This window comes from Oryctolagus cuniculus, chromosome 5 (assembly GCF_051225735.1).
Source record: "Oryctolagus cuniculus isolate XC-2025 breed Fujian yellow rabbit chromosome 5, ASM5122573v1, whole genome shotgun sequence".
NCBI classification, from domain to species: Eukaryota; Metazoa; Chordata; class Mammalia; order Lagomorpha; family Leporidae; genus Oryctolagus; species Oryctolagus cuniculus.
The window spans coordinates 336,373-406,610 of NC_142871.1; positions in this window are offsets into that span (position 1 = coordinate 336,373).

Consider the following 70,238-nt stretch of genomic DNA (forward strand, 5'->3'; position numbering starts at 1 on the left):
TGTAATTATGAAATGGACAAAGTTTGTATTCCTTAAATAAAAAGTTTCTGGGGAAGAAAAGAAGTATTCCGGGCACTGAGGGCCTGCAGTCTCTTTGAGAACTCTCCCATCACGGGGCGCTTGTGTTCTGTGACACACTGGGTGCGTGCCACACCAGTGGGCTGAGCCTCACTCAGGAGGGCATCCACGCACGGCGGGGCACTTGTGTTCTGTGACACACTGGGTGAGTGCCACACCAGTGGGCTGAGCCTCACTCAGGAGGGCGTCCACGCACGGCGGGGCACTTGTGTTCTGTGACACACTGCGTGTGTGCCGCACTAGCAGGCTGAGCCTCGCCCAGGAGGGCGTCCATGCTCTGCAGGGCACTTGTGTTCTGTGACACTCTGCGTGCATGCCGCACTAGCGGGCTGAGCCTCGCCCAGGAGGGCGTCCACACGCCACGGGACACTTGTGTTCTGTGACACACTGCTTGTGTGCCGCACTAGCAGGATGAGCCCTGCCCAGGAGGGCGTCCACGCACGGCGGGGCACTTGTGTTCTGTGACACACTGGGTGCGTGCCGCACTAGTGGGCTGAGCCTCACTCAGGAGGGCATCCACGCACGGCGGGGCACTTGTGTTCTGTGACACACTGCATGCGTGCCGAACTAGTGGCTGAGCCTCGCCCAGGAGGGCGTCCACACACCGTGGGACACTTGTGTTTTGTGACACACTGCGTGTGTGCCGAACTAGTGGCTGAGCCTCACCCAGGACGGCGTCCACGACCTTCGTGCACTTGCGTCATGCCTTGCTCGAGTGCACAGAAGTGTATTACTCGGCCTGACTCAGGCACCTGCGTGTGTGAGGCCACTAAAAGGGTTCAGGCCTTTGTCAGAGCCGAGCTGTGCGTCCCACACGTGGCTGCTTCCTGCGCGATGCAGAGCCCGAGAGCTCAGGGAACTGAGTCTGACAGAAACTCTCAGGACAACCAGAGCCCAGTGCAAGCAGGTGCTGCGCACGTCAGTAGGAAAACATTTCCGTCTGCCCCCAAACTCAATTCTCACTGGGTCCCGAGTGAGGGGCGATTGCACCCTCCCCACTGAATTCACCTCGCTGGGCCCAGGAGACATCACAGAGCCGACTGGGGACCCAGCACCCAGATATCACCCACGTGGCATTGAGGCCTTGAGGGAACTCAGCCCAGGCCCAGCAGGGATGGGGTAGGGGCCGATGAGCAGAGCCCTCGAGAAGCCGGTCTCCTGGAAAGGAAGAGGGTGCCCGGGGCGCAGGCAGATGGGAGCCTCTGTCTTCCCCGCTGTCCCTTAGGGAGGGAGGAAGGGGCTTCTGGGGTCTTCGAGACGGGACCTTCCTGCTCCCATAGAGTACAAGAACCTGCCGCTTCCCTGGTCCTCCTGTCACTCACCCCAGACACAGGCGGGGCTGAGGGACATGTGCAGCAGAGCCAGGGGCCAATGGTCACACCTCCCATCCAGGGGCCCCCGAGGGGCCAGGCAGGGAGGGAGGAGGAGGGACTGTGAGCCTGGGAGGTCCTTTGTGACTCGCTGTGGGCTGGGACGCTGCCCAGGGCCCCACAGCGGATCTGGCCTATGAGCACTGTGGGGCCACAGTGCAGAGGCCAGGGTGCACCTTACAGCCTGCACCCAGCAGAGCCAAAGGCGTGTTCAAGACCCAGAGCCTCAAGACAAAACCACTTAGCTTATGATGGAGCAGATCCCAACACTAAGATGACGAGATTGTGGGGATCACTTGAGAAAGAACCAGGCAGTGATGTGGAAAGAGCCCAGGGAGCAAGGGCAGGAACTCATGAGTGCAGAGACAGAAACTGCAGCAAAGAACTGGAAGACACAAAGAAGAACCACATGGAGATTTAATGTTTCAAAGCATATTTTAATTTTATTTAAAAATAGAATCAGAGAAGAAGACAGATGTTCCACTCACTGGTTCACTCTGCAAATGCCCACGACAGGCAGAGCCGTACCAAACCCAAGCCAGGAGCCAGGAACTCAGTCCAGGCAGGGACCCGAGCACGTGGGCCTCCTCTGATGCTTTCCCAGGTGCGTTGGCAGGAAGCTGTACTGGAAGCAGAGGAGTCAGGACTCGAACCAGCACTGTAGGTGATGGTTTGTGCACTGCACCAAGGGCCTGCCCCCACGTTCTCGCCGGAACTCAGGTCTTCCCCACGCTGCAGGGGGCGGTGGCATGTTCAAGAAGACAAGTGGAAGCCACCAGGATACATGCAGAAACGAATGTCAAGACGCACCACGATTCAGCTTCTGCGTGCTAAGGAAACAGAAAAGCTGGGAGCCCTGCGGAGAAAATCCACACCTTCCTACCGGGACTGCGGGCTCTGTGCCAGGGCAGCTGCACCAGGTCCTCGAGTGCTGAGTCAGCACCGAGTCCATCCCTGGTGCTGAGTCAGCACCGAGTCCATCCCTGGTGCTGAGTCAGCACCGAGTCCACCCCTGGTGAAAACACCTGCAGAAGTGCAGGGAAAACAGGGTAGTTTCAGATTATGGGAAATTAAGAGGCTTTGTACCACAAGCTCTGCTTTCTTTCTTTCTTGCTTGCTTGCTTGCTTTTAAAGGTGTATATTTATTTGAAAGGCAGAGTTACAGAGAGAGAGAGGTCTTCCCCTGGCTGACTCGCTCCCCAGTCGGCCAGAGCTGGGCCGATCAGAAGCCAGGAGCCTGGAGCTTCATCTGGGTCTCCCACGTCGGTGCAGTGGTCGAAGCACTTGGGCCATCCTCTGCTGCTTTCCCAGGTGCGTTAGCAGGGAGCTGGGTTGGAACTGGAGCAGCCGGGACTTGAACTGACAGCCAAGTGGGATGCCAACATCTCAGGTACCAGAACACCGACCCTCAAAACACAGATTCTGATGAAAACAACCAAACAAGACCTAAATAAAATCGAGGGCATCCACAAGGCATTGTGGAGCAAATGTGCCAGTTCTCTCCAGATTGACCTCTATATTTAATGCAATTCCAACTAAAATCCCAGCCAGAATTTTTGTATATATAGAGATGAGTCTGAAATTTATATAGAACAGGAAAACCCTAGAAAAGCTAAAACAACTTTGAAAAAAAATAAACAATTAAAGGAATTTTGCTTCCCAGCCTTAAGAGAATGAGATATTGGCAAACACAGATGCACAGATCAGTGGACCCAGGAAGAGGCCCACACAGACACAGCAAGCTATTTTTGACAAGAGCCCAAAGACAATTTAATGCAGAATTAATGTCTTTTCAACAAGTTCCTTAAGAGCAAATAAATGTCCATTTGCAAAAACAGTGAATGGTGATCTAAACCTTAACCCCATAAAAAAGTTCACACAGTGGTGGGCGTGGTGCAGGGGTTAAGCCGCCACTTGGGATGCCTGCTTTACACCACAGTGCTGCCTGGCGTCCTGGCTGTTCCACGTCTGATCCAACCTCCTGCTAGTGTGCACCCGGGGAGGCAGCCGATGACGGCCCAAGCACCTGGGGCCCCTCACCCCTGAGGGAGACCAGGATGGGGCTCCTGGTTCCTGGCTTTGGCCTGGCCCAGTCCTGGCTGTTGTGACCATTGGGGGAATGACCCAACAGATGGGAGCGCTCTCTCTCTCTCTCTCTCTCTCTCTCTCTCTGCATTTCAAATAAATAAGTCTTTGAATAAACTAGCACAAAATGTGTCACAGGGCTAAAGTAAAAGGTGGTCTGAAGCTAAAGGGAAATGGGAGCAGGCTCACACCCGGGTCACTTCAGAGCTCCGACTCTCTCCAAGACACAGCCCTGCGGGGTGCTGAGCGGGCGCCATGGAGGGAGGTTGTGCTCTGAGGGCGCTTCAGGGACTGCCAACACCAGCCTGGGCGTCGCAGCCTGGGGGACGGAGCCCTCACAGCCCAGCCACACAAACAACGAGAAGCTGGGTGAGCCCCGGCGGAGGCGTCCTCACTTCCGCGAGGACAGCTCTCGGAGAGACGGGAGCCTCAGCATCGCCGGGGAGGGACAGCTCAGAGAAACACCAGCTGCGGCCAGGACCTGGAGCAGCGCGAGTCCTGGCGACTCTGGTGGGAACGTGAAGCTGGGCAGCCTCCCCGGAAGCAAGCTGCACGCATCGTAAGGGCAGCCTAGCAGTCGGCACGTCCGCTCCTGGTGTCTCCGAGGGGAGGAGAAACCTGGTGTTCACACCAGCCTGCGCACGAGTAACTACAGCAGCCGTGTCCGGCAACGGGCAAAAGCTGGGAGCAACTGGTGATGCTTGAGGCGCGGTAAACGCACTGGCCCCTCCGTGCCCTGCGGCTCTGCGCCACAGGGACCAGCGAGCGGCGCTGACTAGAAGGGCTGTTTGCTGAACAGGAGCAGCCAGACTCCCGGTCCCAACGTCTCCGTCCATCACAGGACAGACTGGAGAGGGCGGCTGGTGGTGGCCAGGGCTGAGCGTCCTGGGTGCCGGGGTCCTGATGGTGGCCATGGCTCCGCCCCGTGGTGTCTCAGTGCTGGCAGACCCGGCACCTAGGAAAGTTGGCTCCCGTGTCTGGTGATGGTGGCCGGCACGCCGGTGTCGCATTGCCTGTGGTTCAGCTGTCAGGGCTGACAGGGAGTGCTGGGGGTGGGCTTGAGGGGGAGGAGGGGCGCAGGTGCGGAGGGGCCCTGTGGCCTGCATCAGGGAGTAGAGCGCAGACCCACCCCAGGGGCTGGGAGCTAGCTCTCAAGGTCCCCAAGGGCCAGAGGTGCACTGGGAGGGTGCTGGCTGCCCGCCTGGCCAGCCCTCTGGACCCTGGAAAGTCCCGGCCCTGCAGAGGAGGAGGGCAGCTCGCTCTGGAATGTTCTGGAATGTTAAATGGAGGAAACATTAGGTTCATTTGACAGAAATACTCTCTGGAGGGGGTGAGCACGGAAAACGCTTGGAAAACTTACAGCAGTGGAAACACAGGGCCGCAGCCAAGAACAACTGCTTCTCCACTTGACCCCGGGGCTGGCTGCTCTGGCCCCAGGGAGCACGGCCTGTCCCAGTGGAGAGCTCTCGGCTGCCGCCAGCGGAAGCCCACCTGCGCCAACCAGGTGGTGATTTGCATATTGCCTTACTTGGATTTGTGGAACAACGAAGTCCCTGGCGCCCCCAGGCTGCTCCCCGGCTCCTGCCCCCAGCACCGCGGGCACCGAGTCACAGGCTGGGAGGCAGAGCAGGCGGGTGGTCAGCACCCAGCTGACCTGCAGTCCCCAGCAGCAACACGCACTCTCCCTCGCAGGCAGGGACTGGGCTCTCGGACAGCTTGCACAGGCCCTTCCTTGCTGTCGCCGAGCCCGGGAGCGCGGAAACCAAATGTCCCCTTCCACACAGGCTGGTGTCACGGGGAGTGGGGCGCGAGGGCTTGGTGAGTGCCGGGGGCCGTTGCTGTGAGAGGCCCCGGGGTAGCACTGAGCGTTCAGGGGGATCCCGCGTGCCAGGCTCTGACGAGGAGCCAGGTTTGCAGTCTGACTTTCGCTGCGGGTTAGTCCGGCCTCAGGTCTCCCAGCTGCACTTGGCAAGGGTGTTGTGGAGTGCTCTGGACGGGCTGCACACCTGTGCATGGCGCTTGGACAGGGCCCAGCATGGCAGGGGCTTTGCTTTGAATTCGTCCTCCTCAGCCAGGCGCGGTGTTTACAAAACACAAGATTTTCTCCTCCGCTTCCTGTTCCCCCAGCAGGCCGTGGCCTCTTGCCGAGGACGTGATGCCGGGGAGGCCCTCAGCGGGGCTGACTCGAGGGCCTGTGTTCCAGACACCCAGTGCAGCCCCACACCATGCGTGGGGAGCCCGTGAGCTCAGGGGAGCGCAGCAGGGGGGTCTGGTGGGGCCTTCCTAGGGCTCCTCTCCTTCAAGCCCCGTCAGCCCTGCCGGTCAGTGCAGCTTCTACCCCTTGGTACAGGAAGAACCTTGCATTTAGGAGTCAGACAACATGCCAAGGCCATCCAGGTGGTGAGGGCGGAGCTGGGGACCCAGTGCTAGAAAGAGCGGGAGGCCCTGGTCCCGGTAAGGCAGGTGTGGTCCCTGGAAAGCCAGGTGTGGAAGGCAGAGCCAGGGCCTCCAAATCTGCATTTTAAGCCCCCGCCCCATGCCCCCACCCCGTGATCAGACGTGGCAGAGAGGCCCAGTGCCTGGGCGAGGATGGAGAAGAATCAGAAGAGCGTCATGAGGATATGACTGACGGACTGTATGTAGGATCCGCTGCTGGCATGGGGACGTGGTGTGGGTCTCCCATGGGACGTGGGCTCACAGCACATGGGGAACTGCACGGGGGCTTTGGAGGCTGTAAGAGGAGCCTGGGCTGGCGCCGGGGCTCACTTGGCTAATCCTCCGCCTATGGCGCCGCACCCCGGGTTCTAGTCCCAGTTGGGGTGCTGGATTCTGTCCCGGTTGCTCTTCTTCCTGTCCAGCTCTCTGCTGTGGCCCAGGAAGGCAGTGGAGGATGGTCCAAGTGCTTGGGCCCTGCACCCGCATGGGAGACCAGGAGGAAGCGCCTGGCTCCTGGCTTCGGATCGGCACAGCACGCCGGCCGTAGCGGCCATTTGGGGGGTGAACCAACAGAAGAGGAAGGGCTTTCTCTCTGTCTCTCTCTCTCTCTCACTGTATAACTCTGCCTGTCAAAAAAAGAAAAGAAAAAAAGAGGAGCCTGGAAGGACCCCCATTCAGACCTAGGGAGGGGCAGGGTAGGGGTGGGGGGCACGCGGGGCTAAGGCCGCGAGTATTCCATTTGCCGGAGGGATCCGGGCCTGGGCAGACATGGAACAGGGCTGGGCTCCCTGACATTCTGCTTGCTTTTAAAAGGATTGATTCGTTAAGACCAGTAACTCGCATCTTGGGCGGAGGTGCCCAGCGCTGGTGGTTCCCTTCTTCATCAACTGCTGTGAGTCACCTCTTCTCCGGGGTTCCGTGTAATTCTTGTCAGGCTCACAGGGCCCACGTTTGTGCCATGGAGACCGTGCGGACAGAATCTAGGAAGGGTCCCTCCACATCTCAGGGCCAGGAGGGGAACCCCGAGCTGTCACTGGAGTTTCACTCAAGAACACGTGGCATCGGAACCCAGAAGTCGTCTGTGTGGAGAATGAACAGGGGCTTCCTGGCCATGAGGTCATGCTGTCCAGCTCATCTGCTCCCCTCTCCAGTGTAGTGTCTTGCGTGACTCGCGTGTCCGATAACAGACGAGTTATCTGCTTTCTTCTGTAAAAAAGCAAGACAGGAAAGGAAAACCCATGATAGAAGCACAAAAGCACCTGCCCACACGTGTCCACATGTGTCCACACCTGCTCATACCTGCCCACCCCTGTCCACACCTGCCCATCCCTGTCCATACCTGCTCACACCTGCCCACACCTGTCCACACCTGCCCATCCCTGTCCATACCTGTCCACACCTGCCCACACCTGCCTATACCTGTCCACCCCGTCCACACTTGTTCACACCTGCTCACATGTGTCCACACCTGCCCACCCTTGTCCATACCTGCCCACACCTGCCTACACCTGCCCACCCCTGTCCACACCTGCCCACCCCTGTCCATACCTGCTCATACCTGCCCACACCTGCCCACACCTGCCTACACCTGTCCACCCCTGTCCACACTTGTTCACACCTGCTCACACGTGTCCACACCTGCCCACCCTTGTCCATACCTGCTCATACGTGCCCACACGTGTCCACACCTGCTCACACCTAGCCACCCCTGTTCACACCTGTCCGCACCTGCCCACACCTGCCCCCTTGTCCATACCTGCTCATATCTGTCCACACCGGCCCAGGGCCACAGGAAGCAGGCTTCCCCCTTCAAATGTCGGGATCCTCGTGCAGCGAAGTGGCGGGACATCTGCCTGTGCTGCCCAAGCTTCAAAACTGGTGCCCCAGGAGCGTGACGACAGCATCATCGACCAGGAAAGCACTGGGGAGAGGAGGAGCACACCAGCCCCGGCAGAGCACGGCACCCAAGGGGGGAGCCGAGGCTGGGAACTGGGGAAACCAGGAACCGGGCCAGGGAGGCCGGAGCCAAGTGGAGGCCTCTGCCCCCTTCTTCTTCCCTTCCAGGCCACATTCAGAGCTTGGGAGGCAGAGGAGAAGGTGGATGGTGAAGCGGCCACGTCTGAAATGAGTGCTCTCACGGCGCCCGTGGGCGGGAACAGAAGCTTCCGGCGCGACCTGGCACTGGATGGAAACGGCGAGGCAGTCACGGGTCTCCAGGAGCTGCGAAGCAAGGCGGCACTGAGGAGGCCCCTCAGACACGCCCTCTCGTGCTGCGGGTCCTTGTGACACCAGCGCCCCGACTGGCCTGGTGGGGCACCGGCTCGGGCTGTGAGCTGAGACCAGAGGTCCACAAGCAGCCACCGGCAGGAGCGGGAGTTCGGCTCTGCGGGGCTGCTGGTGGCCGGCGAGGGCAGTGTGCTTCCGCTGAGGCCCTGGCCGCACGGCTCACTGGCCTGCTACTTCACCCCCTGCTCCCCAGGAGAAAACCGTGTCCTAGGGCTGCCGCTGCACACGAGCCACTCAGAGGGCGCGCTGACAGCCCGCTTTTCTGTGATTGGCAGGCGAAGCTGCCTTCCTGATGCACCGCCCTGCCGGCCGCTCCGTAAGCTGTCCTGCAGGTGCGCGGCTCTGGCTGCCCCTGCCTGCTGTGGTGTGTCCTGGGTGGGGTCCCCAGGCTGCTGGCTGCAGACAGAAGTGTCCCTCGCAGGCACCCTTCCTGCCCCAGGCGGACATGCTGCACGGCTCCTGTGTGGACACCTGTCCGCCAACAGCAGTGTGCAGCCGGAGGACGGAGGAACTGTGGATCAGGCCGGTGGTGGCCCCGTCCCATCCCTCTGGCGCGTGACCCCCTACTGTCTCTACTGGGCCAGGAGCAGCGCCTGCGGTGTGAACGGGGCCTTAAAATAGAGATGTTTCTGTGGACAGGAGGGCACCTGCCGTGACCGCAACTCTTGCTCCCGAGCCAGACCTGGAAGAAAAGTGCAGGAGAGAGGAGGGGGTGCTGGCGGCAGCGGCAGGCGGGGCTGCTGGGTGTTTGGGTGGTGGTGGGGGGGGGGCGGGGGCGGGGGCGGAGCACAGCCCTGGTGGGCAGCGGGAGAAGAATGCACTGTGGGGCTTCTCCTGCTGGGTATGGAGGCCCCCGTGGACCTCCAATGCCGAGACACCAGAGGCCACAGAGCCTGGCCCCACTGGGCTGCCCCCTCGCTCCCACACCCACCCAGGTCCTGGGGCACCTGGCCTCGGGCCTGGCCTTGGCCCTTCTCCAACAGGCAAGGAGCTCACAGCCCGAGTAGCTGTCCTCGTGAGGCCTCACGTGGCTCTGCCATGGCAGACAGGCTCCTCACGTGGACAGCAAAGTCCTTGAGGAATGAAGGGAGCTGACAAGGAAGCAAAGCTTAGCAAGGACTCCCCAAGATGGAGCGGGTGGTGCTGGAAGACGAAGGCACAGGAATGACGAGGGGTCTCTGAGGGTGGACGATGAGGGATGTGAGCAGGACAAGGCGGCCTCGGGGGGGGGGGGCGTGTGGGTGTCGGGTGCATGGACACAGGCACTTGGAGATCAGAGCTCCAAGCACGTTTGTCGGGGAACAGGAGTGGCATCCAACTCAAGAACACTGGAAGAGAACCCCCCTGGGAAGCCCACAGACCCCAAAGGGAAGCAACAGCAGAGGCGCGAGAATCCACAGAGCCCAGAGCACACGGAAGAAAACCATCAGACTCACTGACGAGTGGACTAGAACTCATAGGAGCCTCGTTGTCCAGATCTAAGATGAACTTACCGAGTCACGGTGTTCACTGTTTCCAGCCAGGACAGCTGATGGAAGCAAGGCGCTCCTCCGATGCTCGTGGCAACACGGATTCTGAAGCATGGAGGAATTCACGCGGCCACAGTGTGCACTTCCGCCCGGGAAAGAGAGGGACTTCTGTGAGGGAGCCCGCCAAGGGCCCGGTGTGCAGAGACGTTGTCGGCAGAACACCTGCGCTTTACGTCAGGGCAGGTTCAGCTGAAAGGGCGCCACGCTGGGGGTGGGCGCAAAGGGAAGGAGCCGGCGCACTCTGAGTGTGCAGGAACCGGGAGCGAGCCCCGCGGGCCCCCGCGTCTCAGGCTGACGCGTTCCTGAGCCGTGCTCTTCGGCCAACAAAACCATGAAGGACGGGAGCCGCTTCACCTGGCGTTAGCCGGGGCCTTCTCAACCTCCCAGCCCTGCGAGAAACCTGGCTGACGATGCTCGCAGAGGCCTGTTGGTCGGAAAGGGCGGAACTTCTGTGTCTTTTCTTAGAAGGGGAATTTGGATTCCACTGGTTTTACCTTGTTTGCTGATTTTGGAATAAGTCGCTGGCAGCAAAAGTAAAAATAGCTCAGAGGAAAAAATGGGCAGCAAAATGAGCACAGCAGGTGTCAGGCAGAGAAAAGGCGACCTGGGCCGGCAGCGCGGCGCAAGTGGGGCAGCCCTCGGCCGGCTTTGGAAGCCACTTCAGATCCTGGCTGCTCCGCTTCTCGTCCAGCTCCCTGCGAATGCATCTGGGAAAGCAGCAGAAGCGGCCCACGTGTGGGCTCCTGCACCCACGTGGGAGACCTCAGTGGAGTTCCAGCTCCCGGCTTCGGCCTGGCCCAGCTCCAGCCATCGCAATCATCTGGGGGTGAACCAGCGAGCCGAAGACCTGTGTATGCGTGTGTGCGTGCGTGTGTGTGTGTGTGTGTGTGTACCTCTTCTCTCTGTAACCACCTCTGGCCCGGGGTTCCCGGATGTACTCCAACCTCGATTCGTGCCTTAACCATGGGTTAGACGTCCGGCCTTCCTAAGGGCATTTTCCGAGCAACAGCACGGATTTCAGCAGACTGTCCAGTCACCTCTGGCTCGCAGGTGGGGGATGCTGTGGGTGTGGGGAGGCCTGGGGGAGGCAGTGGCCGGAATGAAGCTCCCTGAGCCAGAGAGTGACAGGGGAGCCCAGACAGTCCTCTCTTATGCCACGGAACCACATGGCCCGGTTCCACCTCATGGAACCAGATGGTCCCAATTTCACCGCACAGAGCCACTTGTCCTCTCCCCCTCCCACAGAACCACAGGGTCCTGTCACCCACAGAGCCAGGCTGTGGTCTCTGACCTCACAGAACCACAGATCCCGTGTCTCTTCACAGAACCACGGAACCAGGCGTGCTCTCACCCCCAGGGGTCCACATGGCCCGGTGTTGCCACAGTGGAAGAGAACGTGGAACTCAGCCAGGCCCTGCCACCTGTTGTTGGCTGGTCTCTTCCAGCAGGCTTCCCTGCGCTGGGTCAGTGGGTCGGGTCGCACTGCCCAGCCTCATTCTCCACGTCCGTCTGTCCCGCCCTCTGATGCTGCACTGTTGGGGCAGCTGGCATCTGGGAAGGCTTGGCCAGGGGAGACCCTGGCTGGTTCTTGCTCCAAGAAATGCCCCTGCCTGAGCCAGACATGGTGGCGGGGTCGGGGGTTGAGGCCTTCTCAGCAAGGAGGACCCTCCGGGGACTTCCCAGAGGGTGCCGGGAAGTGGGGGCAGGGCCACCGGCTCTGGGACCAGAAACACTAAGTAAGTGCTCGAGGAGAGGGTGTGGACGAGATGTGGCCACTCCACGGGCGAGGCGTGGGAGTCAGCTGCGGCAGGTGACATCCGTGTGAGCTGGGCCAGCCACACATCTCTGGTGATGAATCAGGCGAGGGGACAGTGGGGGCCACAGTGGACGCCTCGGGGCCGGGGCGGGGCGCCCTGGGAGCTGGGTGACAAGTCACAGCCAGGTGGCATCTGTGCGACCTTTGGTGGGATCACCAGGTTCTCTGAGGTCCTTTTGGTGGGAAGCTAAAGGAGCTGGGATGAACATCTGGAGAGGACTTTGAAGTTTTGGGTGAGGTCAGCCAGGCGTTTGGGTCCTGACGAGTGACCACGGCACCGAGGCACCGTGTGTCATGGACCCCACACTGCGTGTCCCTGTGGGGCTGTCCTTTCTCCAGGGTCGTGCGTCTGCTCTGCTGTGGCTCCAGCCGCGCGCCTGTCTCCTCCTTGTCTCAGGGGAGGGTCCACCACAACCCCAGCCTCACTCAGGCCTCGTGTCAGCCACTCCCTCCCTCGCTGCACCCCGCTCAGGGCCACCTGGTGGTCAGCAAGCCCGTCTGGGTGGGGAGGACACAGCTGCCCTGTCCATCACCGGCAGGCATCCAGTGGCTCTCCCTGGCCCAGCCCCTCTCTGACAAGCTCTGCACAGGCCGTGTCCCCCTCAGCTGGGGCCCTCTTGGTCCCAGGCTTCCCCTGCCTTCGGCTCACCCTCCCTCGCCCACAGGACTGAGGAACTGGGGGTTCTCATCTGGCACCTGTCTGTTGGGTGGGAATCAGAGCCCAGGCGGAAGCTGTGTGCACTGTGGGGAATCAGGAGCCAGTACGAGGTGTTGGCCCAGGAACTCTGGGTGTGACTCGCGGTCACCTTGGCCTGTGCCCTCACCACCAGGCCGACACCGGCCCGGATGCCACAGGAGCCCTTTGCATGTGGCTCCCTGTGTTTAACCAGTCGCTGCTGCACCCTTGGGCTGCCCCACATCTGCCCTCACACTGCTGAGCACAAGGGGTCGAGGTGCAGGTGGGAGCAGCTCTCTGGGTCTCTGCACATCTGGGATCCTAGCACTGCCTCTTGTTTTCAAGGGTGCTGTGCAGAGCAGGCCTGGCAGGAGCGAAGGACAAGCACGCCGCTGGCTCTGTCCAGGCCCCTGGAATTGTAGGTCGGGCCTGGGCTGGGCAGCTGCTAAGAGGGCACAGACTGTGCCTGCGGTGCCCTGCCTTCCTATACTCCAGGAGTCTCCGGTCTGCTGCCAGCATCCCCAGCTCCGTGCCAGGTCCTCCGGTTAGCTCACGAGTGGCGTAAAATCTGGGTGGCAGCTGTCTGGGGTTTGAAGCCAGTCACTGTGCTTGCAGTCAGCTGGGTGCCGGCTGCCCTCTGGGTCACTTCTTGGTGAAGACGCTCCACCTCCGAGGGCACTGAGGTCCAGCGGTTGGGCCTGGGACAGGCAGCCCGAGCTCTGCGGCTGACGGTGCCAGGCCTGCTCAGCCTGTGTGGAGCACACGGGCTCCCTGGTCTTCACTGCTGAGGTCTGGAGAGACTGAGCCCCACCCCAGGGGCCACAGTGTGCAGTCACAGAAGTGCAGCAGCTCCGAGCCCCCCGCCTTGCTTCCACCCCTCCCTGCACCCTGGACCTGGGTCTTCTCCCGGTGGCACAGGCCAGCATGGGCCCCGCTTTCCTTCGCCTGCGCCCCTGGCAGGAGACAGCGAGGGCCGTGGCTGCTCTGCCTCTGAGCTCACTTCTCTCTCCCCAGCCACGGGGGTTCTGCAGGCAGGAAGGGGTTACCCAGGCCTCCTCCCAGGGCACAGAGGCACCAGGGCCCTGCTCTCTGTTCTAAATACGGAGCGAGGGACACGGCTATTTTTAGGCAGCAAATGGCAATGATTGGCGCGTTGAGGTGAGGGAGTGCTGCAGTCAGGAGGCGACGGAGACACGGCCTTTCCCCGCCCTCCCCAGTCGCCGGGCTGGCTCCCAGCGGCTTCCAGCAGTAGCAGGTCCGTCGGGACTGCAGCCCAGGTGCTTGGAGACAGAGACGATTGAGATCATCTGGTCCTGCCTGATGGCGGAGGCTTATCCGCAGCCTCCCATGGCCCCCGTGCCCTCTGTCTAGGCATGGCTTCCCCGGGCAGCGAGTGCCTGCTCTCAGAAGGTCCCTGCTGGGTCCTTGTCACAAAGGAAAAGCTCAAGCTTCCCAGCAATGCAGCCCCACTGCTGGCCCATGGCCAGGGTCAGAGAGGTCAGGAGATGATGGAGGGGCAGCACCTGGGCACGCAGAGGAACCTTCCAGAACAGGGCTGGAACGAAGCTGCAGGTGCTCCCCGCGGCCCAGGCCTGCACCTGCCTCTCCCAGTGACCAGCCCTGAGCGGGCAAGGCCTTTCCTTCTCTGCACAGAGGTGAGGCTCTTGCAGCCACCCTGACCCTCTTGGTCAGGGGCTCTGTGCATCCCTGAGGCCCAGGTCAGTGAGCTGCCTTGGGGGACTGGGGAGGAGAGTATACACAGCCCAGCCCCTGGGGCAGTGACACTCGGCCTGCAGCCTGGCCAGGCCCCGTGCTGAGGACCAGCCATGCTGAGGCTGGGCGCGGGACCCACGGGTGCTGCGTGAGGATTCGTGCGTGCTGCCCTTCCCTCTGCCCATCTAAAACCTCAGGGTCACTGCCCTGATCATGCCGACGACACAGTGTGCCCAGCTGGCCCATGGGTGGGCTGGCTTCTAGGAGCCTGGGCTGAGCAGGGGTGTCCAAGGAACATCCGAGGGGCACGGGCTGTGTGACCGGGTGCGCAGGAGCCTGCTGCAGGTGGGAAGACGGGCAGTGAAGGGGCGTCCTGGGGGGCTCAGCGGCTCGGGCAGGGGAGCAGGCAGCTGTGGGCAAGGAGGCTGGCGGAGAACAGGGGCGACACCAAAAACGCCCCAGGGGCTGGAGCTGCTTCCCAGGAAGAGCCCAGCCCAGCCCCACAGGGCGTCGCCTTGGAGACGGGATTTGTCGGACCGGACAGGGTTTCAGCAGCCCCAAATCCCTGATTTACACCATTTGCAAAATTAAATTCCACAGAGGGTGGGGACTGAAAGGATTCCAAAGCGGAGGAAGAAAGGAGTGGACGGGTGAGGCTGGGGCCACGCTTGGAAGGTGACGGGCAGCGAGTGTGGCAGGAAGTCGGTGCAGAGATGAGGACTCCACTCCCAGGAGCAGGGAGAGGTGAGCACCAGGGCCAGGAGGCACAGCACCGCCCCCGAGAGATGGCCAAAGAGCAGGAACCTGAGGCAGGCAGGGGAGCAGACGGTTCTCGGTCGCACCAGGCTGGGGCTGCAGAGGAAGACCCGTGACGTCGCCCTCAGACGAGAAGTGAGCTGGGGACGGGCACAAAGTCCCCTTCACCACCGGCACTGGGGGATCTGGAAGGAACTCATCGGTGCTGACGGCAAACCTGAGGGTGCCTTTTCTCAGTTGTCTTGTAGAAATACGACACCAGCGAGGGGCTTGGGAGGGAAGATCGGGAGTGGGTGAGGCACGCTGCAGCCAGACGTGCATTCTGAACGGCACTGGGACAGCCTCCGAGGGCGTCCCAGGGTGCTGACAGCACATGGACCAGGTGCACGCAGCCCAGGCCAGAACACACAGCAGCAGCGAGACCGCTGGCCGACAGCAGGCCGTGGTCCCGGCAGCTGAGGACCCTCCCGCCTGGCCGGCCCTCTTCGGCCACCGCAAGATGTGTGCCAGGCCCCCCAGTCGTCACTCCACGCCTGCTGGCCGGGAGCAGAGCTTCCTGGGGCTCCATGCCTGCTTGCTCTGCTCCTACCTGCTCCTTGCTCCTGCTTCTGTGGGTGCAGTGGGGTTTCCAGCAGACCCGTGTGGTGCCCAGCTTGAGGCAGGTATTAGAGCGATGTTCTGGACAGCCGGGCAGCAGGAGTGGTCAGAGCTGTCGGCCGGGCGACATCACGGAGCTCCCAGGCTTACGCAGGGGGCTGAGGAGGCCCCGATCGCATTTGCCGCAGGACTGGCAGGTGTGGCTTGCCCGGTTTGCAGGGACTGTGGCTTTCTGTCTTCCATGTCTGCACGTCCTCCCCACAGCCTGCTGCTGGTTCCTCGCTCACCCTGACACAACACCTCGTTCCTCCTGCTCACTTTTAACTGGCCGGCCACTGCCTCCCATGAGGCTGACACTCCCAATTCGTCGTCTTCCAGGGTGGGGCAGAGCTGCTCTGTGGTCTTCCGTGTGAGACGTGCCCTGTGGGTCCTGGAAACGCAGGAGTCACAGGGAGGGAAGACACCAGCAGCAGTAACCATGCTGCCCCTGTCTCCGGCGATTTTGAGAGCCTTTGTTTAAGTAGCAATTCTAGTTTTGGGAAAGCGATCAATTCATGGCTGTGCAACCACAGTGGCCTCTGGAGGGGCTGGCCACGAGCCCGGAAAGTCGGTCACTCCGAGTCTCGCCCGGTGAGCCTCAAGAGCTGGGAGCAGCAGCAGTCAGGAGATGAGCGCGTCCAAGTGTCTTCACTCTGATTTAGGAAAAGTGGGTTCAGGGACGAGGTTGGGGCAGCTGCCAGGTCATCTGCCACCTCTTTGGTCAGACACACATTTGTTGAGTGTGTGCATTGGGCCATGTGGTGCACATTCAACAGAACCCTGGCCCTTGGGAGAACCACGCGGTGGTCGGGACAGAACAAGTATCCCTGGGTGTGGTGTTAAAGGGGGAAGTAAGAGACAGCACAGAGGATGGGAAAGCTGACTCCGGGGAGCAGCCAGCTTGGAATCGGGGTTCACACCCGCTCTTGAAGGGGTGAGGTTTGCTGGCCGGGACAGGATCTGATGGATGTGGCCATGGAGGAGCCTGTGCCGGGGAGAAGCCCGGGTCGTGGAGAAACTTGCCCCGTGGAGAAGCGTGTGCTATGGGGCGAATGGGGGCTGGCAGAGTCTGGCTCTGAGACCAGGCAGTGAGATGCCCCCTTGGAAAGTCAGAGGGGAGCCCCAGTCTCTGTGTCACCTCTGAGTGGGGACTCTGAGTTCATGTCTACACAAGGGAGCTGCCCAGTGCAACCAAAAGCCCTCCCCAGAGCCCAGGTTTGCCGCAGGAGAGTGGGAGCAGAGCAAGAGGGAGCCGGGGAGCCTCCCCCAGAACAGCCTCTCAGTCTCAGCCACAGGTGGCTCCCGAGGGATCCCAGCAGACGCGTTCCACTTCACACGCTCGGCAGAGGAGGCGTGCGGCGCTTCCGCAGCACAGTGGGTTTGCCTGTGGCCGTGCTGAGGGAGCAGAGCCTGCAGGGACTCCACGGACGCCTGCCTGCCACCTGCCTCTACCAGGCCTCCCGGCGAGGCATGCGGGGTGTACGTCCTTTGCCCAGCAGGCCAGCCTCTCCCACAGGCCACACCAGGACACAGGAGCAGGGGAGAAACCACAGGACACAGCCAGCCTGCAGGTCTGGGGGCTTTCCTTGGACAGCGAGGTTTCGGGTCACTCACCGGGAGCCTTGCTGGCCTTGTTCCTGCTGGGCAGACCTGGGCGTCCCAGGCTGGGTCTCCCAGGGCCCACACACTCATTCCTAAGGTCCCACTTTCTGCCCTGAGCTTTGCCTCCAAAACCTTCAGGAAAGCCCTCTGGATTCTGTCCCCAGAGGCCAGCGCCTTCCCCCGGCCACCGTCCAGGGTCCCCTCGGACGTCCTCTGTGTCTGAGTCCAGAACCTGAGCCGTGCCCTCTCCTGCCTCTCCTCTCTGCTCTGTCCTGCGCGGCGGCGTCAAGTCCTGTTTGCCTGCTTTGGGTCTCCAGGTGTGGCACTGGGTCAGCCTTGGAGCCGGCTACTCCACAGAATGTTCCGGAGCGTGACAGGGTTAGGGTTAGGGGAGGGACCTGCCCTGCAGGGTCTCAGATGGCACGTGGCCCTGAGCTGGCTTTGCAGGACCAGCTCCGTGACCCCGGTGTGCCAGGCCAGGACTCACGACGCACCTGCCCCCTTCTGCTGGTCACGTGGGGTCCATGGCACAGAGCAGGCCTGTGGGCACCTGTGGCTGAGGAGCCCCTTGGGGGGGGTCCCCAAAAGGTGCCCTCCATGGCCATCCAAGGTGTCCTCCCCTTTGCCTGCAGCAAGATCTCCACGTTACCCACGAGGGTCTGTGCTGAACCCACCTCGTGTGAAGCCACACGGCTCTCGTCACGTTTGCACTCCGGTGTGTTCTCAGGGAGCAAATGACAGCTGCCAGCCACCAGCACCGTGGGACAGCAGAGGGCCGGGTCCCCCGAGTTCTTGGTCCTGACGCCTCCTGCTGCCCCCAGAGGGAGCGCCACATGGAGATCCACCCCTGCCCTGTCCGTCCCACTCCCACAGGTGTGGACTGGGAGTTGCTGTGTGGGCAGGGCTGGGTCCTGCAGGAGGTGGGGAGGTCCACACACCAGGGAGCACACGTCCGTGCCAGTGGACAGCACATGCGGATTCAAACGTGGGTCAGACACCCCTTGGTGTCGCGACTGACTGCAGCCTGCCGCAGTGTCTCCCCTCCCGGCCCTCATCTGATGCCCTTGAGCTTGGTGGAGGGGAGGTGCAGGGTCATCCTGGGCAGAGCCCCAGAATCAGGGTGGGCCTCAGCTGTGGCCACAGATGGCATAGGTGGCCCTGAGCCCACACACAAGTCTGAGTCTGCACTGAATTTGTGCTGCTTCCGTTCTGCCCGCAGACGTGGGTCCCAGGGCCAGCAGGGTGGTGGTAGTGGCTCATGGACTGTCCTCTCCAGGGGCCTGACCTGCCCTGCCCGGGGGCAGCCCTGGACAGCCCGAGGATGGCTAGGCCAGCAGAGCCGCTCTCTGCACGTTGTGGAGACAGTTTGCTCTTCGTGATTCGGAAACTGCCAAGCCCTGGTGCTTTCTCTGGGGATAGATGGGCTGGGCCTTGGCTAACCCAGGCCACACCTTGGCTGGCGTCGGGAAGGGAGTTCCTGAATCCAGGACCTCCCACCTCTCACCCAAGGCCTCCCACTAGTGGGGACACGTGTCAGTGGGGGAGTCCCAGGCTCCACAGTGCACAGCGGAGCGCAGGTCCCTGGGAAGGTGTTTCCTTTGGGGAAGCAATGCCAGCCTTGGTGCAGGTCCCTGGCGGGTCTCAGACGGAGCGTTGTGGTTGTAGACCCTGCTGTTCCTCCTGGGGCCCGAGGGTCCCACCCTGGCTGAGCTGCCTCCTGGTGCCTGGGGGTCTCAGCCTGGCTGAGCCGTTTCCTGGGGGTCCCAGCCTGGCTGAGCCGTTTCCTGGGGTCTCAGCCTGGCTGAGCTGCCTCCTGGTGCCTGGGGGTCTCAGCCTGGCTGAGCTGTTTCCTGGGGGTCCCAGCCTGGCTGAGCCGTTTCCTGGGGGTCCCAGCCTGGCTGAGCTGCCTCCTGGTGCCTGGGGGTCTCAGCCTGGCTGAGCTGCCTCCTGGTGCCTGGGGGTCCCAGCCTGGCTGAGCTATTTCCTGGGGGTCCCAGCCTGGCTGAGCTGCCTCTTGGGGGTCCCAGCCTGGCTGAGCCATTTCCTGGGAGTCCCAGCCTGGCTGAGCTGTTTTCTGGGGGTCCCAGCCTGGCTGACCCGTTTCCTGGTGGTCCCAGCCTGGCTGAGCTGCCTCCTGGGGTCCCAGCCTGGCTGAGCTGCCTCCTGGGTGCACTCCCCGCAGGCCTTCAGCTGGCGTTTCCCCACCAGCCCCATGGTCTCCCTTGGAGAAGCTCCCGACAGGACTAACGTGCACACTTTACTGTGGTTTCAGTTCTGCGACCGAGGAGGTGACTTTCTCTCCTCACCTCCCTGCTGGGAGGAGGGGAAGGAGGCAGGGACCCGGGGTCCACCCATGCTGTCGTCTGCGCCCTGTGCCCTGTGCCGCTTCTCCCCCTACCCCTTTCATGGGACCTTCCCTCTGTGAACAGGTGTGAGGACCCGGCTTTGGAGGCGCGAGATCCAGGCTGGCCCCTGGAGCAGGCCCAGGCAGCAGCTGCACTTGCCCCTCCCCCTCCCCTCCCCTCCCCTCCCCTCCCCTCCCCTCCCCTCCCCTCCTCCCTCCTCCCTCCTCCCGCTGCTGCTCCTCCTCCATGCCCACCGCGGCCAACGGAAGGCACAGCCCCCCGTGCTGCAGGAGCAAACGCTGCGGACCCGTCTGGCCCCGGGGTCAGGAGGTCACTGTGGGCGGTGGGGCCTGGGCAGCAGATTGGAGCCCCTGCCCCTGCAGCATCATTAGACAAACAAGCAGATGGCAGGTGTCAGGGGGGACAAGAGCCATCTGTGCAGCGAGGCTGCCTCCGCCTCTCCCGGCAGAGAGCGTGCCCGGCCTGAGCCAGGGGCCCTCGGGGCTTCTGAGGAGGCAGCGGCCTGAGCTCTGCCCAGCCGCCCCGCGCCGGGCCAGGCAGCGCACAGGCCCTGGGCCTGCCGTGCCCCAGGCTGCCCAGAGGCAGGGCTGCAGGCTGATGGAATTTGCCAGCTGAGCAGCTCCCTCCTCCCTGGCTCTCACCGCAGTGGCCACAGCCAGCCGGAGCGGAGGGAAGTGGCAGCTCTGCTCCCCACGCCGGCCCTGCTGGCCATTCCTTAGGCCTCTGGAGGGTCTGCCTTCCCCAAGGAGCCTGAGTCAGTGCCCGGGTCTGAGCCCGTGTGGCGAGGGAGGAGAACCAAGCCGGAGGCCGCCCTGCAGGTCCTGTCCGGGCCATGCCTGCCGTCAGGGAGCAGCTGCCGGGCACTGGGCTGGGTGAGAAGAGGCAGCCACGGGGCTGTCCGGCCGGAGAACATGAGCACAGCATGAGCACAGCACCGCCAAGCCCGGCTCCACCTCATCCTCCGCTTCTCCACGGCTAAGACAGGACTTGCCTCCTGACGCCGAGGTCCACTCAGGCCTGCCTGGCCCTTCCACGTTCCCGCCTCTGCTCACTGCAGCTTCTGGCAAGCGGCCGCCCCTCTGTCCTGGAGCTCCTTTGAGCTGCCCACCATCGTGGTGAGGGATAGTGGTGATGGGCCCATGGGGGACGAGGGGCCACGGGTGGTGGGGGAACATTTATGGTGAGGGCCAGGGAACGCTAGCCAGGAAGCACCGCTGATGACAAACGACATTGAACGTTTCAGTCTTCTGTGCGCTGACATTTGTGGGGAGCAATTCGGACTAGACTAAGTTACTGGAATTAAGACTTATTCTGTGCATCTGCTCTCCCACAATATGGCGCTGGGAGAGAAGAAAACAGCTTTTACACAGCTGCCTCCAGTTCAACCAATAAACTGTAGGACTTGCTACTGATTGGAGGAGAGCAGCGTACTCGGCGTGTGGGCAGCCGAGTTGGGATTGGCAGAGGAGGACTATAAAGGAGGAGAGAGACGGCATGCACCAGGAACATCTAAGGGGAACATCTAAGGGGAACACCTGTGCAGCCCCCGAGAGAGCCGGCCGGCGTGCCGCTCCCCTGCGGAAGTGGGGAAAGCGGCCAGGGGGAACCGCCCTTCCACGGAGGTGGAAGGGATAGTAGCCAACCCGGGAAGAACCAGCAGTAAACCCGGGGAGGGCCGAGCAGACCAAAGAACAGCGCAGGGTCCTGTGTCGTTCCTCCACGAAGAGGGGGAGCGACATAATGGTGCCGTGACTCGGATATGAAGCCTAGGCAGGGTTTAGTGTTGCTCCTCCACGAAGAGGGGGAGCGACAACATTCTTGTAAAATCTGAAACCTGAGTTACTAAATAGACAGATAAACAAGAGTAAAGGATGGGCCCGATCATTTTTTTAACAGAAAATTATGGTTCAGGCAGTAATATTAGAGCGCAGGTGACACAGGGAGATAGGATAGGACGTAACTGCGTAAGCCCTACACCTTGCTCTTCAAAAGGGGGCCTGAGGGTCGCCCTCACGGCTGATGTGCGCCGAATCCCCTAAAGTCCACAGGTGGAAGCCTTGTCCCCGTGCTCGGCGTCTGGACACAGGACTCCTGGGGTTGTCAGGGTCAGGTCATTTTGTGGGCCCAGGATGGCATGAGTGCCCCTCCTAGGAGACACTGGCGCCCTCCTGTCTCTGTCTCTGTCTCTGTCTCTGTGCCTCTCCCTCTCTCCGTCTCTGCCTCTTCTCTGCCCCGTATCAGGACACAGGAGGATGGTGCCTGTGTCCGTGAGAACGAGAGCCGGGGCCCTATTGGCAGGCCCCTCGGTCCTGGATGTGCAGGCCCTGGACACACAGACACTTCCTGTCACTCCAGTCACACCTGACAGCCCAGATGTCGGCTTTAGAAAGTTTGCTGTCTGCCTCCCCGTCGTCTGTGCTGGCTGGGCAGTCTGTCTGGTTCCAGTAGCAGTAGGAGGAAAGTCGCTGTCATGAATTCTGTTCGTGGGACTGGAAGGAGGTATTTTAGACAAAATTCAGCCAGTTCAGTAAATTCACAGCCAACTTATCTGAAACGAAGCAACAGATGTTCTGTTTCCAAAACCCACGTTCAATTCCTCATCTATAGCCGCTGCCCACTCACCTATATTCAACTTACAGTTAAGTCTGAAGCCACTGACGGGGAAGGAAGCAGATTCCAGTTTCAGGGACTTTTGGAAGCAGTGGACCCTGTAGCCCTCCCTGCAGTCTGGTTCTCTGCCCAGGCCTGGGACCACTGAAGGCACACCCAGACAGGTAACCGGAGGCCAAAGCTGTGGCAGACGCAGCTGACACTCACAGTGCCCGCAGCCCTGGGCCACCTGGTAGTGGAGCCGGGACAACAGTCCTCATCCCTAATTCCCACAGCACCCACAGCCGTGGGGACCACAGTCCACGTTCCTCTCACCACACCCCTGGGGACCACAGTCCCTGTCCCTCTCTCCCACAGCCCTGGGGACCACAGTCCACGTCCCTCTCTCCCAGAGCCCTGGGGACCACAGTCCACGTTCCTTTCACCACAGCCCTGGGGACCACAGTCCCTGTCCCTCTCACCCATGGCACCCACAGCCCTGGGGAGGACAGTGCACGTTCTCACCCACGGCACCCACAGCCCTGGGGAGGACAGTGCACGTCCCTCTCGCCCACGGCACCCACAGCCCTGGGGAGGACAGTGCACGTCCCTCTCACCCACGGCACCCACAGCCCTGGGGAGGACAGTGCACGTCCCTCTCACCCACAGCCCTGGGGAGGACAGTGCACGTCCCTCTCACCCATGGCACCCACAGCCCTGGGGAGGACAGTGCACGTCCCTCTCACCCACGGCACCCACAGCCCTGGGGAGGACAGTGCACGTCCCTCTCACCCATGACACCCACAGCCCTGGGGAGGACAGTGCACGCTGCTGTCTTCGAGAGGCCCTGTGTGGAGAACAGGGGGAGGAGCAGGCAGAGGCGGTGCAGGCTGGGGGCAGCTCCGGCGGCTGCTGCTCCTGCTTGGCTCAGGTTCTCCAGCCTTTCCTGCGCCTTAGAGGCAGGCAGAGGCAGGGCGGCGACCACCCGGCGTCCAGCCTCACTGTCACACGCCGTCTCCCGGGCTCTGGTACAGACTTGCTGGGCGGGGTGAAGGTGGAACAGGATCCGGGCCCCTCTGAAGGTGGCTCCTCCCGCCCCACACCCCGGGCACCAGCCCCAGGAGGTGGTCCAGCGCCCGCTAGTCCCTGAAGCACGGAGCACCATCAGCCTGCTGCCTCCCAGGAGCTCCTCCCAGGCCTGTTTTTGGTGGCGGAGAAGCTGCTACCTCGCCACTGGCGTGCCTGCCAAGGGCTCCAGTCCCTCCTGGTCCCGGCCTCTGCACCTCTGCTCTGGGGAGGGGCCTTGTGCCTGCGCTCAGCAGCCAGCTCAGGCACATGGCCAGGGTCACCCTCTGACTCCCACAGGGGAAGGGGGGCTCCTGTTTACCTCCTGGGACATCGCTTCCCTGCCGTTCTCCTGTCTCCTCATTTCTACCCCTGCATTCTCTGCTGTGGCTCAGTGCGACCCCAGTCCACAGAGAGGCCCTGGCCTCAAGGTGGCTGGGTTTGGAGAGAGGCATCTGGGACGAGATTAGGGTTAAAGGAGGTTGTGGGTCCAGCGCTATGGTGCAGTGGGTTAAAGCCCTGGCCTGGGCGCTGGCATCCCATACGGGCACTGTTTCTAGTCCCGGCTGCTCCTCTTCCAATCCAGCTCCCTGCTATGGCCTGGGATAGCAGTAGAAGACGGCCCAAGTCTTTGGGCCCCTGCATCCATGTAGAAGACCTGGAGGAAGCTCCTGGCTCCTGACTCCTGGCTTTGGATCAGCGCAGCTCCGGCCTATGCGACCATCTGGGGAGTGAACCAGCGGATGGAAGAGCTCTCTCTCTGTCTCTGTCTCTCTCTATAACTCTCTTTCAAATAAATAAATCTTTAAATTTTTAAATCTTTAAACCTATAAATAAATAAATAAAGGCTGTTGTGAGGGTGGAGCCGGTGCCGGCTGGCTCTGTCTCTCCATTCTTGTCTCTCTCTCTCTGTCTCTCCAGTTCCCTGTCTATCTGTCTGCCTGGAGAGAAGACCCTTGCTGTCCTCAGCAGTCTGTCTGGCTGATGACAGCCCCTGACCCATCTCACAATAGGCAAAACGCCAGAACTCAAAACCACGGAGCTGAGGTTGAGGTCAGTCTTTCTGAGCAGGCTGGAACCAGACATCCTTGGAGCCTGGGTGCACCGGGCCTCTCTCCAGCTGCACGTGCTACCCTGGCTCCAGCTGCAGAAGAGGCTGGGGACTGGACCCCTGTGTGTCCTCAGTTGTCCTCAGGACAGCGACCCTATGCAGGAGAAAGACCACTGTTCCTCACTGTTCCGCACTCAGAGGTGCTGGCCCAGCTTCCCGGGGGACCAGGAACACAGTCCTGGAGGTGCTGTCCACGGTGCTGTGGCCCTGCCCGGGGTTGCTTCGTGGTTTGGGTGAATTCAGGGCAGGGAAGGCAACAGTAGGCTCCCCTCTGCTTGTCTGGCTGCGTGTCCTCTGCCTGTGACCACAGCCCAGGCTGCTGCAGCCGAGCCGCCTCTGGCAGTGGCCTGAGAAGGGTGAGTCAGTGCCCAGGTCTCCAGACAGCGAGCGGACAACCCAAACCCACAGGTCCCACCACCCTTGGAGAGCTTGGGCTCCTCCACCCCTTGGGGTGCACCTGGCACCCCCCAGGCTCACCATGCAGCGGGACCACAGGCCAGGCTCAGGTCTGAGCTTCCATGGTATGACACTCTGTGCTGACAGTGGAAGAGAGGCCCCAGATCCTGACCCCTTGTGTGCTTGGACAGGCCACTGGGGCAGAGCCTGTCCAGGCCACACGGTGAGTGACACGCCAGGCCTGCATTGTCTACATGAAGCCTTGCTCTAGGGGGAGGTGTGGAGAGGCCAAGAGCAGGGGCCTGAGAAGCCCCTCAGTCTCAGGGTCAGCTGAGCACCATCCTTGGAGAAGCCGATGCAGTGGATTCTAGAATGAGGGGTTAGGCGGGGCAGGAGGGGAGAGAGCAGGTCAAGGGGCAGGACTGCCCACGAGAGGTCCCTCTCCACCTGGGGCCATGGAAGAGCCTGCTGGGGACTCCGCAGGCACCCTTGGGCAATGGCCACCCTGGGCCCTGCTGAGTACCCTAAGATCTAAGGACGGTAATTCATCCTAATAATTCTTACTAGCAGGTGGACAAATGGAAACAAATAGTATGAGTGGAAGGAGTGAGAGACAATTCCTTAAATGCTTAGTTTATCACACAAAACCATTCTTTAGCTCCCCCAAGCCCATGAAAAATAGTTTGTGGAGGAGAGGCCAGGCCCACCCACCTAACTCATATGCTCTAGAGGAGACGCATCGCCAGGTGATGGTTCCTCACGCCCCCCATCCTACTTCCACTGCCACCCTGAGGGGCACTCCTGTTCAGGTCCATCCCCATGCTGTAGGCCCTTCCACCCCACTCATCCCACTGTATCTAAGCCCACCACTCCTGACCATCAGTCCTAAGCCCACCCCATTCCACCATCCACTCCTGTTCCTGCATGTGTCAGCAACCCCACATCCATCCTGTATCCACGCACACCTCTGTATGCTGTCCTGACAACCATCCCTATTCCAAAATCCATCACCACCCTGCATTCCTCTCCCAGTCCTGTATCCACTGCCACTTCCACCCGAGTCGGCCATTCCACATCCTGCCCCACACCCGCGTGCAAGCTTGTATCCACGCACAGTCATCTCCATTACTACACCCTCGGCATGCCTGCACCCACTCACGCCCTCCCCCTCCCCAGGCTACAGCCACTCAGTTTCCTACATCTACACATCCATACATCCGCCAGCACACTGCACGCAATCCATTATGCATCCAGTCCCACCCTATAATTCCTGCACTGCATGTCTCCCAACCCCACACCCATCATCCCCCTTCCTCACCCGTCCCTATATCCACCTCTGTCCTACAACTTCCACCCAGAAAGCATCCGTCCACATCCTTATGTCAACTTGTACACTGCTCTAGAAACCAAACCGCACATCTCCTCCATGCTGCATCTGCCCCCACCACATACCCGTCCCCACCAACACAAATCACCACGCTGCACCCCTCCCCAGGCTGCACCTCTCCACACCCTACATTCATCCACATCCACATCCAGCCCAGTCCCTACGCCCACCTCCATCCTCAACCCATCTCGTTGTATGTTCCTCTCCATCCTACACAGATCCACCTTCAATGCACACGCCAGCTCCTACGTCCGTCCCATTCCTATACCCATACACATGCTACACGCACCCCATTGCTGCATCAATCTACACCCACACCCATCAGAATCCTGCATCTATCACCACCTTATCCCATCTCCACTGTACATCCATTCCCATCCTACATCCATTCCCTCCCTACTCCCTTCCATACCCTCCACCCATCACCTCCTACATCTATTCCCATTCCCACCCCATATCCATGCCAGCCTTCATCCACCTCATCCATCAGCCATCCGTCTTACATCCATCCCCAGCCTTCATCCACCCACATCCTTTATCCACCCCCACACTGTGTCCATTCCCATCCCACATCCATCTCCACCCCCATCCAACCCCTTCCTAGGTACATGCCCTGGCTGCCAGCCATTCCATTCCATGGCCTACGCATCCATCAGCCACCCCCATCTTTTTTTTTTTTTTTTTTTGACAGGCAGAGTGGACAGTGAGAGAGAGAGACAGAGAGAAAGGTCTTCCTTTGCCATTGGTTCACCCTCCAATGGCCGCCATGGCTGGCACGCTGCGGCCGGCGCACCGCGCTGATCTGATGGCAGGAGCCAGGTACTTCTCCTGGTCTCCCATGGGGTGCAGGGCCCAGGTACTTGGGCCATCCTCCACTGCACTCCCAGGCCACAGCAGAGAGCTGGCCTGGAAGAGGGGCAACCAGGACAGAATCCAGCGCCCCGACCGGGACTAGAACCCGGTGTGCTGGCGCCACTAGGTGGAGGATTAGCCTAATGAGCCGTGGCGCCAGCCGCCACCCCCATTTTTAAACCCTAACCCAAACACTAACCCTAACACAACACTAACCCTGACACTAAACCAGCCCTAACACGAGCCTAATCGTAACCTTAATCCTAACCCTAACCCTAACCCTAGCCCTAACTCTAACCATAACCCTAACACTAACACTAACCCTAACCATAACCCTAAACCAGTCCTAACCTTAACCCCAACCCTAACCTTAATCCTAACCCTAACCCTAACCCTAATCTTGATCCTAACCCTAACCCTAATTCTAACCATAACCCTAACCATAACCCTAAACCAGCCCTAACCCTAACCCGAACCCGAACCCAAACCCTAACCCTAACCCTAACCCTAACCCTAATCCAAACACTAACCCTAACCCTAACCTTAACCCTAACCCTAACTCTGACCCTAACTCAATACTAACTATAATCCTAACCCTAACTCTAACTACCACTAGCCCCCAAAGTGCCACAGGGCACCCCTAGCCCCATCCTGGGAAGTGGCTGCACACCAGACTTAGTGGCCCAGGGGGAGACTGAGGGCCTTGTGGGAACGTCACCTTGCTGTGCTGGTGAGGCCAGCGAGTGGCCCCCAGCCGTGCAGAGGCCTCCGTGGCTTATGCAACAGTCTGCCCGGCTGGCCACCCATGGATGCAGGGATGTTGCTCCTCAGTGCTCCCACGGCCTCCTCAGTGGCCTCCCAGCTGCACACTCTCGTGCCTCGTCTGCCCACCTGGCCGCAAGGACCTCCTGCTCATGCTGGAGCTGCAGGGTGACCCTGGGCCTGCGCACATGTGGCTGAGCCTGGCCCGGGTGTCAGACGATTCCAGCAGGAATTTCAAGGCACAGGAGCCTCAAGGGCAGGACCAGCCCTGCTCCAGCGGCCTGTGCTCTACTGGCTCTCTCTCCATCAGGCTGAGCAGGCTCCTCCTAACCCTCAGGTTCATGTCCTTCCCATACCCTGAGTGTGGCCTTATTAGGAAACAGGGCCACAGCAGGCAGACTTAATACAGTGAGATCATACTGGGTAGGTGGGCCCTAATCCACAGGCTGGCATCTTTGTCAGGAAGGAGACAGGTGCTCAGGAAGGCATTAGGAATAAGAAGGTGGCGGTGAGGGAGGCAGCCGTAGCCAGGGGACCCCCAGGAGGCTGGGAGAAAGGCAGGGCAGAGAGGGTCCTGCAAGCCTTCAGAGGCAGCTGGCTGGCTAGCACCGGGATCTTGGACTTCCGCCCGCAAACGTGGAGGACATGCCGCTTTTGTGGGGGCTGCCTGGTCTGTGGCACTCAGACAGCTCTGTGCTCCACTGGACTCTCTGAGCGACCTTGGGCCATTTCCTACTTCGTGGCTGCAAGGACCCCTTGCGGTGGCCGTGGTCTGGCCCCACTGTATGTTGCCAAGGGTGGGGTAGCACAAAGACCAGATGCCAGATGCCAGAAGTGAGACCTGAAGATGGTTTCCTGGAGCTTAATTAGTCACTGGGCCTGGGTGTCTGGAAGCTTGGTGGCCAGCTCTGAGTGGCCGAGGTGGGGTGACACACAGCACAGTCGGGCCGTCTGGATCGCTGTCCTCTGCCAAGTGCTCGCTGGGTGTGTATCAGAAAGCGGCTGGAGCTCTCCGAGCCTCTACCTCACATTCTTGTTACAAAGCAGCCTCGTGGAGGTGCCTTCTGCTAACTGGCATACAAGAAGCCACACCTACAGCATGAAGCTCAGAGGTTTTTGGTAGCGGCGTGTAGTTAGCAACCCATCATCAGAATCAGGAAACTGGACACGCCCTTGGCCACCTTTCTCAAGTCTCCGTGAATTAGTCCGCATTTCATGGAATTCTGTGGACGTGGAACCACATTCCGTGCTCCCTGCTCCCTCTCTGTGGTGTCTTTCACAGGACATACCTGTCTTGAGATTCCCCGTCATCGCTGCTGTACGTGTGAGTGGCCGGCCCCTTCCTCTACGTGCAGGACCCACTGCAAGGACACGGCACAGTGCTCCGACTTGGGCACTGACACAAATGGGTTAGGACGCACGTCACGCCAGGTCTCGTGACCGACATGCACGTCAATGTCTCTGGTAAAGCTGGGGAAGGGTCGGCTGCACCACACGGCAGTGCATGTGTGGTTTTCAAAGCTGAATCGTTGCACGTCCCATCGGCCGTGGGTGGGAGCCCAGGTCCTCCACACCTCGCCGGCATGCCATAGCTCAGTCTCGGGCCTGTGCTGTCCTCGTGGATGTGCAGAGGCGTCTCATTGTGTTTTAATCTGCATTGTCTTAAGGACCAGTCGTACTGGGCAGTGTTGTACGTGTTTGACATTCATACACAGATACTTTTAAAAGTTCATGGAAAATGCATATTTTGAACAAACCAAGCATGGGCTTCCAAGCCTTTTTACCAAACGAAATTCACCTTTTGATTCCAGTTTCCGTGTTTTGGAGCACCCTCGTATCTTCCTTGGTGAACTGTCTAAATATTTTGCTTTGTTTATTGGGTTGTTTGCTTCCCTGTAAATGAGTTTTAAGAGTTGGTATTCTGTGCATCGGTCAGCTTTCATCATTGTGATGTGAGACAGAGCACAGGTAGCTTAGGAAGGACGGAGATTTTGGAGGTCACAGGCCACAATCAGTGGCCCCCTGGCTCTGGCGTCTGATGGGGCTGGTGGACAGCAGGTCACACTAAGGACAAGGGTCACAGGGGCCAGGAAGCACAGAGGGGCTGGGCCTGACCCAGACTTCTGGAACCAAGCTGCTTGTGTGCATTGCCTCCCAAGGGTGCACGGGGGGGGGGGGGCTGCAGGCCCCTGCGCCTCCCGCCCTCCTTGTCCAGAGCTCAGATCATAACCTCGCCTGGAGCTGGGTACGTGCTCCACAGCACCGCGCAGGCTGGTCTTCCGCGGAGGGGCTTGGTCCTCCTGCGCTCTTATCTCAGCCGCCCTTCCTTGCTCTGAGACCACGTGGGGCCGCCCCGAGGGAGTCGAGCATGCAAGAGCGGTGGTGCCCCCGGGGTTGCCTCCCGCGTGCCTGCTGCACCCCTGCCATGCTCCTCAGAGTCTCAGGGTGTGAGAGCGCTCTGTTCGGCAATACTATGTGCTACTACAAACACACTTCTCGAGGCCTGGCCACTGAGTAAGTAGATCCACATCTTTTAAAGAGAAAAACCTCAAGAAATGTGTTTCTTATAAGCAATTAGCATGCATTTGGCAGGACAATAGCCGTCGGACTGAATCAAAACGCAGCTCATGCTTTGGAAACTTGCACGTCTCTGGGGAAGCTGGCAGAGCTGGCCCCCAAGCTGCCCGTCTGCAGTCCAGGGCTCCTGGACGCCTGGCCGGGGCTGTGGGGATGGTCTGGGAAAGGCTGGGGCCTGCCCGGGTGGCACCTCAGATGCTGCCTTGTCTGAGAGACTCCAGGGAAGGCAGCAGCGGGAGAGACAGGGCCAGCTGTGGGTGGTCACCGAGCCTCGCAAGGAAAGAAGGTGTGGACTCCAAGATGTGGCCTCCGAAGTCCCTAAGCCACCACCCCTGCTCCTGTACCCCTCACGGGACCCACGTCGGCAGCTAGATGACCACGTGAGACACCATGCAACCATGCACGCACGCTCGGCACACTCCACACTCGTGCACATGCATGCAGGCGCTCCTCACAGCACCTGACTAGCCGTTCCTGGACTAAAACCAGCCACAAGGGCCCCGGACAAACAGCACGTGGCCAGCACCCACACCTGCTGTGGCAGCACCGGGTGCCCTGCCCTGTAGCACTGCTGCAGCCTCACGGGATTCCGGGAGCTAAACCAATCCTTGCCCATGCCTTCACAGGAAAGTCAGCTTCCTCGTGGAGGATCCCACAGGGCTTTGAAAAGAGACCGAGGGTAGGAAGTGACCCGTCACTGTCATCGCTGTCATCACTCGCTGACCCGTCCCTGCTGTCACTCAGTGCGACACTGATCTCGTTAGCTTTGTCATCCGTTGCTTCCTTCTTCTGTGGCACTGGGAGGTGCTGCATGCTGGCCACCCCAAGTGTTCATCCGTGACCCTGTCTGTCTCTAGGACACAGTGCAGTCAGTTTAAAACCGCAGCCTGTTAGGTGGGAAGTCAGATATGAGCTTCTGTGTGTGTGACAAAGGCCTAAGGAGACATCTAGGTCCAGCATATGCATCTCAAAGTCATCCTGATAACGTTTCAGGGGCAGCCCAGTATTTGCATCCTGCCCCTTCTACCCGATTACCTGCCAGGTGGGGGTCCCCGCCCCTTCTGCCTGCTATCTGCATTTCGAATATCCTGCTCCTCCAGGGGGGCCTGCCCATCCTCCCTCTAACTGGGGCAACACCAGCCAGGCTTCCCCCTGTCTGATAATTTCAGGGGAAAACTCAGATAGGAGTTTTCAGTATTTACATCCATGAAGTCTTTTGTTTCAGGAGGAGAGGTGAGAAGACAGAGACCCATCCCCTTAAAAACCCCCGGCCTCAACCGGACTGCGCGCTCAGCCCTCTGCCTCTCTGCTGAGCCTGGCCTGCCCAGGTGTGTTCTCTCCTCTCAATCATGTAACCCCGCTCTCCCCCAGTCCGAGCGACTGGGCACTCTCTCCCAGGTCCTGTCTGGAGGGGCCCCTCTGTTCTGGCGGATGTCCCTTCCCTAATAAACCTTGCTATTTTCCTTCCGCTTACTCTGTCTCACGCCTGAATTCTTTTTTGCGCGGAGACAAGGACCCTGCAGTTCTGCGGTACCAGCCCAGCTCCCGCGCACAGCCTGACCTGTGGATTCCATCACTTGCCTTTGCAACGACTCAGGAAGGGTTCGCGTCACTCTCCCTGCGCAGTGCCACGCGGCACCCCGGCCGTGGCCAGTACTTCGCGTAGGCGCTGCCCACCCTGAGGCAGGGTGCAGGGAGAAGAGCGTGGGTTTCCGGCGTCTCCACTGCTGCCCTGGGCGGGCTTGGGCATCTGCAGGAGCCCAGAATATTCCGTGGAGGAGAGAACCTGCCACCCTGGCTGGGTGTGCCTCGAGAGTCACCTCAAGTCACCATGAAGAAGGAGCTCACTTTATAGTGCAGAGTCTCTGTTACCTCACATTGTCCTAAATAACAGAAGAGAGCCAACAATGGTTACATCACGGGACGGTGGTGATACCACCGCCCCTCCAGATGGCACACAGAGTTTCACAGAGCGCCAGAGCCACAGACAGGGACAGGAAGCGAGCCACCGAGAGACACAGAAGGAGAGAAACGGAGGATGCTGTCAAAGATGCCCAGCTCAGAGTAGAAGCAAAAACAGAAAACCAAGAAACCGGGAGAAGGGAGCCGGTGTTGTGGCACAGGGGGTTAAACTGCCGCCTGCAGAGCTGGCTTCCCGCACGGTGTCGCTTCAGGTCCCTGCTGCTCGGCTTCCCATCCAGCTCCCTGCTAGTGCCCTGGGAAAGCAGCGGAAGATGCACAAGTGCCTGGGCCCCTGCACCCGCGTGGGAGACCCGGACGGAGTTCCAGGCTCCCGGCTTCCGCCTGGCCCAGCCCTGGACGCTGCAGCCATTTAGAGAGTGAATCACAAGAGCTCTCTCTCCCTCCCCCTCCCCCCTCTCTCCCCCTCTCTTTTTCCCTCCCTCCCTCCCTCCTTCTCTCTCCCTCCCCCTCCTCCTCTCCCTCTCCCTCTCTCTATCCCTCCCCCTCCCCCCTCCCTCTCCCCCCTCCCCCCTCCCTCTCCCCTCTCCCCCTCCCTCTCTCTCTCTCCCTCCCTCCCTCTCTCTCTCCCTCCCTCCCCCTCTTTTTCCGCTCCCTCCCCCCTCTCTCCCCCTCTCTTTTTCCCTCCCTCCCTCCCCCCTCCCCCTCTCCCTCCCTCCTCCCCTCCCCCCTCTCTCCCCCTCTCTTTTTCCCTCCCTCCCTCCCCCCTCCCCCTCTCCCTCCCTCCTCTCCTCCCCCCTCTCTTCCTCCCTCTCTCTCCCCCTCCCTTTCTCTCTCTCCCTCCCTCCCTCTCTCCCTCCCTCCCCCTCCCCCCTCTCCCTCTCTCTTTCTCCCCTTCTCTCTTTCTGTAACTCTGCCTTTCAACTAAATATTTTTAAAAACTGGGAAAAGAGTGAAGACCCAGAAAATAGGGGTGGGGTGGGTGAAAAGGGATGAATTCTATTTTCATTTCAGGTCTTGAGAAATAAGAATTCCTAGGAGTAATTATTTAGGGTTGTTCCTAGCCAATTATTTTTGTTAAAAGTTAAATTGGCTTTATAATACTACCAAATGCAAAAGCATGGAAATATTTTTAATCCTATTCTTGATTACAGATGGGCTTTTAAACGGTACCCTTCCCCAAACAACTCCCAGCTGGGCAGCCCTGAGGAGCCAGCTCTGACACGGGCTGCTGCAGAGACAGGACCCTGGGACTTCGGACAGAGGTGGCCTGCGGGACTGGGGGAGGGGGCGTGGGCTCTCAGCAGGACCAAAACTTTGCTCTGAGAGGAGAAGGTCAGGGACAAGGAGGGGGACAAGGAGAGGACAAGGAGGGGGCACCTCAGGGCCCACAGGGCTGGGTGTGCTGCTGCCTTTTCCTGTGCTGCGAGAGCCGGTCCCCAAGGAGAGGCCTCGGACATCTGCCCAGGTCACTACCGCCTGTCACAGCTGGACAGAGTGATGGGCATTGGGGGCAGGGGCTGGGGCTGCTCTGGACACCCTACAACCCCCAGGCTGGCCCCAGGCAGCAGCCATGGGGCGCTGGGAGGGTGCAGATCTGGCCGACGCCGTGTCCTCACCCAGTCCTGACTGGAGGCCACGAAGCTGCTGGCGTGGCTCTGCTCCCCATTCCTCCTCACAGGATTTGTGGCCCGGGGCTTGATGTAAGGCTCAACTTGGCTGCCTGGGGCTGGGCTATGCTTGGGTCTGGATTCCCAGGTGTGGAGCAGCCCCTTCCACCCTGCACGTCCCCAAAGGCGGCGGCTGGCCCTGAGCCAGGAGAAGCTGGCTGCTGACCTCTGACCAGAGGGTGTCGTCAAGGGACTCAGGGGCCCGAAAGCATTTCTTGAGCTCCCAAGGCCTGTGTGGGCGCCTGGATGGGTGCTTGCCAGACAGGAGGGAAACGAGAAATCAGGTCCCTGGGGCCTCCGTGCCCCCTACACCCACAGCCAGGTGCCACACATGGCTGCAGAGCACTGGGTGTCAGGAGGAGGGTGCTGGCAATGTGTGGGCACCACTGCAGCCTGGATCGTGCCAGGCCTGGCATGGGGCTCCCAGGGGACGAGGCTGGGGCTCAAGGCCTGAGGCCTCCTCATCCCCTACAGACAGGACTTCCCAGAATGCGGCAGGACACACGCTGGGCCCTGTCCCCTGAGGCTGTGGGGAGGGTGGGGCTGTTTGAAGACCTTTCTGTCTTTTTCCAAGCATTGGCTCTCAGGATCAAAACAGACACAGAGGAATGTGACCTCCCACAGGGTGGGGACTTGCTCGCCCCAGGCCTCCCCTGCTTGGAATTGGCTCCAAGGCCCAGGGTGCTGCCGCTCACTCCGAGAGGGTGGGCCTCACAGATGGCCAAAGACTCAGGAGACCCGGGGGCCTCCACTCAGAGCCTGCACTGAGGACACGGCCACGTCTGCTCCTGTGTGTGTGTCTGTGTGTGTGTGTGTCTGTGTGTGTGCTGGCACTGACACAGGCCGTGGCTGCCCACTGCGTGGCCACGTCTCCTCCTGTGGGGTGTGTGTGTGTGTGTGTTTGCTGGCACTGACACAGGCCATGGCTGCCCACACTGCGTGGCCACGTCTCCTCCTGTGGGGTGTGTATGTGTGTGTGTGTGCTGGCACTGACACAGGCCATGGCTGCCCACACTGCATGGCCACGTCTCCTCCTGTGTGTGTGTATGTGTGTGTGTGTGTGTGTTGGCACTGACACAGGCCGTGGCTGCCCACACTGTGTGGCCACGTCTCCTCCTGTGGGGTGTGTGTGTGTGTGTTTGCTGACACTGACACAGGCTGTGGCTGTCCACTGCGTGGCCACGTCTCCTCCTGTGGTGTGTGTGTGTGTGTGTGTTTGCTGGCACTGACACAGGCCGTGGCTGCCCACACTGCGTGGCCACGTCTCCTTGGGTGTGTGTGTGTGTGTGTGTGCTGGCACTGACACAGGCCATGGCTGCCCACACTGCGTGGCCACGTCTCCTCCTGTGGGGTGTGTATGTGTGTGTGTGTGTGTGTGTGTGTGTGCTGGCACTGACACAGGCCATGGCTGCCCACACTGTGTGGCCACGTCTCCTCCTGTGGTGTGTGTGTGTGCTAAGACTGATGCAGGCTGGGGCTTCCACACTGCATGGGCTGGTGCTGTGGTTCAGGCCTCAGCGTCTGCTGAAAGACCGTTTATTCTTGAAAGGAAAAACCCTGTGTGACCATGGTGAGGCTCCCCTGCCCCACCCATGCCCACAGTGGGTCGAGACAATAGACCCCACATGGCCACTGGGCCCACCCTCCGTGGTCTGCCTCGGTGAGAAGTGATGGGGTCCCCCACATTGCCGTCCCCCCCACAGACACAGGTGTCCTCGGAGACTGCACCCCTCCCGGAGCGCAGGATCTGCACAGAACACACACAGGACAGCGGGACTCCTCTCGCCTTCATTTGCATCTGTGTCCCTTGGCTGCCTGGACACCTCCTTGGAGAGGCCCCTCTCTGTGTGGATCTGGTGGGGTCATTCTGGCTCTCTGAGCACCCTGCTGCATACCCTCGCCAGCTGGGACCCTGCAGGCTGCCCACCCTGGCCGGCCGTTGCTTCTGGTCTTGCTTTCTGCTACAGGAAGCCCAGCCCATGGGTACTGATGCCAGTTTTCCCTGTGCTGACCCCCAATCAGGAGAAGCAAGCCGGAACATTCCAGAAACGTCTGCGCTGAACTCCAAAGGAGACCTAGGAGGTTCTGCACCAGGCCCAGGCCACACCCTGAGGCTTCACCCCTGGGGAATGCCCCCAGCCCATGGGCATCTCCCCCGCATCTGCTTAATGACCCAATCCAGACACAGGAGGGCCCGTGTGTGGTAGGGGGTGCCGGGCATGGCTCACCCAGACCCCCGGCTGCCTCACACCTGCACCGGAGGCCGCCCCTCACACGCCCGCTGGCTCCCTGGCCAGCTGGTCCAAGCAGGGTCTGTGGGCACAGCTGGCGTACCCCTCGCTGGCTGAGTCCAGGACCTGCACCCAGCAGGCCTGCTGCTGACACCTCCAGGGCAGGGACTGTCACCGACGTCCCACCTGGGGTCCCGCTGACCTGGAAGCTGGTGAGCGGAAATCGCAGGTTTACAGGAAGGACAATGACACTGGGCAGAGACCGGGCCAATGGGCAGAGGCGCCCTTTCAGAGAACCGACACCTCCCAGCCCTGGCGCCACGGCAGCCCCCCACTCCTGGAACCAGACTGGCCCCTGGGACCTCCTGCCACTGTCCCCAGGAGGGACGCCAGCTCAGGTTTCCCACCACACCTTTGTCACTTAACAGGGCCATGAGGGGCTGACGCCTCCCTCAGTACTCATGCTGGGGTGCTCATGGGATCTGACATCTCGCACCCTGCCACCACCCAGGCACTGCAGAGCAAGCAGCAGCCCCTACAGCTGGGGAGTCGGGTTCTGCAGCGCCGTGCGACTGTCGTGAGTGGCCGGCCCCTGATCCCTGTTGCACCGGGCATTCAATTCTACTGCTGGGGTCACTGGGCAATGCCTGAGGACAGGAAGTGTCATCTGACTCACCCTGGCCCGGATTCAGGAGACGTGAGCTACGCTCACTTCCTGGCGAGCCTCAGGCTCGCATGGATGACACTAGGGTGCCCTGGCCAGGCCTGTGGCCCCTGGGGGCCCTGGCTGGGCACTGCTACCCATGCTTCTGAGAAGCCCCTGGTGACTGGCAGAGGCCTGTTTTGTGAGACTTTCAGGAAGACATGCTGGAGAGACTGGTCATCGTCTCCAGCACACTGGGAACTCGGAGCAGGGGCTGCCAGCTGCCCAGGGCGAGTTTTGGGACGGGGCTTTCCAACGTCTGACGTGGAGTCCTTTGGCCGGCCCAGGCACACCCAGGAAAGGCCTGGCTTTGTTTACTTGTGTTTGTGTTTATTCATTTGAAAGGCAGGGAGAGAGGGATTGAGAGAGAAAGAGAGAGAGAGAAGAGAGAGACATCTCTCTTCTGCTGGTAACCCCCCAAATGCCTACCGTGGTCAGGGCTGAAAGCTGGGAACCCCAGCCGGGTCTCCCCAGGCACCTGAGCCCCACCTGCTGCCTCCCAGGTGCACATTAGCAGGAAGCCGGATGGGGAGGGGGTCCAGGACTTCCACACAGGTCTCTAACAGGGCTCGCAAGCTCCTACCGGGCTCTCAACTGCTGTGCCACGTGCTACAACTACGTGTCCATGTATTGGAGAGAGCGCCCATCTGCAGGTCCGCCCCCCAGATGTCTGCAGCAGTCTGTGCAGGGCCAGGGTTCAAAGCCAGGAGCCAAGAACTCTATCTGGACCTCCCACACGCATGGTAGAGACCCAAGCATCAGCCGCTGCCGCTGCCTCCCAAGGTGCGCGCTAGCGGGCAGCTGGAAGAGGGAGCCTGGGCTGCAGGTGGCACCCAGGAGCGCGTTGTGGGTGAGGCCGGCTCCCCTGCTGCCTGCTCCTCCTGCTCACACCATGCAGCTCTCCATGTAGAGCACCCCTCCCCGCTCCGCGCAGCCAGGCATCCCCAAGTGAGCTCACCGCTGGCTCCCTACTCCCTGACCACGCTGCTCTCACTCCCTCAGGCCTGTGGGGGCTCCTTCTCGGCCCTCAGCACAGGGGCAGCGCCCCCACTGTGCCCCTGCCCCAAGCATCCCATCGTGCCAGTGTCTCGGTGCCCTCCGCCTGTGGCAGCTCCTGGCCACTCCAGCCGCAGTTCTCTGGACGGCAGGCTTGCCTGGGGCCTCAGCTCTGCCCGCCTGAAGGGAGCCTGCTCTCCTGGCAGCTCGGCTCCCGTCTGCACCAGGGGCTGCCAGCCCCGCACCACCCGGCCACCCTTCAAGCTGCTCCAGGAAACTTGTCCGGGAGACCCCGGGTCCCCACGCAGGCCCGCCGCCCTCACCGACGGCTCCCCTCACCATTCTATTCTGCCGCTCAGGATGCCGGGCAGGCCTGGCTCCCGGCCCCGGAGCTTCGTGTCTGAGGGACCTGTGTGCCGGGAAGGAGCTGCTTTTCCCCAGGTGGACTCAGCAAACCGAGGAAGAGCACCAGGGCAAAGCGACCCCTCTGAGGGGCTCCCTCCCTTCCCTCTGCGTCTGGAACTTGTCTGCCCTCCTGCCAACCCCAAGACAGCCCAGCTCTTGGGTTTGACCCAGGGGACCCCCAGGGCCCTGCCGTCTCTGACAGGCAGCCTCTTGATTCCATCCAGAGAAAGTGCTGAGTGTGGACATCGCCCCTGCCAGGAAAGCCTGCCCCGCCCGTCTCGGGACCGTCTCCAGACCCAAAGCCAGGCCCGTCCCGAGGGCCCCCCGTGGTGTCGGTGCCTCCCGCATCCCGCTGAGCAAGAGGCGCCGCTCCCTATTCGGCCGCCGGCCGCCGGCCACCGTCCCCTGTGGGTGAGCAGCAGGAAGCTGGTCCTCTTCCCGGTGGCCAGGGCGCCGAGCGTCCCATCAGCCGTTTGGTGCAGCTGTGAAGGTGCCAAATTCTGCATGGTGCCTTGGGAACGGAAAGCTTTGGCCAAGATGTTCAGATAAACAGGGCTTCTCCTGACGTCTCGTTTGCCGGAAGAGCGGGGCACCGAAGGGCTTGGGGAAGAGGCGCACAGGGAGCCTGCAAGGGCGATGAAGCCTGGTAGGGAGGAGGGCGGATGTGCCTGGGGTCTCCCTGCGTGTGGAGGGGCAGGCGGGAAGTCCTGACACCTATGCCAGCAGCTGGGACGTCCACAACGGCCCTGGGAACCCCGGCAGGCAGGAGAGGGCCGGGCGGTATCTCACCTTAGACCGCGGGGCAGGAGGAGCTCCTGGTGCGGGTGCCTGGGGGTGGTCCCGGCCGTTCCCCATCCTGCTCCCCCTGCCGGATTCAAGGACTTCAACCTGCAGTGTTTGGAGGAGGCTGGGTCCCAGAACAATGGGTTCATTCCTGTGTTCCAGGGCAGGTGTTAGAGACAGAGACCGCTGTTTGGATCTCCACTTAAACATCAAGCAAATGTGATTTTGTTTGGACCCTGATTGCCTTCAGGCTGGGCTGGTTTGAGAGAACCCAAGTGAGAATCAAGTCAGCATACGCTGGACCCACTGGGGGTCGAGGGTGTGGCCTGGGCTCCAGGGGTCACTGGGTGGGGGGTGTATGTGGCAGGGGCACCAGGGGTCGCTGGGGTGGAGGGGGTACATGGCCCAGGCACCAGGAGTCGCTAGGGGTCGAGGGTCACTGGGGTTGAGGATGGGCGTGGCGCAGGCACCAGGGCCACCTGCCTTGAGTACTGCGGCCCCTCCGAGATGCACAGTCACACTGTGAGGGCAGATTGGCGCTGGGAAAGCGCAGGGACGAGTGTTGGGGGGTTACAGGGGTCCTGCCGGCAGAGCTGAGCGTCTTCACACGGCACCCACTTAGAGTCCTCAGCACGTCAGGACGCCTGCCCGGCCTGGCCCAGCGGGAGGGTCACAGCTTCCTGCTCATGGTTAAGTATCCCGAGGACACTGCCGGCTGCTGCTGGCAAAGAGCCCTGGGCAGCGCCCCCAGCCCTGGAGCCACTCGGGGCAGTGGGGGCAGCAGACCCACTGGCTGCCTGGAGCTGCAGGGGGAAGGGCGCTGGTTGGGCCACCGTGGTCCCTGGGGCCCATCACCCCGGAGGGACTCCACACGTTCATTGTCGGTGACCAGGAGGGGGTCTGCTCACTGTCAGCAAGGCGGGCGAAGCTGGCTTCACCTCACGCCCTTTAACACACTTTCACTGCCGTGCTTCTGCGGCAACTCCAAGCCCACAAAGTCTGCTAGCCAGGGCGTCCTGGCAGAGCCCAGTGTGAAGGGCAGGTGCTGCTCCAGGCGTGGCCCAGTGCCCTGCCCCAGCAGCTTCCGCCATGACTGCTACTCCCCGCAGGAAGCTGTGTGTGGAAACAGAGCCCAGCAGACGGACATGGCCAAGGGCCACCCCGCCTCTCCATCCCAGCCCTGTTCTCCCCGCGCTCCTGGTCGGAACGCCCAACCTCACCATCTCAGCCATGCCCTCACTCAGTGCTGCTGTCAGGTGCTTCCTGTCCTGCCGAGCGGGGCCCAGGGAGCCCATCCTAGGTGTCCAGGAAGCATGAGCAAGGCCAGCAGCCATCCACTGGTCCCAAGTCCCCAGCCCTGGCCCCATGTCCCAGTGTCCCCAGCCCTGGCCCAGTGTCCCCAGCCCTAGTCCCATGTTCCAGTGTCCCCAGCCCTGGCCCAGTGTCCCCAGCCCTGGCCCCATATCCCAGTGTCCCCAGCCCTGGCCCAGTGTCCCCAGCCCTAGTCCCATGTTCCAGTGTCCCCAGCCCTGGCCCCATATCCCAGTGTCCCCAGCCCTGGCCCCATGTCCCAGTGTCCCCAGCCCTGGCCCCATATCCCAGTGTCCCCAGCCCTGGCCCAGTGTCCCCAGCCCTAGTCCCATGTTCCAGTGTCCCCAGCCCTGGCCCAGTGTCCCCAGCCCTGGCCCCATATCCCAGAACTGGCTCCCTGTCTCTGGCCCCTTGCAGCTCTGTGCTCTAGCCCTGGCCCCGCGTCCCAACCCTGAGTGTGCGAGGCACCCTGCAGGCAGGAGGCAGTGTCACAACTTGCAGAAACTCACTGTTGCATGCAAGGATGGAGCAGAGGCGTCCTGGGCTGCCCCACACAGGAGGCGGGCTGGGAGCCGTCACCACCCCTCCCCTCCCCTCCCCTCCCTCACCAGCGAGCAGCAGGACGTGGAAGATGGAGCGGAGGGTGTGGTGGCTCTGGGGAGGCACTGCTCTCTGGACTGTCCATCTGGTGGTCGCCACCCCTGCCCAGTGGCTAGTTAGGGTGGCAAAGCTGGAGGCACCTGCAAGCCACAAGCCCCACCCCTTGTGTAATTCTATTCCCCTGCTTGTCAATCAGAACACCCCTTTTCCCAGGATGCACTGCTTCATCATCCCATATTTGGAGCAGGGGAGAGCACCAGGGAAACCTGAAAATCCTTGTATTAGGATCCACAGAACTGGTGTGTCTCTGTGTGTTAAGCTACTGTCTGGACGCCAGCATCTTGTACGGGTACCAATCTGTCCAGGCTGCTTCGCTTCCAATCCTGCTCCCTACTGATATGCCTGGGAAGACAGCAGAAGACGGCCCAAGTGCTTGAGTCCCTGCACCCGTGTGGGAGACCATGACTGGAGGAGGGGCTGGGTGCTCTCTGCCCCTCCCCCACCCATTTCTCTTTTGGGCTCCTTCCCACTCATGATGGGTTCCTCTCTGTGAGGGGCAACCCACGCCTGTGTGTGTGTTCACTTTCTCACTTTTAAATAAAATTTACCTTATACATGCCAACACTAAGAATCCCTGTCTTTGTGCATGGCAGGGAGCTGGAATAACAATGTAGCTGCCTCAGCCCCCACCCCTGCCCACCTCACCTGCCCCACCGCCATTGAGTGTGCCGGGCCCCTGCTCTCCGGAACCTCGCCTCGGATCTCCCCACTCCCGCCCACCTGCAGCTGTCGACCGTGCTGGGCAGTGAGGCTGGATTGTGCAAACTCTGCCTTCTTTACTGAGGGCTTCCGGGGGCTGGGCTCCCAGCGCTGGTTCTCAAGAGCTCTCAGAACGCCTCCCACCCACCGGCCTTGGAAACAGCGTGGCTGTGTCGGTCTGAGAGCCACACAAAGCCTGGTGACCTGTCACCTGCCGTGGTGCAGGGTGACTGGGGAGAAGGCGTGGGGAATGTGTTACAGCCGTGCTCTGGCGGCTCCTGGCCCCTCCTGTGTGGAGCGGTCATCTTGGTGGCATCAGCCTCTCCCCGGCTCTCAGACTGATGTGCTTGGGGGGCAGTGGCTGGGACCCCCAGGTGCCAGTGTGAGGGGCTTCCCTTGGAGGATGGGTAGGGGGGTGACTGGGGAGGTGATTTGGGGCTTCGAGATCGAGAGCTGGCTCTGAGCTATGAGTGCCAGGGAACTCCAAGGGGTTGCTCATGGGGTGGGAAGACATGGGGCAGAAGCCATAGACCGTCCCTGGTTTCCCTGGTCTGGCGTTAGCCCACTTCCCCTGGGCTCCCAGGACCCTTGCTGGCCCACCCCTGCAAAGGGAATCCCTGTCTCCTGGTGCTGTAGGCCTCTTTCTGCAACTGTTTTGTGAGTGTTTGCGACTTCATAGCTTCAACTGTGTCTCCCACGGTGCGGACGCCCCACTGAGCACCAGCTGACCGGGCTGTGGAGGGTGCCTCCATGTGTGCTCCTGGGATGACCACTGGCCACGTCTGCTGCACCCACAGAAAGACACAGCTGCAGGGCTGGGGGAGGCCTGCAGTGGCAGTGGCCCCATGTCCAGCGGCCTTGACCCTGTGTGCCATGCCTGTAGCCTCGTGTCCAGCAGCATGGATGCCCAGGAACTGGCTGGTCTCTTTTGCACATGGTGTGGAGTCCAAACAACAGACACCCTGCTTACGAGCTGGGTCTTGAGTGTGACTGACGGACCTAAGGCAGGGAGGGACTGGGGCTCCTGGACGGGGCTGGCGTGGCTTCCAGGTGCAGACAGGGAGGAGACAGTGGCCTGGCCTGGGCCTCTGGGCACCTGAGCCTTGAACACTCCTGGAGGGGGCCTTTCTTCTCTCCCTCTGTTCTTGTTCTTGGTCAGGGATGAGAGGAGAGGAGCAAACAGCGTGGTCACAGCTCTGGAAACAGTTCGGCCCCCAGGGCAAGGTGTGCACCCTTGCACCCTCCTGGTCTGGCTTGTGTCGCCCTCCACTCCCATTTCCCAGATGATGGACGTGACCCTGTCCCTGGGCAGCTCTGCACCAGGAGAGGAGCCGCGCCCTTGCTCACCTGTGGCCTGTGGCTGCCTGAGGGGACGCGAGTGGAGGCCGAGGGAGCCCCTCCCATCCCTGGCTTCCACTCAGCATTAAAAGCAATCTAGGCGGCCGACCTTGGGGGTCTCTTCCTTCCTCACCCCTGCACTCCTGTGTGCCACTCACAGCAGGGAGGCACAGAGCTTGCCAACAGGGGCTCCTCACTCACAGGTCTCTTGGCCCCAAAGTCCCCTGAGTGTTTAGTCCCAACCTGGCCTCTTTCTCACCGGGGAAACAGCCATCACCAGCTGCAGCTTTGTTCATGCCGGCCTAGTGTTTTGTCTGCATTGGGCTCTGGGCGTTGAGAGGCATCCCTGTGGGGTGTGGACAGGCCCTGGGAACTGAGAGCCATGTTCGTGGGGTGTGGGCAGGCCCTGGGCGCTGAGAGCCATCTGCGTGGGGTGTGGACAGGCCCTGGGCACTGAGAGCCATCTGCGTGGGGTGTGGACAGGCCCTGGGTGCTGAGAGCCTTCCCTGTGGGCTATGGACAGGCCCTGGGCATTGAGAGCCATGTTCGTGGGTGCTGAGAGGCATGTTCGTGGGGTATGGACAGGCCCTGGGCGCTGAGAGCCGTGTTCGTGGGGTGTGAGAGCCATCTCCCAGGGCACAGAGCACACACGGGGTGTTCTCAGGGCTGGAACAGCAGGTGGAGGACTTTGCTTTTATTCCCAGGGTTCGGCTCACATTCCAGGTCACTGGGAGCGAGGGACACTGGCCAGGCCCTCTCCTGGTCACACCAGTGCCTCCCGGAGCAGCCACCATGAGGGTGTGGCCACAGCCTGCAGGGAGGGCGCAGCCTGCGGGGAAGGCAAAGTTAACAGTTGGGAAAACAATGAACTGCAGGCGACGTTTTCTTTTCTTTTCTCTTCTCTTCTTTTCTTTTTTCCTTTTTATTTTTTAAGATCTATTTATTTGTTATTGGAAAGGTAGAGTTACAGAGAGGCAGAGTCAGAGAGAGAGAGAGAGAGAGAGAGAGAGAGACAGAGAAGGAGGTCTTCCATCTGCTGGTTCACTCCCCAAATGGCTACAACTGCCAGAGCTGGGCAAATCGAAAGCCAGGAGCCAGGAGCTTCCTCCGGGTCTCCCACGTGGGTACAGGGGCCCAAGCACTTGGGCCATCTTCCACTGCCTTCCCAGGCCATAGCAGAGAGCTGGATCGGAAGTGGAGCAGCTGGGTCTCGAACTGGCACCCATATGGGATGCCTGCTAAGCCACAGCACCGGCCCTAGGGCCATTTCTGACTTCCAAAGAACAGGAGCCACCTGGGAGTTGGCCATCCAAGTCCAGGACTCTCTGAAAATCCCTTTTGTTGTTTAGAGGAAGCAAACTCAGGGCCACCCCACCCACAGTTCCTGAAGCAGAGCGCCGGAGCCAGGGCAGCCGCTCTGGGACATTCTGGGCACCTTCCTTGCTGACCAGGGCCGGGCAAGGAGGGGACAACAGCCCCGGCTTTAACACCTGCCGAGCTCTTGAGGCTGCCGTGGTCTGAGGCTGTTGCCACTTGCGAGTCAGGCCAGAAAAGGAGCCAGAGAGATCCCCAGCCCAGGGCAGAGGCAGCTGGGGCAGGGTCTGGAGGGGAGGGCCCAGGAGGGGGAGGGGCCGCAGTTGGGTTTGCTGAGGTTGGACAGAGGCTTGCAGACGCTGGGGCCTGGCATGGAGGGATGTGAGGGGCCTGAGCCCCAGCCCCCCTGCCCCCAGCCCTGGGATCCTCCAAGCATGCATGCTGCTCCCTGAATTACAGCTCCTGACTTCCCCCGTTAGGGGGTGAAACAGGACGACAGCTGGATGGGTGAGCCTGGGCACCAGAGACATGAGCACGCTAGTCTGCGTGTCCAGCAGAGCCACCTCCCTGCTAAGCCAGTGAAGGGCGCAGGAGGGAGACGTGGGGGAGGAAGCCACAAGGGCAGGTGCGCTGTGTGGCCATCAGCCCTGGGCAGGTGCTCTGTGCAGTGTCCAGCCCTGGTCACTTCTCTGTGGCCATGTGCCTTTGCTCGGCAGGAGGCACTCAGGATCCCTCTCTGAGAGGCACATGTGGGCTGCGTAAATTCTTACCCTGCAGGTCTCTATGTGACAGACATGGAGTGACAGTGCTGAGGTGTGTGTGCACGTGAATACATGCTAACAACTGTGGTGTGTGCTTATGTGTGCACACGGGAATACATGTGCCCTGTGTTCCTTGTGCACGTCTGCACATGCATGTGGCAAGTTCACGAGCCACGTATGCGCTTGTGTTGTGCAGGTGCACCGGGCAGTGCCCTGCGAGTGGGGTCTTCACTCACAGCTCCGTGGGCTGCCGTGGATGGCCGGGAGTCTGCAGGAAGCGGAAAGGACAGGCCAGCCGTCCAGCAGCTCGCTGCTCGCAGGCTTCAGGGTGGAAGCTGCGAAGCCCTCCCTGGTGCAGGGCTGGCGGCCGACTCTGGAGGGGCCCGGAAAGGACGAGGGCCCGTGCTGGGGCATTTTCCAGTCCTGACACGGCCTGAGCCAGCCCGGCGGCTGCAGTGCTGCTGGGCCTCGGGGGTGTGTTCTTGCTGGTGTTGTTTGGGGGATGAGGTTGGGGGCCTCAGGGGTCCACAGGAGAGAGATCTTGGGGAAGGGTCTGCCCACTCTGTGCCACCCCTGGCAGGCGGTGCCGGGGTCACTGGGACTTTGGAGGAGTGTTGGACCCAGCCCACCGCGGCTGTGTCTGTGACTTGGTGACACCCAGGTGTGGCATCCCGAGAATCCGAGAGTGAGTCCCTCACCCAGGTTGACTGAGAACCAGGGCGGGACTCCCAGCAGGAAGACAGCGTCGGTGGTGGGGCCGCCTGGGTGCCTGCAGGGCCGTTCGCGCTCAGCCTCAGGCCGCCAGGCCACGGCACTCAGAGCTGAGCCACAGGCAGTTCCTAGGGCGTGAGCAGAATCTGAGCTCCTTCGGGCAACAGCTCTGTCGTCTGAAAGACAATCTGACCCCAAGCCCAGCCAGTGCCAGCTGTGAATGGACAATCTGCTGGGAACAGGAGACACAATACTCTTGTGGGTAAGGGACATGTGTGTGCCTGCTTTGAAGTGAAGACCGTCTGAGCCAAACCCACCCATACAGCCACGGATCCACGGTGAGCCCTGAAGCCACAGATTTGCCCACCCCTGAGAGGTTGTCTGTGCAGACCTCACCTGTGGAGATGAGGCTGTGGCTCCCACTTGTTCGGCAGGGGACCGGGATTCCCTAGCTTTCTGGAGGCTGTGTCTGGAGACTGCCCGTGGCATATCTAGCCTGTGTCCGTGGTCAGCCTCGGCTGCCTCAGGCATTCAAGGCAGGTTCACAGCAAGGACGGCCCGAGTGCGGTGGCAGAGTGGTCCCAGGCCATCACCCGCATCCTTGTGCCTACCCCCACACATGCTCCAGCAGGCAGGTGCCCGGGGCCAGGTATTTGGTGCCTCTGCTGTGGAATGCGCTGAGAGATGACTCAGCGGCCAGGCGCTCAGGGGCGGGGCTGCGGGCTGCCTGGGCAGGTACATCTCGCCCAGACTTCCACCAGGAATGCGTCTGGCTTCTCTGCAGGGACACTGGCATCTGGGCCCATCCTCCCAGCACGCAGCCGGGGACCCCACCCCAAGGCTCCTTGTCACCAGGTCAGGGCCCCGGGCTCCCTCTGTGTCTCTTGTCCAGGAAGTCCCTCCACCAGTCCCTGCCCGCAGAGCCCGAGGAGTCCAGTCTGCAGGGCGGACGGGGTACAGGAGCTGGAGCCCGCAGGCTGCTGGTTCTCAGGAAAGTGGCTATATCCCAGGCTGCCCTCGGGAGCAGGTGTGGCGTGGGTGGGACCCTGGGGAGTCTCTGAGGGGCAGACTTGGGTACAGTTCCTGTCCCCACACCCTAGTGGGCTATGTTGTGTTTATTTCCATTGCACAGTTGAAGAAATGAGGCTCAGAGACGTGTACAAAACCAAACAACTAGTTACAGCCGTGCCCTCTGACCAGGCTCTGTGGCCCGGTCTGCCGCACGGACGCGATGTCCTCGGAGCTGGCCGAGGACTCGGGTCAGTACTCGCATCACAGACTTTGCCGCATGGAGCACTTTATCTATGCACTTAGAGAGGGCGCATGCTCCATCCACTGGCCCACCCCCAAGTATTGGTGCCGCTGGCCCAGGCTGGGGCCAAAGCTGGATCTCTGAGTGGGGCAGGGATCCCGTCACTTGTGTGGCTGCCTCTCAGGGCCTGCGTTAGCAAGAGGCTGGAGCCAGGAGCTAGAGCCAGGCATGGGACGGACGTGGCCCTCTGGTGTGGGGCGCAGGTGTTTTCACCGCTAGTAAGCACCCCTCCCCGTCTTCTCCATCTTCAGTGTCTGGATCCATGGCACTGAGCACCTCCAGGGTCTGCACCACACCACGCCCCTCCGTGGAGCTGGCTGCTCACCCCAGGGGCCTTCAGAAATGGCTCCAAGCCCCACGTCCGCGCATAGGCAGCCTCCTCCACCCCTGCTTCCAGCAACCCCAGGCCTAAGCCGGCTCTCAAAGCCTCAGATCTGCCACTCTGGCGGGGCTGGGTCCCACTGCTCCTCAAGCCGCCACCCACCCAGCTTGGGCACCAAGGGACTGGTGGGCAGGGCCCCTTTAGCTCGGTGGGAACAACCACAAGGCCCAGCCGGCAGGGGAGGGACCCGGCTGTCACCAATGGCTGCTTTGCCGGGGGTGGGGGACAGGGCACTGCTGGGACCCCCTTCCGGGGATTCTCTGACCCATTGGCACAGAGGAAGCTGCATCACAGCCTCAGGCGGGCCTTGCCACGGCCTTGGAGCTGGGAGCGGAAGGCCTCAGCCAGGTGGGGCGGAGCCATGACCCCGCCTCCTGTCACGCTGATCCCTGAGGGCAGCCCGTGCAGAGGCCGCCTGTCCAGCCCTGCACCCCCTCAAGCCCATGCGAGGACAGCTCTGTGTGCCAGCCCTCCTCCCTCGCCCTCACCCGTCCCCACCACCAACTTCCTTAACAACAGTCCCCTGGTTTCAGGACGTTTGCCCGCGGCCCCGTGCTGGAGGAAGGCCAGGGAGCTCTGCCCGCCGGAGCTCAGAGCCGCGGGCTGGGACTTGCTGGTGACACGCTCAGGTGCAGTGCAAGCCCCCAGCCGGGAGGATTCAGATGGCACTGCTCCCAGCGGCTGCTGCAGGGCGTGGAGAAAAGAGGCGAGGCAGGCGGCAAAGGCCTCGTTCTGGAACCTCCTGGCCCGCGCCCGCAGCTCCTGCAAGGAGACTCAGCTGCTGCCCCAGGATGACCCTGCCCTGGCCGGTGAGGAAATGTCCAGAACCAGCCGCCCAGGAGCCGCCCACGTGCAGCACCCAGGGGCGCAGGGAGCCCTGTGGCCAGCGGGCACAGGTGGCGTGCTGGTGGGAGCACGAGGCCCGCAGCAGGCCACTCTGGGTGCTCAGGTCCTTGTCATGCCGGGCGAGTCTCCCGAGTCTCGTGGCTCCGGCCATCCGTTCAGCCTCTCTGAGCCCCAACCGGCCCAGTTACAAGGCAGGGGACGCTGTGTCAGAAAGCTCTGTGAACACTGAGGATGCCACACGTACGTGGGATAAAATGAACCCAGTAACTCCTGCTGATCTGCAGCGGGACAGTGTCATGGGACTGACCCAATACTATTTCACTGCAAAACACGTTCGCGGAAGAGCAGGGCTAGGCCCCTCCCCTTGCTCTGGGCGGCTCCTCCCGGAGGCCCGCGTCTCAGGAGTCCCGAGGACCTTGCATTGCTGCCGACCGCTGCCTTCCGTGAAACCCCCTCTCAGACCCCTCCCACAGCTGGAGGACGAGCCCTGCTGGACGCAGTGCGGGCCTGACTTCCAGCTGTGGGCCCCACACCGTGAGCTGCCCTGTGCTGACCAAGGGGGCTGCTGTGTTGGCAGGCGTAGAGCTGATGCTACAAACTTCATACAGCTGTGTCCCGGCGTGTGCACAGTGAGGTCACCGCAGACGCTCCCGGAGCTGTGCCTGTAACAGTGGCCCATGCCAACCGTTCCTCCACCAACCATGACCGCGCTTGGAGCCTTTGCCTCCACCCTTGGAGAGAGCTGGGGGTGGGGGTGGTGTTGGGCACAGGGCAGCAGGGGGGTGGCTCCAGGTCCAGTCTCTCCCATCTGTGTCTGCAGCACTTGTGCAGGCTGTCCGTGCAGCGTTCCTGATTGGCCCTCAGCTCACATCCTGGTCATCACCTGATCAGAGCTCTGACTCCCTCATAACTCTGCAGTGGGCCACCTTCCACGGGAGCCATCTGCCTGCCCTGCCACTGTGGCTCTGGCCGTACGTCGCCCCCCCCCCCCAACTGGAATGTAAGCTCCGAGTGCTGGGGTGGGGGCCACATCACTCACTGGACCCTCAGCTGTTCTTCCTGCTGATGGTAGGAGCTCCACAGACACCCACTGAATGGGCAGACAGATGGATACATGGGCAGAAGGGATAGATGGACCCAGGGATGGGTAGGTGGTCATTAGTATGGATAGATAGATAGATAGATCTTACAGATATATGGATAGGCAAATGGAAAAGTGGCTTTGAAAATGGATGGATGAATGTATGATACCATAGATGGGTAGAGGATTACAGGTTTAGATACATGGATATACGTATGCTAGGTGATGATGTAGGGATGTATAAGATGATACATGGGGCCGGCGCTGTGGTGTAGTGGGTAAAGCCACTGCCTGCAGTGCTGACACCCCATATGGGTGCCGGTTCGTGTCCCAGCTGTTCTACTTCCCATTCAGCTCTCTGCTATGGCCTGGGAAAGCAGTTGAAGATGGCCCAAGTCCTTCGGCCCTTGGACCCATATGGGAGGCTCTGTGTAAATCTACCTTTCAAATAAATAAATAAATAAATAAATAAAGATTTTATATATATATAATTAGGTAGATATATGTATTGTTAGATGACAGATGGATGGATAAGTGTATGTATCTATGTGTAGACGGGTATGTGTATGGATAGATGATTTATAGATGGATAGATGGGTGTATGTGTGTATGGATGGATGGGTAGGCAGACGCATGGATGGATGGATGATAGATGGATGGATATATATGTGTATATAAGAACAGATGATTGATGGATGTAGGGATGGATAGGATGATATACATATGAAGAGGTAGATGCATGTATTTAGATGACGGATAGATAAGTGTATGTATCTATGTGTAGATGGGTATGTGTATGGATAGATGATTTATAGATGGATACACATGTGGGCGGATGGGTAGGTGGATGCATGTGTGGGTGGATGATGGGTGGATGGATATATATGTGTATATAAGAATAGATGGTTGATAGGTAGATGTAGAGATGGACAGGATGACACACACACACATATGAAGAGGTATATGTATTGTTAGGTGGTAAACAGATGGATGGAGAAGTGTATGTGTGCATGCATAGATGGGTATTTGTTTGGATAGGTGGATTTATCGGTGGATAGATGGCTGTATGGATGGATGGATGGGTAGGTGGATACATGTGTGGATGGATGATGGATAGATGGACAGATGGTTGATAGATGGATGTAAGGATGGGTAGGCAGATGTACGGGTGGCTGCATGATGATGGATGGCTAGGCCAGGTGCAGGTCTAGATGGACGGGTGGATTACACATGGATGGTGAGTGGGTAGATGGTGGCTATGGAGGTGAGTGGGTAGGTGGTGGATAGGAGGATGTGTGGGTAGGTGGTGGATATGGAGGTGAGTGGGTAGGTGGTGGCTTTGGAGGTGAGTGGGTAGGTGGTGGATAGGAGGATGTGTGGGTAGGTGGTGGATAGGAGGATGTGTGGGTAGATGGTGGATATGGAGGATGTGTGGGTAGGTGGTGGGTAGGAGGATGTGTGGGTAGGTGGTGGATATGGAGGTGAGTGGGTAGGTGGTGGATATGGAGGTGAGTGGGTAGGTGGTGGATATGGAGGTGAGTGGGTAGGTGGTGGATATGGAGGTGAGTGGGTAGGTGGTGGATATGGAGGATGTGTGGGTAGGTGGTGGATATGGAGGTGAGTGGGTAGGTGGTGGATAGGAGGATGTGTGGGTAGGTGGTGGCTATGGAGGTGAGTGGGTAGGTGGTGGATATGGAGGTGAGTGGGTAGGTGGTGGATATGGAGGTGAGTGGGTAGATGGTGGATAGGAGGATGTGTGGGTAGGTGGTGGATAGGAGGATGTGTGGGTAGGTGGTGGCTATGGAGGTGAGTGGGTAGGTGGTGGATATGGAGGTGAGTGGGTAGGTGGTGGATATGGAGGTGAGTGGGTAGGTGGTGGATAGGAGGATGTGTGGGTAGGTGGTGGATAGGAGGATGTGTGGGTAGGTGGTGGCTATGGAGGTGAGTGGGTAGGTGGTGGCTATGGAGGTGAGTGGGTAGGTGGTGGATATGGAGGATGTGTGGGTAGGTAGTGGATATGGAGGATTGTGGGTAGATGGTGGATAGGAGGATTGTGGGTAGATGGTGGATATGGAGGTGAGTAGGTAGGTGGTGGATAGGAGGATGTGTGGGTAGATGGTGGATAGGAGGATGTGTGGGTAGGTGGTGGATAGGAGGATGTGTGGGTAGGTGGTGGATATGGAGGTGAGTGGGTAGGTGGTGGCTATGGAGGTGAGTAGGTAGATGGTGGGTAGGAGGATGTGTGGGTAGATGGTGGTTATGGAGGTGAGTGGGTAGGTGGTGGATAGGAGGATGTGTGGGTGGGCAGATGGCTGGAAGGACCAGGTCTGGCTGACGTTTGCGTTGCCTCAGACATAGGGGTTGAGGAGCTGGGCTCAAGGCCATTGAAGGCGCCTTTTGGGGTGTGAGTCACTGTCCTCCCAAGCACATTTTGGGGATCACAGTTCCTAAGCAAAGTCTGTCAGTAGTGACAACACTGTGGCACGTGGGCAGCATATTGGAGAACACGTGGCTCCAGTCTCACTTCTGCTGTTCTACTTCAGATTCACGAGAGACGTGTGGTTATTCCATAAACCTTCCCAGGAAGCTGTGCAATGGCACAACTTCATCGTCTGAAGACTGAGGTCTGGAGAGACCTGACTGTCTCCGTGCAGAGCAGACTCCAGCGCACGTGAGGGGCCAGCTCTGCCTGGGCGTGGGCTTTCCACACGCCAAGCAGCCCCCACGGGGCAGGGGCGCAGGGCCACGAGACAGGTGCCACCCTCTCCCCACCACTGCCAGTGTCCGCCCTCCTCCACAGACACACACACGCTGTGCGCCTGGGGCAGCAGGACGGAGCCCGCGGTACCCACCGGCCAGCCGCACCGAGGGGCTGTGTGCAGGAAGGGGGAGTTTAACACTCGGGATCTCTCCCCTGGGGCTGGGAGGGTCTCACTCAAGCCGAGCGTCTTGCCTTGTGCCCTTTTCCTGGGCCTAAGACTAATTAATGAAGGGCTTCAAGTAAAATACAATCATACAATCAAGAGGCTACACCGTCTTTTCTGCGTGTTTACACAGGTCCCTATTTTATGAATGTGCGTCCCACTGCCAGACCATGGTGACAGTAGAAAGTGTGAATTCACGTGCTCATGAAGCTTCCAATTATCACGTGACTACCATGAGTATATACTGAAACACAAGACAGGAGCAAATACAATGCGTAGCCGCTTTTCCAATTCCGTTTAGTGGCTTCGTTTGTTCCCACTCCAGGAATGGCAGCAGAGACACACACGCGGGGCAGGGCGTGGATGGCCCAGACTTTCGCAGGACGCTCAGGGGCCCCTCCGCACAAAGCTCTGCACCCAGCAGGTTCTTGGTGTGCGTTTCACAGACGCAGGAGGAGAGGGGGAGACCTGGAGGTGGGATCCCACCTCCCACAGCACCTTCCTCGTGGAGTTTCAGCTGGGCTCTGAACTGCCTTTGATCTGCCTGCCCCAGAGGCCCGCCACGCGTGTTGGAGCTGTCAGCTCCTTGGGCAGAGCCAAGTGCTTGCTTAATCTTCCTACCAGGCGTTGCTGGGCAGACAGTGTCACAGGTGATTTACAGATGGGCTCTGAGGTCAGACAGACCTGGGTTAACTGCCCACCTGGGTCAGTGCACTTAACCTCGCTAAGCCTCAGTGTCCACATCTGTAAATCACGAGTAACAGGGCCGGTTCAACAGGACACACTGGGATCGGGGGCGCCAAGGCGTGCAATGCGGCCAGCACAGTACGCGCCGGTGCTGCACAGTGGGGTGTGCTGGAGTCAGCTGTCAGACGAGGCCTTCAGCTGTCCTAAGAGCAGAGCCTTCCCTGTGTTTAACCAGAGCCGCCTCGCCCACCACGGGATCCGCTCTCGGCGAGCCAGGTGGTGGAGGAGGTGCGACTGGGCCGGGCCCGTGTGGGTCTTCTCCACAGGAAAGCAGCCGAGACCGGCAGCGTGGGTTTTCCTTCCTCCGCCCTTGGTGCAGGTCCCCCATCTGTAGGGAGGGTGGGGGACGGTGCGGACCGTGTGAGCTCTGGGCTCCGGAGAGCTCAGACAAGAAGGGGCCTGGGCCAGGCGGTCAGGCAAGGAGCAGCTCCTCTCTCCCTCCCTCGCGTGCGTCTCCCTTGCGGACCTTCCCAAGTCTGCGCGCGGCACTGGGCCCCGTAACACAGGAAACCGCTCCTCGCTCTGCTGGCTCCAGGCCTGGGCTGCTCACGCGTTCACTGCACATCTGCGCACAGGGGTCCTGTCCATGTTGGCGGCTAAACTTAGAGCAGATGACCACACACCCAAATACGCAATTGCAGGTTGCCGTAGCTGTTGTGTAGGTGAAATACAGGGTGTTGTAACAGGACGGCTTAATTTAGGTTCGGCTGGGCAAGCCCTTCACAGAAGGGGTATTTACAGAGACCAGAGTCCTTGGTAAGAACGAGGTAGACATCTGATGGCTGAGCATCCCAGGCGAGGGGGCGTGATGTGGAAGGGCCTTGAGGCAGGAAACGGCTTTGAGAACCGTGACCTGGGCAGTGAATTCAGAGTGGCTGGGGGTCCAGCCCTACAGGCCCCAGCAGGCCAGGGTCCCCTGTCCTCTCCACGTCCCCATTTGGGGTGGGTTTGGAGAGATCTGTTCTCTCCTGCTGAGTGGGCTGCACATGGGCAGTTCCCCGGCCTTCAAGCCTGGATGTTTCTCCCGTGTCCCCTTGGTCCTCGGGGCACCCACTGTCTCTGTGGCCCCCTCTGCTCTGCCTCCTCCCTTCTGCCTCCCCTGTCACCCAGCCCCACCTGCCTGGTGTCCTGGCTCTAGTCTTGCCACCCCCACGTCACTTCATTGCTGTCCCCTGGGTGATGCTTCCAGGGTAAACCTGATGGAGCACCCTGCCCTGTGACCGCCCACCGTCCTCAGGTCAAGGGTGAGGCTCTACCCTGGGTCAACTCCCCCGGCCTCTCAGGCAACAGAGATTCTGTGATTGCCTCGGTGCAGGGGGAGGTCCTTGAGGGCCCACCCCCTGTCCTGAGTGCCTCGGGCTCACTGAATCTGTGACCCAATCAAAGCTCAAGGTAGTTCACCGCCTCCCCCTGCCTCACGTTCACTGGTGCCTTTTCCATCTGCCTGTGGGATCCAGGAGGCCCCAACCTGTCCTTCGTCTGGGTCACCTGGGTGACCTGAGGAAAGCACTTTGGATGAGAACGTGACTGTCTCTGACTCCCGAGGCACCCGCGCCTTACGCACCTCTGACTCAGGGATGGCCAGTTACAGGGGTCCTGCACACAGGGCTAAGTAGAGTGACCCAGAAGACAGCACTGGGTCTCTGAAGGGTTGGCCTAAAAGCCAGAAGTGGCAGTGGGAACTCGCTGTTGTTTCAAGGGATTATGGGATTTCTGTTTGGCAACGTTGCTCTCCCAAACGTCCACACTCTGCAGTTGGCTCTGCCACGGAACAGCGGCACAGGAGACCTCAGAGGAGCCTGCTGGGCGGTGCAGTTGGCTGGGAACCAAGACTGGGTTCAGCAAATGGGCCTTTGTTCCGTTTGCTTGAGAACAGCGCCTGTTTAAAGCTAAAGCGCTGAGCACACGTGGCGCGCGCACTTTTCCCGGTGTTCCCGTGCGGCGGCTCCTTCACTGCTTTGAGCAAGCCCGTGACGAGCGTGTTCTCCTCCCGAGGCTCCTGACAGGGAGGCGGAGCCAGGGCGGCCACACCTGTTGTGACGAGAACTAGAGCCTTTGCCAGGTTTCAGTCAGGGTTTGCTGTCCAACCACGGCCCTAGGAGGAAATAAATCGAGTGTATCGCCAGGACGCTCCTCACGTACCCAGAGGCTGCGCTTTCTGGATATGAGGAGAGGACCTTGCCACCCAGCACAACAAACAGTTCCTTGGCATGGTGACTGTCTGTCCCACGCATCGCCACAGCGTCCTTTGGAAAACCGTGTGGCACCTGCACTATCACTCGTGGAAAACAGTGAGGCACCTGCACTATCACTCGTGGAAAACCGTGTGGCACCTGCACTATCACTCGTGGAAAACAGTGAGGCACCTGCACTATCACTCATGGAAAACAGTGTGGCACCTGCACTGTCACGTGGAAAACAGTGTGGCACCTGCACTATCACTCGTGGAAAACAGTGTGACACCTGCACTGTCACGTGGAAAACAGTGTGGTACCTGCACTGTCACTCGTGGAAAACAGTGAGGCACCTGCACTATCACTTGTGGAAAACAGTGTGGCACCTGCACTGTCACTCGTGGAAAACAGTGTGACACCTGCACTATCACTCATGGAAAACAGTGTGACACCTGCACTGTCACTCGTGGAAAACAGTGTGGCACCTGCGCTATCACTTGTGGAAAACAGTGCGGCACCTGCGCTGTCACGTGGAAAACAGTGTGGCACCTGCACTATCACTCGTGGAAAACAGTGTGACACCTGCACTGTCACTCGTGGAAAACAGTGCGGCACCTGCGCTGTCACGTGGAAAACAGTGTGGCACCTGCACTATCACTCGTGGAAAACAGTGAGGCACCTGCACTGTCACGTGGAAAACAGTGTGGCACCTGCGCTATCACTCGTGGAAAACAGTGTGACACCTGCACTGTCACTCGTGGAAAACAGTGTGACACCTGCACTGTCACTCGTGGAAAACAGTGTGGCACCTGCACTATCACTCGTGGAAAACAGTGTGACACCTGCACTATCACTCGTGGAAAACAGTGTGGCACCTGCACTATCACGTGGAAAACAGTGAGGCACCTGCACTATCACGTGGAAAACAGTGAGGCACCTGCACTATCACTCGTGGAAAACAGTGTGGCACCTGCACTATCACTCGTGGAAAACAGTGCAGCACCTGCACTATCACTCGTGGAAAACAGTGTGACACCTGCACTATCACGTGGAAAACAGTGAGGCACCTGCACTATCACTCGTGGAAAACAGTGTGGCACCTGCACTATCACTCGTGGAAAACAGTGTGGTACCTGCACTATCACTCGTGGAAAACAGTGCAGCACCTGTGCTGTCACTTGTGGACAAGCAGGAGAAGCGGTCACTCGGTCAGTCACCCCCATTATGAGTCTAGGACCCCTCATCGCAGCCCATGAACTAAGAGGAAACTGAGCACAGAGGGAGGGAAAGACCAGAACAGCACAGTAACAAGAGCCTGTGATCACCCAAGAACAGCTTTTTAAAATTTATTTATTTATTTTATTTTTTGACAGACAGAGTTAGACAGTGAAAGAAAGAGACAGAGAGAAAGGTCTTCCTTTTTCCATTGGTTGACCCCCCCAAGTGGCTGCTATGGCCGGCGCGTTGCGGCCGGTTCGCTGCGCTGATCTGAAGCCAGGAGCCCCGTCCTCCTGGTCTCCCATGCGGGTGCAGGACCCAAGCACTTGGGCCATCCTCCACTGCACTCCCGGGCCACAGCAGAGAGCTGGACTGGAAGAGGGGCAACCGGGACAGAATCCGGGGCCCCGACCGGGACTAGAACCCGGGGTGCCGGTGCCACAGGCAGAGGATCCCACACGGGACTGACGAGGGGCTCTCTCCCTGCCTAGACACTCAGGAGGGGCTCTCTCCCCCCCACTCAGGAGGGGCTCTCTCCCCCTAGACACTCAGGAGGGGCTCTCCCCCCCTAGACACTCAGGAGGGGCTCTCTCCCCCCCTAGACACTCAGGAGGGGCTCTCTCCCCCCTAGACACTCGGGAGGGGCTCTCTCCCCCCTAGACACTCAGGAGGGGCTCTCTCCCCCCCAGACACTCAGGAGGGGCTCTCTCCCCCCCCCAGACACTCAGGAGGGGCTCTCTCCCCCCCTAGACACTCAGGAGGGGCTCTCTCCCCCCCAGACACTCAGGAGGGGCTCTCTCCCCCCTAGACACTCAGGAGGGGCTCTCTCCCCCCTAGACACTCAGGAGGGGCTCTCTCCTCCCCTAGACACTCAGGAGGGGCTCTCTCCCCCCTAGACACTCGGGAGGGGCTCTCTCCCCCTAGACACTCAGGAGGGGCTCTCTCCCCCCTAGACACTCAGGAGGGGCTCTCCCCCCCTAGACACTCAGGAGGGGCTCTCTCCCCCCCCCAGACACTCAGGAGGGGCTCTCTCCCCCCTAGACACTTGGGAGGGGCTCTCTCCCCCCTAGACACTCAGGAGGGGCTCTCTCCCCCCCAGACACTCAGGAGGGGCTCTCTCCCCCCTAGACACTCAGGAGGGGCTCTCTCCCCCCTAGACACTCGGGAGGGGCTCTCTCCCCCTAGACACTCAGGAGGGGCTCTCTCCCCCCTAGACACTCAGGAGGGGCTCTCTCCCCCCTAGACACTCGGGAGGGGCTCTCTCCCCCCTAGACACTCAGGAGGGGCTCTCTCCCCCCTAGACACTCGGGAGGGGCTCTCTCCCCCTAGACACTCAGGAGGGGCTCTCTCCCCCCTAGACACTCAGGAGGGGCTCTCTCCCCCCTAGACACTCAGGAGGGGCTCTCTCCCCTAGACACTCAGGAGGGGCTCTCTCCCCCCTAGACACTCGGGAGGGGCTCTCTCCCCCCTAGACACTCGGGAGGGGCTCTCCCCCCCAGACACTCGGGAGGGGCTCTCTCCCCCCCAGACACTCAGGAGGGGCTCTCTCCCCCCTAGACACTCAGGAGGGGCTCTCGCCCCCCCATACACTCAGGAGGGGCTCTCTCCCCCCTAGACACTCAGGAGGGGCTCTCTCCCCCCCTAGACACTCAGGAGGGGCTCTCTCCCCCCTAGACACTCGGGAGGGGCTCTCTCCCCCCTAGACACTCAGGAGGGGCTCTCTCCCCCCTAGACACTCAGGAGGGGCTCTCTCCCCCCTAGACACTCAGGAGGGGCTCTCTCCCCCCCCCTAGACACTCGGGAGGGGCTCTCTCCTCCCCAGACACTCAGGCGGGGCTCTCTCCCCCCTAGACACTCAGGAGGGGCTCTCTCCTCTCCCACAGGGACTTTGGTAGTAGAGTCTGTCGTTGCCCACATCCACTGAATGGGATGCATTTGTATCTGTCCAGTTTCTGGGACAGGAGGATGTTTCCTTCCTAGGTCAACACAGGTCACTGTTGCAGTCCCAGATTAGCTGATCCCTGGTGCTATTTGTGGTCCAAGCAGGACGTGCTCAGGTGTCACCATGTCCTGTGAGTGCTCACCGGATACGCTAGCCCCATTCCAGGGAATGTGGGAGTTGTCATCACCGCGGATGACACGGGTCTACTGCAGGGTCTGCCTCTTTGCTTTGGAGCCAGCTTGCCTATTTCCCTGGTGTCCGTCTGGTTGCTGGGGACAAAAGCTAGGCATTGCTTTCACCCCAACGGGGCTAACCGCGTGCTGTCAACTCCTACTTCCAGGTCCCATGTTGGAGGCTCCGAATGCCTTTGTTGGAAGTGGTCTTGGGAAGGTTCCAGTGTGGAACAGAAGGCATCGAGGGTTCTTGGGGGTCCTGTCTCTTGGAGCCCCTCCCGCGGGGTTTACTCTCCCACCATGCTGTCTGAGTGGGGCAGTGACACGCGTCCCTTGTGAGCAGGTGCTTCAAGCAGGAGCCCATGGTCCCCTGGGGTCTCTTGCATCTGCTGTAACAACCAGTGACCTTCCTGCTATAAACCCACAGCCTGGACTCCTAAGTGATGGCGGTGAAGAACCACTGCTGTCCAACGACGATAGCGTAGTAGGAGCAAAAACTAAAACTTCTATTTTTGAAATGACATATTTCTTTGAAAGTGCAAAGGTGACAGTGGCAGCTGGGGGAGGAGATGGAGAGAGAGTTTTCGTCCTCTAGTTCACCTTCCAAATGACTGAAATGGCTACATCTGGGCCAGGCCAAACCAGAAGCCAACACTCCATCCAGTTCTCCGCATGGGTGGCAGGAGTGCAGTGGGCCATCACCTGCTGCTTTCCCAGGCACGTAATCAGGAAGCTCGGTCACAAGGGGCACAGCTGGGACTTGAACCGGCACTCGACGTGAGATGCCAGCACCGCATACGACAGCAAGGCCTGCTGGGCCCCAACGCTGGCCCCAACCCTGTTCCTTTCAATCCACGGAGACCAGGGAACAGTCTGTCAGCACAGTGTAACCAGCGTGTCTGCCTACAGCGTCGGCTCAGATGGCTCCTTCCCGGGCACCTGTGGCTCCTGTGCACGGATCAGCACGGACACACAGGCAGCAGCACAGTGGCATAATCCCTGCCCCGCACCAGAAGCCACACCTAGAATAACCAACACGGAAGTGGCCGTTGCAGGGCGAAGGAAAGGAAAGAGTGACAGCAGCTGGAACCCAGGCTCTGCGTCCCAGGACGGCAGACAGGGGTCCTCTCAAAGCCAACAAGGACTCCCAGCGCTGCTCTGAAGGGACAGAACTTCCCCTTTCCTGTGCACGCCCACTCTTCCCCGTCGGCTGCACAGGCAAGAGGAGAATCAGTCACTGCAGTCAGTGAAAGCTGGCCTAGGACTGCCTCAGATGTCTCCTTCCTAGTTCCTGGAGACACCGATCGCTTACTTCTCTTAAAGTTCCTCTTTTCAGATTGCCACAGATCTCAAATCTGCTTTATCTTTAAATTTTATTTATTTTATTTCACGGGGAGAAATCTCCCATCTGTTGGTTCACTTCCCAAATGCCTGCAGTGGCTAGGACTGGACGAGCTTGAAAAGCTAGAAACTTGGCCGGTGCCGCGGCTCACTTGGCTAATCCTCCGCCTGCGGCGCCGGCACCCTGGGTTCTAGTCCTGGTCAGGGTGCCGGATTCTGTCCCAGTTGGTCCTCTTCCAGTCCAGCTCTCTGCTGTGGCCCAGGAAGGCAGTGGAGGATGGCCCAAGTCCTTGGGTCCTGCACCTGCAGGGGAGACCAGGAGGAAGCACCTGGCTCCTGGCTTTGGATCAGCACAGCACGCCGGCCGTAGCACCCATTTTGGGGGTGAACCAACAGAAAAGGAAGACCTTTCTGTCTGTCTCTCTCTGTCTAACTCTGCATGACAAGAAAAAATAAAAAGCTAGAAACTCAATCCAGTCCTCCATGTGGGTGACAGGAACCCAATCACTTGAGCTATCACCTGCAGCCTTGAACCAGATGGAATTTTTTTTAAAAAAGATTTCTTTATTTACTTGAAAGCTGGAGAGAGGGGAGGCAGAGAGGGAAAGGGGGGGGGGTGGGGAGAGATCTTCCATCTGCTGGTTCACTTCCCAGTTGGCTGCAATAACTGGAGCTGTGCCAATCCAAAACTAGGAGCCAGGAGCTTCTTCCAGGTCTTCCATGTGGGTGCAGGGGCCCAAGGACTTGGGCCATCTTCTATTGCTTTCCCAGGCCAAAGCAGAGAGTTGGATCAGGAGTGGAGCAGCCAAGGCTCAAGCCAACCACCCATATGGGATGCCAGCACTGTAGGTAGTGGCTTTACTCACTACACCACAGCGCCGGCTCCTGGAACGCTCTTCAAAACTGATAACACTCAGGGCCAGCATCGTGGCATAGTAGGGAAAGCCACAGCCTGCGACTCATCATCCCCTATGGGTGCTGGTTTGCATCTTGGCTGCTCCACTTCTGATACAGCTCCCTGCTAATGGCCTGGTAAAAGCAGCAGAGGGTGGCCCGAGTGTCTGGGCCCTTGAACCCAGAGAGATCTGGAAGAAGCTTCAGGCTCCTGGCTTTGGCCTGACCCAGTTCTGGCCACTGTGGCCATCTGGGGAGTGAACCAGCAGATGGGCAATCTTTCTCTGTCTCTCCCTCTCTTTTGTAATTCTTTCAAATAAATCTTAAAAAAAAGAAAAGAAAAAGAAAACTGGTAACTCTTAAACCAGTAACAAAATCCCATGTTGGAGGAGGACGACACACGTTCAGACAGTGGTCATTTTCGTGCTAGAAGGCCAGCGCTGTGCAGGAGTTCCTGGCTAAAGTAGAATCTCAATTGTGGCCTTGCCATGACAGGCAGTGCCCAGTGAGCTCTCTCTGCATTTGTGGCCTCTACACACATTTGCTGGGTCACCAGGACTGGCTGCTATCTATCTATCTATCTATCATCTATCTATATCTGTCTACCTATCATCAAACATCTGTCTACCTATTACCTATCATCTATCTATATAACTATCTACCACATATATTCTCTGTTCATCTGCCTGCCTGCCCACCTGTCTACTTCTCTGACTATCTATTTATCTTCCTGGCTACCTGCCTAAAACTTTTGGTAGAAAAATCATGGGGGGACCAGCAGGTGGGCTGACCTAACAGTTATTAGTGGGTTATCAATTTTCCCATCTTTTTTCCTATCCATTACTATCTCCTAAAATGACAAGGGAAAAACAACAATATTCTACAACATACGTAGAGTGAAACAGACAGTTAACAGGGCCTCAATTTCTCTGTGGTGCCTGAATCTGAGAATCAGGGCCTGAGAGGTGAACCTCTGGTGTCTGCGTTGTGCCTGATGTTGCACCGGAAGCTGGCGGAATCCTGCCTAAGTCGTCGACATCAGTGGCCGCCCGCATGCCCATTTCACGAACAGGAAAGCAGCGGCTCCTGGCTGTCTGTCCGAGCTCTCACCTCTGAGCCTCTCCCGTCAGGCTGTGCCCCGGGCGGGCACGAGTGCGTGGCAGGGCTCCGGGTATCTCGGCTGTGGCCAAGCCTGCAGCCCTTCCCCGGGGCTCAGCGGTCATTTTCGTGCACACCCTGCTGCCTTCAGATCTGGGGTACGATGGGTGGTGGACACCATCGCAGGGCTGACAGGACCTCTGCTTTTCCTGCCCCACATCCATCCCTCCTGCCTGTGTCCAAACTGTGGAACCAAGGGAGACACACACCTCCTTGGGACTATTTGCTTTTTCTTTTCATCTCTCCTCGACCCTGCTCAGAGCCTCTTCTGTTGCCAGTCCACCCGTGTCCTCCATGGCAGGGCCTGCCCCAAAGGCTGGACATGAAGCCCCTCCCCCTCTGGGTGAGGCACTGTCCCGTGCCGTGCTCTGGCCTCTCCCTGGAAACCACAGCAAGCTCAAGTCCCATTTGGGTCCCCTGCTTTGTCTCTCAGCCGTCAGTCTCAGCTGCACACTGGGGCCTCCCTTGAAGAGCTCTGGGTGGAAGGGAGCAGCCTTCTCCACCAGGAGGGCGGACCTCGCTCTGCAACCGTGACCTTGCTGGTGTGCAGTGTGTCCCAGGAACTAACGTGCTGGTGCTGGCCTGGTCCTTGTCCTGGCCTAGCTGTGCTCAGGGGCGGCAGTGGGAGTGCAGGGCACCTCGGATGCCCACTGGCCGAAAAGCCCCTCACTGGCACTTGGGGGAGGCCTTATCCCAGAGTGCACTTCCCCAGGTTCTCTGGGCCCAATCCTGCACTTGTTCAGCTCAAGCTCCCCTCCCACTGCGGACAAGCTGTCTGCAAACGCCTGCCCTCCGTGACACCGGGGATGGTCTGTCCTACTCAGGGCTGCCTGCCCAGGGCCTGGCACATCCAGGTGCATGGAATGAAGGGATTCCCTCAGCTCTGGGTCACCCTCCCTGCTGCCTCCTCCCTTCCTCCCATCCTAGTCGACTGGACCTGGGCAGTGCGTGGGAGCCCTGTTCTGAGGTCCACTGGAGACATCTGAGTCTGCAGATCAGGAGAGACTCCAGGAGGAGCTGAGCAGACCTCAGAGAAAGCCTCAGTGCCGCCGGTGTCCCGGGCAGCTGGGGTGCTGGCTTCAGCCGGGCCCCTGTACAGGATCTAGAGATGGGAACAGTACAGGATCTAGAGATGGGAACAGCGGATGTTACCTTCTTTGGGGCTGGCATCCCATATTGGAGTGCTGGCTGGAGTCATGGCTGCTCCGCTTCTGATCCAGCTCCCTGCCAGTGCACCTGGGAAGGCAGCAGAAGATGGCCCAGGTGCTGGGGCCCCTGCACCCCCGTGGGAGACCTGGAGGAAGTCCTGGCTCCTGGCTTTGGCCTGAACAAGCCCCGGTCATTATGACCATTTAGGGTGTGTGAACCAGCAGCTGGAAGATCTCTCTCTCTCTCTCTGCCCTTCAAATAAATAAATAAGTCTCTTTTTAAAAAGGTATGACCTTGTTCATTATCATTCTCTAGACACAGAACCTAGAGTCCCTGGGAGAGATGCCAGGTCTCCCAGGAGGGCAGCAGCACGGAGATGGGGCAGCTGCCTTGGCGCAAGTATTCCGGGCATTCTCGGGACTTCCGTGAGCCTGGGGCCGAGGAGCTACCCGGGCGGGGAATCGAAGTCCCTGGGGGCACATGTGGGGAGCCGGTGCTGGCGGCCCAGGGGATGGCTGTGCCGGGACGGGCTTCCCAGAGAAAGGCACGTACCTGCCTGCGTGCCCTTTCCAGGTGCGCGTGGTGGCCCCGCAGAGTAAGCTGATGCCTCGGACACCCACATCGCAGAGCACCTGGCAGCCGGCCTCGCCCCTGCTGCCTCTCCAGCTCCCTGCTAATGCACCTGAAAGACAACAGTGACGGCCCCAGTGCTTGGGTGCTGGCCACCCCCATGGGAGACCAGGATTGAGTCCCTCGGTCCTGGCTTCTGCCTGGCCCAGCCCCAGCAGTCGCTGCCATTTGTGGAATAAACCAGCAAGCGGAAGAGAGATCTCTCTCTCTCTCTCTCCCCCCTTCCCCGCCTTTCAAATAAACACGCACATAAAACTTAAAACAAATTAAAAACTGAACATACTAGGTTCTTAATATAAAGACAATAAAAATTTTAAAATGGGGGAAATCTTTGCTAACAATGCTTGGATGCGAATCCTCCCAGTGTTTCAGGGTGTGTGTTTACATTTTTAAATCACTATAGGATCATTTTATAGGGTTAAAAAAACTGCATCTCACTTTTCATTGAAACCACTTTGGTTTCTCTTAGAATAACTTCTAGATTAGTCAAGGAACCACTTTTACTCCTAAGAATCTACAGAAAATGTGCTAAGCAGGCCACTTCTGCTCCTCACAGCCTCTGAGCAATGCGGTACAGCATTACAAGAGCTGCAATTGCATTGTGTGTGCCGAAGTGTGTGCCCGTGTGTCCACGTGTGCAGGAGTGTGCGCATCTAGGTGTCGTGGTCATGTGCATTCGCTCACAGCACAGTATTTCTGGAGCAATGTTTATATGACAAGCCCCGTTTAGGAGTTGGGAAGGCGTCTCTGGTAAGCGTCACCACACTCTGTTCTGGCAGAATTCAGGTGTTGGAGGCTGTGAGCTGAGCCACTGAGACACAGGGCACAGAACACAAGGAGGAGAACGTGTTTTGCACCAGAGTACCTTTGGAATAGCAGCGCAATGATGCTGGACTCTGACTTACCCGTGCTTTTAAGCTTTCAATCAGATTTCTCCCAGAAAGAAAGTGGCACATTAATCCGCTTCGAAGGAGATCTTTCTGGGGTCTTCATACGGGACAAGGAGGGTAGCTAGATTAGGGTCATGAGCTGGAACCACAGCTCTTCCTCCTGTGTAATCCTGTCCACCCCCCTGTCCAGTGGCCTCTCCCCTCACCCGAGAGCTGGAGGTGGAACCACGTAACCACTCCCCTTTCCCAGCTCCAGGGAGGAGGGTGCTCTCTCTGCAGCGCAGAGGCCGGGCGCTGAAAGGCCCGCTCCCCACACCCCCGTTCCTCTCCCTTCTGGCCCACTCCTCCTGGACATGCCCATGTTGGGAGAGCGCCTTCCCACCTTTTAAATAAACTACCACCTTGTGTGCTCCATTTGTGCCTGCGCTTAGAATGCTCCTCTAAGGAAGAGGCAAGAGCCTGCACTAGGGATTTAGCCTGCACCCAGCCCCAACAGCCTGAAATCTGTAACAAAGATCCAAGTCCACGTCTAACACAAAACCGAGACCAGAGCACGAGACCACGGAGGCAGGCAGAGGCGGATTCAGCTGAAGTCAGGCCATCTGTGGTGGGTGGGTGAGGCTGGGCGCCAGGGGGCTCCTGGTCTCCCCTAAAGCACGCCAAGGAGGGCTTGGGGCCCAGCCTGACTCCTAGGATTCCAGAAGTTTCTTTCATTCAACTAGACATTTAGTGAACCCAGAGTACAGTCTTGGCCCCAGGCTCCGTCTCTGTGGGCCAGTGCTGTGCTCCCTCAGTGCCCAAGCACACCCAGGAACACCCGGCCCTGGCTCCACTCAGAGTTGTCCCGATTGGGCACCCAAGGGCCAGTATCTCCAGGATAAAGGCCCTGGAGTCTGTGTCAAGGGTTTCCAAGACGGTCCAGAATCCCTGGTCTCTGCAGCCTGTCATCAAGTGAACAGAGTCACATGCTGTCCGGGCGTGCTTGGTGCTTACAGGACCTCGCCGGCCACCAGGGAGAAACCAGCTTTGCACGGCAGAACAGGCCAGGGAGCCACGGGGCCAGCTCCAGACACCAGCCTCTAGTCCAGGTTTTAGCCATGGTCACCAGGCATCCCCACCAGGCCGCCCTGCCCAGTGCCCCTGCCCCCTCCTCTCCAGGCAGTCTGTGCTGCTCTGTGCAGCTCCCCGGGCAGCGTAAATTAGCATTTTCCTATCCTGACGTGCACAGCACACACGCAGCAGGAGATAAAGAGGCCGAGGGAACGCAGGGGCTCAGCGAGGGGCGGCTGAAGGTGCCCCCGGTCAAGCAGGCTGCAGGGCCGGCGGGGCGGCGCTGGGCTCCGGCGCCCGCTTGCGCAAAGAAATCACTGGAGAAATTTCTAGGGTAACCGGGGTGAAAAACTGCAAGCAGCATGTATTTTGTGCGTAAACTCCGGCCGCTTGGTTACCAGCCAGAGGCTCCGCAGAAGCGGCTCTAAGAACACAAACGCCTCGTCTGCCCGCGGCCGAGGACGCCCCAGGTGGCGGCCCCTTTGTCATGCTAATGACAGCCTTTCAAGGTTTCCACCTGAGGCGCTCTCCCGGCCCGCTTCAGCGGTATCCTAGGAAACTCCCGGAATGTGGCTCCGGACGCCGCGCGGACGTGGGGGCTCATTAAAACACCTGGCACACGGGCTCGGGCGGGACCATCTGCTCCCGCGCTCCCAACCCCCGGGTTCCGAAGTCGCCGCAGAGCGCGCCAGCCGCGGGGCCGGCCCGCGCGGCCTCCAGCGCCCACGCCGGGCTCCCCGCGCGGCCTCCGCCCCGGCCAAGGGAGGCCGCCGGGGAGGGCAGGCACAGGCCGCGGGCACTCGGGCGCGTCCCCCACTCCGGCATCCCTGGCCCCCACGCCGCGCAGGGGCGCTGCCCAGCCTGGCTGCTGCAGGAAGGGCGCTCGACCCCGCGCTGACGGATTCCAAAGCAGAGGCACGAGGGCAGGCGCTCGCCACGAGGAAGGCCAAGAACGGCCGCCCCTCCGCCCTCAGCGACCCCGACGGGCAGCCGGCGGGAGGCGCCTGGGCGGGGCTTGGCGAGCGCGATGCCTTCTGGGAGTCCCCAGTGTGGGAGGAGGCGCGGCGCATCATGGGAGAGTGGGCGTGCCGGCTGGGCCTAAGGGTGCGTCGAGGCGCGCGAGGACACTTTGGCCGCTCCTTTTCTCCCGGGCGCCCTGCCCTCTGTGGGCCCCGGGTCGTTCCCGCGAGGCTCCGGCTAACGAGGTTCTCTCTCCCGGGAAATCCGGCCGAGACCAGCTGCAGAGTGTGCGGAGCCTGAGCAGTGTGAGCGAGGCAGGGCCCGCACGCCGACGGAGTCCAGCGACACGGCTGGCCCTCACGGGCGAGCCGGCGTCCGGGGAGCGGCCTCATTCTGGGCTGTGTGCGTTTTCATCGACGGAGGCCCCTGGTCTTCCTCGCGCGCAGCGCCCGCGGAGCTGCGGGACGCACGGGCCGTGCAGGGGAGAGGCCCCAGACTCGGGTGAGCCGTGTGCTCCCCGGCGCCAGGTTCTGCGTGCGGGCACCCACCGTCAGCTCTGGAGGGCCGCGCAGGGGCCAGGAGGACACGCCAGACCACGACTAATGGAAGGACCCCGTGGTTGGGGGAAGCCACAGCAACAGAGACTGCAGACTGGGAGTCCCGCCCCCAGGGAGGCCGCTCTCTCCCATTCGGGGCCAGGCAAGGCCCAGTGCAGCGCCTGGGCAGACGCCGACGCCTGCACCTGAGACAGGGCTGAGGCTCCAGTGCCTCGGGACCAGGAGGGCTGCGGGCTCCCCGCGCCCTCGCCTGCCCCAGACAGGCCATGGCGACACCAGGCTGAGTGAGGCCAGGAAGGAGCCATGGCCTGCCCTGTTGGTGAGGTCACCGCCTTTCCTGCCACCACCCGCACCTCGGTGGCTTGGAGGGTCCTGGGAGAGGCGACCCTGCCGTGCAGGTGCCCACACAGCTCGGTCAGCTACTGGGAGGCCGGTGTCCCGGGGGACTCTGGCCAGCGTGAGCGGATGCCTTGCAGCTGCCCCAAGGCTAGGGGGGAGTTTCTGCTTCCTCGTGGAAGCCCTGCGTCTCGTGTCTGAGGGTTGGGGGCCACAGTGCAGGTGGAGGCCGGGGCTCCTGTGCCCAAGGAAGAGCGTCCCACACCCAAGGGCCCAGTAGAGGCCGAGCCCCGCCCCCCCAGTCGCCTCTGTTCTGCGCAGGGACTCGAACAGTTTTAGAGCAGAAAGGTTGCACACTCTGCGCCCGTCATAACTCCGTGTTTTCCATGACTTTTAGAGGCCTGGAACCGCGCAGACGCTTTCGGAAGAAGAGATGGTGATTTCTGCAAGCTTAGGGCCCGCAGGATGTTTAAATTAGATGTGCATAATGCTAACGGGAGGGGTGTGCTGCCCTTTCAAGATTAAAGCACTCTGGTCTCAAAGAGGACAATGACTCAGATGCCCGCCATGTGCTCAGCTTCTTCATGACAAAGAGGCCTCAGTTCACTGCTTCTTTGAATATATTTTTGTCTTCCTTTAAAAATGTGTTTTATGAACCTTCTTTGTATTATTCTTATTGTCTCATAAAAATATACTAAAATTTCAGGAAATACAGAAGTAGAAAGGAGAACACAGAGCCCAGCCTCTTCTGCCAGAGGTGGCGGCTGTGTGTGTTCCGTGCCGGCCTCCCCTTCCGCTGCGGGCGCACGGGAAGCGTCTCCCGGAGCCGCGCAGCGGACTCAGCCCTGGAGGCAGCTGCCTGCACCACTGGGCTTGTGATTCCTGGTGGCCTCTTTCCCTTTTCCTGAGTTCACAGCTTTTAATTTTCCACTGAATACTTAAGCAACACAGTGCCGGCACATGGGCTTCTGCCTTACCAGTGAGCCTGCTGGCAGCGGCACAAGTGGGAGGGCAGCGGAGCTTGCCCTGCAGACGCCGTGGGCCCAGGGCTCTTTCCTGGGCTTCAGATCTGCTCTCGCCCCACCCGCTCAAGGCCACGGTTCTGGCCCTGCTTGCAGAGGGGCGCATCTGGAGGGTGCCATCCTGCTCTGCACCGCCTGGGCCTGAGGAGGGAAGGGCTGGGTCGCGAGCCTTCTGTGCGTTCCTAACCCAGCAGAGGGCCCAGCTGGGGACAAGCCGTGGGAGAGGACCTGGCTAAGGAGAAACTGTGCAAATGAACCTCTTCTGTGCAGCAGAGATGGATCAGAAAGCGGGCTCGGCCTCCACTCTCCCACCTCACTCTGGCCCATTCCAGACAGGTTTGTGGCTGCCTGCAGAGGTCCCCTGCAGCCTTCAGTGGGCAGACACTCCTGTGCTGGGGCTGGGGCTCAGGTGCCAGGGGCTCCTCCCCACTCTGTGGTCCGCTGTCCCTTGGCCTGAGGACCTGTTCTGCATCTCCGAGCAGTTGCTGACACGGCCCACCACTCAGCAGTGAGCTTTCAGCGGAAGGGTTCCTGCCTCTGGTGCTGCCTGTCCTGGGCACCGGCCTGCCTGGCCCTTGAACTGTGTTTCTAGGAAGTAGGTCATCTGTGATGCTGGCTCCCAGCTCCCTCAGGATCTGGAGACACCGTGAAGGTGTGGGAGGCTGAACCTGCAGCTGGCACTGTGGAGATGAACCCTGGGCTCAAGACCCCTTTGCTGGGGTCAGGCCATGCTTGGGAGCACACTCCCAGCAAGCCACACGTTGATCATGAGCCAAGAGAGCAACTTGGCTGCTGAGGGGGTCACCCCAGAGGACCCAGAGGGAGGCCCTCAGGGAGAAAGGCTGAGCTGCCACAGCCCACGGTGCCTGGGAACACACTCCTAGGAACACACAGTTGTCATTCACATCTCCATTAAAGCACCTGTCTACTCACCTTTCTCAATGGTGAGCCCCTGGAGGGCAGGAATTATCCCATATACAACCAGTGCTCATCAAAGCACTCAAAAATTTTTTTTGTTGTGTGGGGAGCAACTCGGACTAGACTAAGTTACTGGAATTAAGACTTATTCTATGCATCTGCTCTCCCACAATATGGCGCTGAGAGAGGAGAAAACAGCTTCTACGCAGCTGCCTCTTGCCAACTTGAGTGATGACCTGCAGGAGCTGATCCTGCTCCTGATTGGAGGAGAGCAGCGTACTCGGCATGTGGGCAGCCGAGTTGGGATTGGCGGAGGAGGACTATAAAGGAGGAGAGAGACGGCATTCACCAGGAACATCTAAGGGGAACATCTATCTGAGGAACACCTGTGCAGCCCCCGAGAGAGCCGGCCGGCGGTGTGCCGCTCCCCCGCGGAAGTGGGGAAAGTGGCAGGGGGAACCGCCCTTCCACAGAGGTGGAAGGGTCGGTAGCCAACCCGGGAAGAACCAGCAGCAAACCCGGGGAGGGCTGAGCAGACGAAAGAACAGCGCAGGGTCCTGTGTCGTTCCTCCGTGAAGAAGGGGAGCGACATGTTGTGGTAAAAAAATGTGTAACTTAACATTTACCATATTAACTATTTTTTTAAAGATCTGTTTTATTTATTTGAAAGAGAGTTACAGAGAGAGGTAGGGACAGAGAGAGAGGTCTTCCGTCCGCCGGTTCACTCCCCAGATGGCCACAATGGCTGGAGCTGTGCCGATCCGAAGACAGGAGCCAGGAGCTTCCTCCAGGTCTCCGACATGGGTGCAGGGGCCCAAGGATTTGGGCCCTCCTCTACTGCTTTCTCAGGTCATGGCAAAGAGCTGGATTGGAAGAGGAGCAGTCGGGACTAGAACTGGCGCCCATATGGGATGCCTGCGCTTCAGGCCAGGGCGTTAACCCAC